Genomic DNA, 72,089 nt, shown 5'->3' with positions numbered 1-72,089 from the left:
GTACTCCCTATGTTTAGCACTTCTTGAACTAGTGTTAAATCTCAATTTTCATTGCAGAAACAACACCTTAGATAATCACAATTAATGGTACCAGATTAATCATGATTTAAAGAGCCAAAGTGCTAAATAACTTGCTCAAATCATAGCAGTCAAATAACCAAATAATAAACACTAAAAATTATAGAAAGTTCAACCAAACCCAAGGTATAAACTTTAGAAATACATATTAAACACAAAATCCAGAACTTGTATATTAACTAAACTTGGAATCAAATACAAAAGATAAAGAATTTGGAAGGAATACAACCCTTGTCACATGAGCTTTCTTCCTTGCCTTCTTCATCCTAATCTAGATAATAAACAAGAATGGAAAAGCTACACTACTCTATACTAAGCTAAACTAACACTAGGGAGATGAAAGAGCTACATTTCTGCAGTTTCAAGCTCTCCCGTAGCTCACTCTCTATTTTTCTGCTATGAACTCCCAATCTCCTTTTTGCAATGAATTTGGCTCTTTTATGATGAAAGGTGGTCAAAAAATGAGGATTACATCTCCCTTTTACAGCTGGGAATGTTTCTCACATGTCTAGCATCCAATGTGAGTTGGTGGAGGTGAAATTGAGTTTTACGCGTACAGAGCAGCCTTTTCTGACCACAATCCGGCCAGTGATCCGAGCTGCTACAGTACCTCGGATCCGTATGGATCCGAGCTCGGTTCCACTAACCCAGAAACAACCGAGGGTTCGGATGAATAGTGGATCCGAGTGTGGATCACTTGCTCTGTTTTTGGCCCAACTTCAACCAATCTTTTCTTGATGTTAGAGGCTGAACCAGCTCATGTCTAAAACACGAAAGTTGTAGACTTTTGAGTTATCTTTCTAATGCATCAAGAATCACCTCATTTGGATCTGTGTAGGCTGAGATATGACTGAAATACCCTTGCCTGCTCATTGCCCTGTTCCAGCTTCGACCAGTAGAAATTTGCTATTGTAATTCGGCATTTTGACCTGGAAAACCTTCAAACTGGATTTAGATGTCTTCACCAAAGTTGTAGATCTATCTCTTGTCTTCAAATGGGTTCAAGAATCATCCCAATCCGATCATTGTAACTCAAGTTATAGCCGAAATACGAAAATGTGTCAAAACTGTCAAAATACACAAAATCCAAGTAAAAAGTGATAAAAACCTCATTTAATCACTTAAAAACATTTATTCACCAATTATAGCCAAAATGATTCATATTCTTCCAATAATATAACCAAAGTGACTAAAAATAATATAAAATGTCATACAATTATTACGTAAATTAGTCACTTATCAAACTCCCCCACACTTAAATCATTGCTTGTCCTCAAGCAATTATAAATACAAACCAACAATGATCAAAATTTGAAAATAAACATATGTAGCATTTCAACTTCATTTCCTCAAAACAAAGTAAATAACCATTATGCAATTATTCAATTAAGTTCAAGTACTCATAATATCAAGTAAAGGAGAGCCAATTATACCGTTATTATAACAAATTCAAATCAATTTTTTCATCCTTACCCAATCTTACAAGTAAGTAACTCATATGGTCAATAAAATGCTTCTTAAACTCATGATCATCTTTTTATTCTATTTAAACAGATATTTATTCATATAACGTAGCTAAATATTACTTAAGTTGTGAAAGTGTCTTTTGACGCGAGAATCGACATTTTTAGATGAAGATCCCCGGTTACTCAACACTTCACTGACTCAAGTTGTTTTGCATACTCTTAATTCAAGTACCGTTTTACGCGAAAGTCGACATTTGTAGATGAAGGCTCCCGGTTACTAAGTACGAGAATTATTGGAGTAGAATAAATCTTCTTTTTTTTTTTTTTTCTTCTTTCCACTTTTTTTTCCCTTTTTTTTTTTTGTTTTTTACAGCAAAAATAATAATAAATTCCTCAAAAGAATAATCATGAGAAGAGTATTGCACTTATTGACCATATTTATCACTTAACTTATAAAATCAAATAAAGCGAAGAAATTTCATCAAATATGCAAAAAAAAAAATATAGGCATAATTTTCTCCACTTTAAAAGATATACTTTCCTACAAATGCAAAAATTATAATCACATAATAGTCATTTCCAAGTTAAATGAGAAAAGAAGTGCTTAAACCACATATATTTATCTCAAATGTAGAAGGACTTTGAACTACTAATGGTATGGAACTTGTTACCCCTTGGATAAAATCGAAAAAATTTAAAAATTGTTGAGGCAAGTTTGCAATTTTGGACAAGATTGTAGAAAAATTTTGAATTTTAACACAAGTCCAACATTTGCAACTAATAAGTCAATCACATACAATATATATAATCTCAATTCTCCCCCCACACTTAACACACACATTGTCCTCAATGTGTAAAAAGGAAAATCAAGATAAAGAAAGTAATACTCCCCTATGATGTGATTGAATATGAAGCTTCAAGGTACGTTGTTCGCCGGTCTTCATCACTTCATGAGTTCCATTGGATAACCATTAGTGATATAAACCTAAAAATGGAAAATGAGAAACCAAAGTGATAACAAAGGCTTAAGACATCAAAACGGCTATCCGTAACTTCAAGCCCTTGTTTTGGTGATGTACCTATAAAAAATACACAATAAGCAACTCAAGGTACAAGAAAATATATGAGGAAAAGAAGAAAAAGAGAACCAAGGAACCTGCATTTTTTTTCTTTAAAAAAAAAAAAAAATGCTCAGAAAACGTGAGTAGAAACGCGCCTTTAACTCGCGGTTTTGAAGGCGCGTTTCTTCCCAAAAGTTGCAGTACTGAAAACGCGGTTCTGTGAGAAAACGCGACTTCAAGTCGCGTTTTTAATGGCGCGTTTTCATATTTGATCCAGGCAACAAAACGCGACTTCCTTCAAAACGCGACTTAAAGTCGCGTTTTAATGGCGCGTTTTCTGTTCTGCAGGTGCAGAATTGAAAACGCGATTCTGTGAACACGCGACTCAGAGGCGCGTTTTCTTGAGAAACGCATTTTCTGCTGCGAATTTTAGCAGAAATTCAACTTTTGAATAATTACAAATGATACCCCAATTTCTCAAAATGCATCATAGATCATTTGTTTGCTAAAATACTCAATGCATGCACATATAAAATGATCAAAATATGCATTTTAACCCCTTCTAACAAATCAAAAACAACAATTACTCAAATCGAGGGGTTGAGTTCCTTGATCAAATTTCGCCTTTTTCACCTCATTTGGTCACTTTTGCTTTCATTTCCAATACCTACAAATGAAAAATAACGAAATAACTCAAACACATATTGTAAACATAAAATCACACCAAAATAATATAAATAGCCAAAACATTGGGTTGCCTCCCAATAAACGCTTTTATTTATAGTCGTTGGCTCGACTATATCACCTCCTTTTTCAAGGAGGCTTGGTTAAAGAATAATCCACCATTTTAGGTCGTGGTGAATCATTAAAAGGTGACTTTATAGCCAAAGCCACATGATCTAATGATGTGAGAAATGAAAGTGACTTACCTATCCCAAGTGTCCCATAGATATTACCTTGAATATGCACCACTTGAGAACTTACCAAAGGACATGTCATAAGAGTATCTTGGGCAGGAATACCTTTAGAACCTATACTTTCAATGCACTCCTCAAGAGGGGTAAAAAATGAGTCATTAAAACTCACCTTTTGAGGCTCAAAGTTAGTTCCAAAGATATTATCATGTGAAATGGATATTTGCTCATTAAAACACAATTGAAATTCATCATTTTCATCCAAATGCAATCCATTTTCACATACAACATTTCCACCATTCATGCTAGGATTATTTTGCAAATTATTAGAAGAAATAACTTCACACAATACATTCAATTGCTCATGTATATCACCAAAGTGAGAAGCTAATTCATCTAACCTTTCCTCAATCCTATCAAAACGGTCAGAGGTTGCATTTGCTAGCTTTTCTATGGCTAAATCAAATTGATTAGAAAAATTTTCTACAGCTAGCTCCCAAGATGCATTAGAATCATTAGCTAATGGTTCACTTTCTAACTCCCAAGGTAGAGGCCCATTAGCTAACTTCTCTATTGCCAACTCCCAAGATGGTTTTGATTCATATTGGACACTTTCAGGTTGGTAATCATAAAAATACGGATAATCACTATATGCACATTGATTTTGCCAACCATAAGCAGGAGACTTGCTCCAATTAGCACTATATTGATCAAAACAAGGATTGTAATGCTCTAATTCATCATAATAATCCACATTTTGTGCTTGCATACATGTATTAGTAGCATGATAACCTCCACACAAGTCACAGATCACATGATAAGAATTAAAAACATTAACATTCCTCCTCTGCTCAATTTCATGCGTCATGGTGTCCATTTGAACTTGTAACTTAATTACATCAAATTTTGCCTTTAAGCACCTTAAACCATCTTCAAAAGACATACATTCAGTAAATTCTTGGTTACCTCTATTAAAGGAGCTTTGCACTTGGTAACCATCCATTACCAATCTTCCATTTCTCAAGCATTGTCCTCCAAATTGTCCTACCCTTCTCATCACCTAAAATTGCTTTTAAACAACTTAAGAGCAAAATTAGTAAGAAGAATAGGTGATAAAACACATACACATATAAAACACAGAAAATAACATTCACAGTATAACTAATAATATGTCTAAACTAATAAAGTTGCTCTTCACACCGATATTGCCAAATCTGCCCCGGCAACGGCGCCAAAAACTTGACGGGTATTTTACATACGTGCAAGCTAAAAAATACCGAATTACACCCGTTCACTGCAAGTATACAGATCAACTAGTAGTTTAGGGTATATATCGGGTCGATCCCACAGGGAAGAGTGAACAATTACCGGTATTACTAAAGCTTCTCTATTATTTAGACTATCAATGAATTATAACAAATTAAAACCTACTGAAATTATGCAAGAAAATAGCAAATGAAAGCTCCTTAGGTTGTGGTATCCGTAACTACTCATGCAAGTGCTATATTTGGATCATTAATTACTACATCTAGGCTAGTTATGGTGTAATTTCCTTATGCATTTGAATCCTACTTTCGTAGTGAATCAATTATACTTATAACTAATCCATACCTATTCTCATGGTTATGAAATTAGCTACAAGTTCATTTCTTCAATGAAATTACATGAAATGAATCACTAAAAACCACATAGATGCACCTCTACTTTCGTAAGTGTACTCCCTATGTTTAGCACTTCTTGAACTAGTGTTAAATCTCAATTTTCATTGCAGAAACAACACCTTAGATAATCACAATTAATGGTACCAGATTAATCATGATTTAAAGAGCCAAAGTGCTAAATAACTTGCTCAAATCATAGCAGTCAAATAACCAAATAATAAACACTAACAATTATAGAAAGTTCAACCAAACCCAAGGTATAAACTTTAGAAATACATATTAAACACAAAATCCAGAACTTGTATATTAACTAAACTTGGAATCAAATACAAAAGATAAAGAATTTGGAAGGAATACAACCCTTGTCACATGAGCTTTCTTCCTTGCCTTCTTCATCCTAATCTAGATAATAAACAAGAATGGAAAAGCTACACTACTCTATACTAAGCTAAACTAACACTAGGGAGATGAAAGAGCTACATTTCTGCAGTTTCAAGCTCTCCCGTAGCTCACTCTCTATTTTTCTGCTATGAACTCCCAATCTCCTTTTTGCAATGAATTTGGCTCTTTTATGATGAAAGGTGGTCAAAAAATGAGGATTACATCTCCCTTTTACAGCTGGGAATGTTTCTCACATGTCTAGCATCCAATGTGAGTTGGTGGAGGTGAAATTGAGTTTTACGCGTACAGAGCAGCCTTTTCTGACCACAATCCGGCCAGTGATCCGAGCTGCTACAGTACCTCGGATCCGTATGGATCCGAGCTCGGTTCCACTAACCCAGAAACAACCGAGGGTTCGGATGAATAGTGGATCCGAGTGTGGATCACTTGCTCTGTTTTTGGCCCAACTTCAACCAATCTTTTCTTGATGTTAGAGGCTGAAACAGCTCATGTCTAAAACACGAAAGTTGTAGCCTTTTGAGTTATCTTTCTAATGCATCAAGAATCACCTCATTTGGATCTGTGTAGGCTGAGATATGACTGAAATACCCTTGCCTGCTCATTGCCCTGTTCCAGCTTCGACCAGTAGAAATTTGCTATTGTAATTCGGCATTTTGACCTGGAAAACCTTCAAACTGGATTTAGATGTCTTCACCAAAGTTGTAGATCTATCTCTTGTCTTCAAATGGGTTCAAGAATCATCCCAATCCGATCATTGTAACTCAAGTTATAGCCGAAATACGAAAATGTGTCAAAACTGTCAAAATACACAAAATCCAAGTAAAAAGTGATAAAAACCTCATTTAATCACTTAAAAACATTTATTCACCAATTATAGCCAAAATGATTCATATTCTTCCAATAATATAACCAAAGTGACTAAAAATAATATAAAATGTCATACAATTATTACGTAAATTAGTCACTTATCAAACTCCCCCACACTTAAATCATTGCTTGTCCTCAAGCAATTATAAATACAAACCAACAATGATCAAAATTTGAAAATAAACATATGTAGCATTTCAACTTCATTTCCTCAAAACAAAGTAAATAACCATTATGCAATTATTCAATTAAGTTCAAGTACTCATAATATCAAGTAAAGGAGAGCCAATTATACCGTTATTATAACAAATTCAAATCAATTTTTTCATCCTTACCCAATCTTACAAGTAAGTAACTCATATGGTCAATAAAATGCTTCTTAAACTCATGATCATCTTTTTATTCTATTTAAACAGATATTTATTCATATAACGTAGCTAAATATTACTTAAGTTGTGAAAGTGTCTTTTGACGCGAGAATCGACATTTTTAGATGAAGATCCCCGGTTACTCAACACTTCACAGACTCAAGTTGTTTTGCATACTCTTAATTCAAGTACCGTTTTACGCGAAAGTCGACATTTGTAGATGAAGGCTCCCGGTTACTAAGTACGAGAATTATTGGAGTAGAATAAATCTTCTTTTTTTTTTTTTTTCTTCTTTCCACTTTTTTTTCCCTTTTTTTTTTTTGTTTTTTACAGCAAAAATAATAATAAATTCCTCAAAAGAATAATCATGAGAAGAGTATTGCACTTATTGACCATATTTATCACTTAACTTATAAAATCAAATAAAGCGAAGAAATTTCATCAAATATGCAAAAAAAAAAATATAGGCATAATTTTCTCCACTTTAAAAGATATACTTTCCTACAAATGCAAAAATTATAATCACATAATAGTCATTTCCAAGTTAAATGAGAAAAGAAGTGCTTAAACCACATATATTTATCTCAAATGTAGAAGGACTTTGAACTACTAATGGTATGGAACTTGTTACCCCTTGGATAAAATCGAAAAAATTTAAAAATTGTTGAGGCAAGTTTGCAATTTTGGACAAGATTGTAGAAAAATTTTGAATTTTAACACAAGTCCAACATTTGCAACTAATAAGTCAATCACATACAATATATATAATCTCAATTCTCCCCCCACACTTAACACACACATTGTCCTCAATGTGTAAAAAGGAAAATCAAGATAAAGAAAGTAATACTCCCCTATGATGTGATTGAATATGAAGCTTCAAGGTACGTTGTTCGCCGGTCTTCATCACTTCATGAGTTCCATTGGATAACCATTAGTGATATAAACCTAAAAATGGAAAATGAGAAACCAAAGTGATAACAAAGGCTTAAGACATCAAAACGGCTATCCGTAACTTCAAGCCCTTGTTTTGGTGATGTACCTATAAAAAATACACAATAAGCAACTCAAGGTACAAGAAAATATATGAGGAAAAGAAGAAAAAGAGAACCAAGGAACCTGCATTTTTTTTCTTTAAAAAAAAAAAAAAATGCTCAGAAAACGTGAGTAGAAACGCGCCTTTAACTCGCGGTTTTGAAGGCGCGTTTCTTCCCAAAAGTTGCAGTACTGAAAACGCGGTTCTGTGAGAAAACGCGACTTCAAGTCGCGTTTTTAATGGCGCGTTTTCATATTTGATCCAGGCAACAAAACGCGACTTCCTTCAAAACGCGACTTAAAGTCGCGTTTTAATGGCGCGTTTTCTGTTCTGCAGGTGCAGAATTGAAAACGCGATTCTGTGAACACGCGACTCAGAGGCGCGTTTTCTTGAGAAACGCATTTTCTGCTGCGAATTTTAGCAGAAATTCAACTTTTGAATAATTACAAATGATACCCCAATTTCTCAAAATGCATCATAGATCATTTGTTTGCTAAAATACTCAATGCATGCACATATAAAATGATCAAAATATGCATTTTAACCCCTTCTAACAAATCAAAAACAACAATTACTCAAATCGAGGGGTTGAGTTCCTTGATCAAATTTCGCCTTTTTCACCTCATTTGGTCACTTTTGCTTTCATTTCCAATACCTACAAATGAAAAATAACGAAATAACTCAAACACATATTGTAAACATAAAATCACACCAAAATAATATAAATAGCCAAAACATTGGGTTGCCTCCCAATAAACGCTTTTATTTATAGTCGTTGGCTCGACTATATCACCTCCTTTTTCAAGGAGGCTTGGTTAAAGAATAATCCACCATTTTAGGTCGTGGTGAATCATTAAAAGGTGACTTTATAGCCAAAGCCACATGATCTAATGATGTGAGAAATGAAAGTGACTTACCTATCCCAAGTGTCCCATAGATATTACCTTGAATATGCACCACTTGAGAACTTACCAAAGGACATGTCATAAGAGTATCTTGGGCAGGAATACCTTTAGAACCTATACTTTCAATGCACTCCTCAAGAGGGGTAAAAAATGAGTCATTAAAACTCACCTTTTGAGGCTCAAAGTTAGTTCCAAAGATATTATCATGTGAAATGGATATTTGCTCATTAAAACACAATTGAAATTCATCATTTTCATCCAAATGCAATCCATTTTCACATACAACATTTCCACCATTCATGCTAGGATTATTTTGCAAATTATTAGAAGAAATAACTTCACACAATACATTCAATTGCTCATGTATATCACCAAAGTGAGAAGCTAATTCATCTAACCTTTCCTCAATCCTATCAAAACGGTCAGAGGTTGCATTTGCTAGCTTTTCTATGGCTAAATCAAATTGATTAGAAAAATTTTCTACAGCTAGCTCCCAAGATGCATTAGAATCATTAGCTAATGGTTCACTTTCTAACTCCCAAGGTAGAGGCCCATTAGCTAACTTCTCTATTGCCAACTCCCAAGATGGTTTTGATTCATATTGGACACTTTCAGGTTGGTAATCATAAAAATACGGATAATCACTATATGCACATTGATTTTGCCAACCATAAGCAGGAGACTTGCTCCAATTAGCACTATATTGATCAAAACAAGGATTGTAATGCTCTAATTCATCATAATAATCCACATTTTGTGCTTGCATACATGTATTAGTAGCATGATAACCTCCACACAAGTCACAGATCACATGATAAGAATTAAAAACATTAACATTCCTCCTCTGCTCAATTTCATGCGTCATGGTGTCCATTTGAACTTGTAACTTAATTACATCAAATTTTGCCTTTAAGCACCTTAAACCATCTTCAAAAGACATACATTCAGTAAATTCTTGGTTACCTCTATTAAAGGAGCTTTGCACTTGGTAACCATCCATTACCAATCTTCCATTTCTCAAGCATTGTCCTCCAAATTGTCCTACCCTTCTCATCACCTAAAATTGCTTTTAAACAACTTAAGAGCAAAATTAGTAAGAAGAATAGGTGATAAAACACATACACATATAAAACACAGAAAATAACATTCACAGTATAACTAATAATATGTCTAAACTAATAAAGTTGCTCTTCACACCGATATTGCCAAATCTGCCCCGGCAACGGCGCCAAAAACTTGACGGGTATTTTACATACGTGCAAGCTAAAAAATACCGAATTACACCCGTTCACTGCAAGTATACAGATCAACTAGTAGTTTAGGGTATATATCGGGTCGATCCCACAGGGAAGAGTGAACAATTACCGGTATTACTAAAGATTCTCTATTATTTAGACTATCAATGAATTGTAACAAATTAAAACCTACTGAAATTATGCAAGAAAATAGCAAATGAAAGCTCCTTAGGTTGTGGTATCCGTAACTACTCATGCAAGTGCTATATTTGGATCATTAATTACTACATCTAGGCTAGTTATGGTGTAATTTCCTTATGCATTTGAATCCTACTTTCGTAGTGAATCAATTATACTTATAACTAATCCATACCTATTCTCATGGTTATGAAATTAGCTACAAGTTCATTTCTTCAATGAAATTACATGAAATGAATCACTAAAAACCACATAGATGCACCTCTACTTTCGTAAGTGTACTCCCTATGTTTAGCACTTCTTGAACTAGTGTTAAATCTCAATTTTCATTGCAGAAACAACACCTTAGATAATCACAATTAATGGTACCAGATTAATCATGATTTAAAGAGCCAAAGTGCTAAATAACTTGCTCAAATCATAGCAGTCAAATAACCAAATAATAAACACTAACAATTATAGAAAGTTCAACCAAAGCCAAGGTATAAACTTTAGAAATACATATTAAACACAAAATCCAGAACTTGTATATTAACTAAACTTGGAATCAAATACAAAAGATAAAGAATTTGGAAGGAATACAACCCTTGTCACATGAGCTTTCTTCCTTGCCTTCTTCATCCTCCATCTTCATCCTAATCTAGATAATAAACAAGAATGGAAAAGCTACACTACTCTATACTAAGCTAAACTAACACTAGGGAGATGAAAGAGCTACATTTCTGCAGTTTCAAGCTCTCCCGTAGCTCACTCTCTATTTTTCTGCTATGAACTCCCAATCTCCTTTTTGCAATGAATTTGGCTCTTTTATGATGAAAGGTGGTCAAAAAATGAGGATTACATCTCCCTTTTACAGCTGGGAATGTTTCTCACATGTCTAGCATCCAATGTGAGTTGGTGGAGGTGAAATTGAGTTTTACGCGTACAGAGCAGCCTTTTCTGACCACAATCCGGCCAGTGATCCGAGCTGCTACAGTACCTCGGATCCGTATGGATCCGAGCTCGGTTCCACTAACCCAGAAACAACCGAGGGTTCGGATGAATAGTGGATCCGAGTGTGGATCACTTGCTCTGTTTTTGGCCCAACTTCAACCAATCTTTTCTTGATGTTAGAGGCTGAAACAGCTCATGTCTAAAACACGAAAGTTGTAGCCTTTTGAGTTATCTTTCTAATGCATCAAGAATCACCTCATTTGGATCTGTGTAGGCTGAGATATGACTGAAATACCCTTGCCTGCTCATTGCCCTGTTCCAGCTTCGACCAGTAGAAATTTGCTATTGTAATTCGGCATTTTGACCTGGAAAACCTTCAAACTGGATTTAGATGTCTTCACCAAAGTTGTAGATCTATCTCTTGTCTTCAAATGGGTTCAAGAATCATCCCAATCCGATCATTGTAACTCAAGTTATAGCCGAAATACGAAAATGTGTCAAAACTGTCAAAATACACAAAATCCAAGTAAAAAGTGATAAAAACCTCATTTAATCACTTAAAAACATTTATTCACCAATTATAGCCAAAATGATTCATATTCTTCCAATAATATAACCAAAGTGACTAAAAATAATATAAAATGTCATACAATTATTACGTAAATTAGTCACTTATCAAACTCCCCCACACTTAAATCATTGCTTGTCCTCAAGCAATTATAAATACAAACCAACAATGATCAAAATTTGAAAATAAACATATGTAGCATTTCAACTTCATTTCCTCAAAACAAAGTAAATAACCATTATGCAATTATTCAATTAAGTTCAAGTACTCATAATATCAAGTAAAGGAGAGCCAATTATACCGTTATTATAACAAATTCAAATCAATTTTTTCATCCTTACCCAATCTTACAAGTAAGTAACTCATATGGTCAATAAAATGCTTCTTAAACTCATGATCATCTTTTTATTCTATTTAAACAGATATTTATTCATATAACGTAGCTAAATATTACTTAAGTTGTGAAAGTGTCTTTTGACGCGAGAATCGACATTTTTAGATGAAGATCCCCGGTTACTCAACACTTCACAGACTCAAGTTGTTTTGCATACTCTTAATTCAAGTACCGTTTTACGCGAAAGTCGACATTTGTAGATGAAGGCTCCCGGTTACTAAGTACGAGAATTATTGGAGTAGAATAAATCTTCTTTTTTTTTTTTTTTCTTCTTTCCACTTTTTTTTCCCTTTTTTTTTTTTGTTTTTTACAGCAAAAATAATAATAAATTCCTCAAAAGAATAATCATGAGAAGAGTATTGCACTTATTGACCATATTTATCACTTAACTTATAAAATCAAATAAAGCGAAGAAATTTCATCAAATATGCAAAAAAAAAAATATAGGCATAATTTTCTCCACTTTAAAAGATATACTTTCCTACAAATGCAAAAATTATAATCACATAATAGTCATTTCCAAGTTAAATGAGAAAAGAAGTGCTTAAACCACATATATTTATCTCAAATGTAGAAGGACTTTGAACTACTAATGGTATGGAACTTGTTACCCCTTGGATAAAATCGAAAAAATTTAAAAATTGTTGAGGCAAGTTTGCAATTTTGGACAAGATTGTAGAAAAATTTTGAATTTTAACACAAGTCCAACATTTGCAACTAATAAGTCAATCACATACAATATATATAATCTCAATTCTCCCCCCACACTTAACACACACATTGTCCTCAATGTGTAAAAAGGAAAATCAAGATAAAGAAAGTAATACTCCCCTATGATGTGATTGAATATGAAGCTTCAAGGTACGTTGTTCGCCGGTCTTCATCACTTCATGAGTTCCATTGGATAACCATTAGTGATATAAACCTAAAAATGGAAAATGAGAAACCAAAGTGATAACAAAGGCTTAAGACATCAAAACGGCTATCCGTAACTTCAAGCCCTTGTTTTGGTGATGTACCTATAAAAAATACACAATAAGCAACTCAAGGTACAAGAAAATATATGAGGAAAAGAAGAAAAAGAGAACCAAGGAACCTGCATTTTTTTTCTTTAAAAAAAAAAAAAAATGCTCAGAAAACGTGAGTAGAAACGCGCCTTTAACTCGCGGTTTTGAAGGCGCGTTTCTTCCCAAAAGTTGCAGTACTGAAAACGCGGTTCTGTGAGAAAACGCGACTTCAAGTCGCGTTTTTAATGGCGCGTTTTCATATTTGATCCAGGCAACAAAACGCGACTTCCTTCAAAACGCGACTTAAAGTCGCGTTTTAATGGCGCGTTTTCTGTTCTGCAGGTGCAGAATTGAAAACGCGATTCTGTGAACACGCGACTCAGAGGCGCGTTTTCTTGAGAAACGCATTTTCTGCTGCGAATTTTAGCAGAAATTCAACTTTTGAATAATTACAAATGATACCCCAATTTCTCAAAATGCATCATAGATCATTTGTTTGCTAAAATACTCAATGCATGCACATATAAAATGATCAAAATATGCATTTTAACCCCTTCTAACAAATCAAAAACAACAATTACTCAAATCGAGGGGTTGAGTTCCTTGATCAAATTTCGCCTTTTTCACCTCATTTGGTCACTTTTGCTTTCATTTCCAATACCTACAAATGAAAAATAACGAAATAACTCAAACACATATTGTAAACATAAAATCACACCAAAATAATATAAATAGCCAAAACATTGGGTTGCCTCCCAATAAACGCTTTTATTTATAGTCGTTGGCTCGACTATATCACCTCCTTTTTCAAGGAGGCTTGGTTAAAGAATAATCCACCATTTTAGGTCGTGGTGAATCATTAAAAGGTGACTTTATAGCCAAAGCCACATGATCTAATGATGTGAGAAATGAAAGTGACTTACCTATCCCAAGTGTCCCATAGATATTACCTTGAATATGCACCACTTGAGAACTTACCAAAGGACATGTCATAAGAGTATCTTGGGCAGGAATACCTTTAGAACCTATACTTTCAATGCACTCCTCAAGAGGGGTAAAAAATGAGTCATTAAAACTCACCTTTTGAGGCTCAAAGTTAGTTCCAAAGATATTATCATGTGAAATGGATATTTGCTCATTAAAACACAATTGAAATTCATCATTTTCATCCAAATGCAATCCATTTTCACATACAACATTTCCACCATTCATGCTAGGATTATTTTGCAAATTATTAGAAGAAATAACTTCACACAATACATTCAATTGCTCATGTATATCACCAAAGTGAGAAGCTAATTCATCTAACCTTTCCTCAATCCTATCAAAACGGTCAGAGGTTGCATTTGCTAGCTTTTCTATGGCTAAATCAAATTGATTAGAAAAATTTTCTACAGCTAGCTCCCAAGATGCATTAGAATCATTAGCTAATGGTTCACTTTCTAACTCCCAAGGTAGAGGCCCATTAGCTAACTTCTCTATTGCCAACTCCCAAGATGGTTTTGATTCATATTGGACACTTTCAGGTTGGTAATCATAAAAATACGGATAATCACTATATGCACATTGATTTTGCCAACCATAAGCAGGAGACTTGCTCCAATTAGCACTATATTGATCAAAACAAGGATTGTAATGCTCTAATTCATCATAATAATCCACATTTTGTGCTTGCATACATGTATTAGTAGCATGATAACCTCCACACAAGTCACAGATCACATGATAAGAATTAAAAACATTAACATTCCTCCTCTGCTCAATTTCATGCGTCATGGTGTCCATTTGAACTTGTAACTTAATTACATCAAATTTTGCCTTTAAGCACCTTAAACCATCTTCAAAAGACATACATTCAGTAAATTCTTGGTTACCTCTATTAAAGGAGCTTTGCACTTGGTAACCATCCATTACCAATCTTCCATTTCTCAAGCATTGTCCTCCAAATTGTCCTACCCTTCTCATCACCTAAAATTGCTTTTAAACAACTTAAGAGCAAAATTAGTAAGAAGAATAGGTGATAAAACACATACACATATAAAACACAGAAAATAACATTCACAGTATAACTAATAATATGTCTAAACTAATAAAGTTGCTCTTCACACCGATATTGCCAAATCTGCCCCGGCAACGGCGCCAAAAACTTGACGGGTATTTTACATACGTGCAAGCTAAAAAATACCGAATTACACCCGTTCACTGCAAGTATACAGATCAACTAGTAGTTTAGGGTATATATCGGGTCGATCCCACAGGGAAGAGTGAACAATTACCGGTATTACTAAAGATTCTCTATTATTTAGACTATCAATGAATTGTAACAAATTAAAACCTACTGAAATTATGCAAGAAAATAGCAAATGAAAGCTCCTTAGGTTGTGGTATCCGTAACTACTCATGCAAGTGCTATATTTGGATCATTAATTACTACATCTAGGCTAGTTATGGTGTAATTTCCTTATGCATTTGAATCCTACTTTCGTAGTGAATCAATTATACTTATAACTAATCCATACCTATTCTCATGGTTATGAAATTAGCTACAAGTTCATTTCTTCAATGAAATTACATGAAATGAATCACTAAAAACCAAATAGATGCACCTCTACTTTCGTAAGTGTACTCCCTATGTTTAGCACTCCTTGAACTAGTGTTAAATCTCAATTTTCATTGCAGAAACAACACCTTAGATAATCACAATTAATGGTACCAGATTAATCATGATTTAAAGAGCCAAAGTGCTAAATAACTTGCTCAAATCATAGCAGTCAAATAACCAAATAATAAACACTAACAATTATAGAAAGTTCAACCAAAGCCAAGGTATAAACTTTAGAAATACATATTAAACACAAAATCCAGAACTTGTATATTAACTAAACTTGGAATCAAATACAAAAGATAAAGAATTTGGAAGGAATACAACCCTTGTCACATGAGCTTTCTTCCTTGCCTTCTTCATCCTCCATCTTCATCCTAATCTAGATAATAAACAAGAATGGAAAAGCTACACTACTCTATACTAAGCTAAACTAACACTAGGGAGATGAAAGAGCTACATTTCTGCAGTTTCAAGCTCTCCCGTAGCTCACTCTCTATTTTTCTGCTATGAACTCCCAATCTCCTTTTTGCAATGAATTTGGCTCTTTTATGATGAAAGGTGGTCAAAAAATGAGGATTACATCTCCCTTTTACAGCTGGGAATGTTTCTCACATGTCTAGCATCCAATGTGAGTTGGTGGAGGTGAAATTGAGTTTTACGCGTACAGAGCAGCCTTTTCTGACCACAATCCGGCCAGTGATCCGAGCTGCTACAGTACCTCGGATCCGTATGGATCCGAGCTCGGTTCCACTAACCCAGAAACAACCGAGGGTTCGGATGAATAGTGGATCCGAGTGTGGATCACTTGCTCTGTTTTTGGCCCAACTTCAACCAATCTTTTCTTGATGTTAGAGGCTGAAACAGCTCATGTCTAAAACACGAAAGTTGTAGCCTTTTGAGTTATCTTTCTAATGCATCAAGAATCACCTCATTTGGATCTGTGTAGGCTGAGATATGACTGAAATACCCTTGCCTGCTCATTGCCCTGTTCCAGCTTCGACCAGTAGAAATTTGCTATTGTAATTCGGCATTTTGACCTGGAAAACCTTCAAACTGGATTTAGATGTTTTCACCAAAGTTGTAGATCTATCTCTTGTCTTCAAATGGGTTCAAGAATCATCCCAATCCGATCATTGTAACTCAAGTTATAGCCGAAATACGAGAATGTGTCAAAACTGTCAAAATACACAAAATCCAAGTAAAAAGTGATAAAAACCTCATTTAATCACTTAAAAACATTTATTCACCAATTATAGCCAAAATGATTCATATTCTTCCAATAATATAACCAAAGTGACTAAAAATAATATAAAATGTCATACAATTATTACGTAAATTAGTCACTTATCAAACTCCCCCACACTTAAATCATTGCTTGTCCTCAAGCAATTATAAATACAAACCAACAATGATCAAAATTTGAAAATAAACATATGTAGCATTTCAACTTCATTTCCTCAAAACAAAGTAAATAACCATTATGCAATTATTCAATTAAGTTCAAGTACTCATAATATCAAGTAAAGGAGAGCCAATTATACCGTTATTATAACAAATTCAAATCAATTTTTTCATCCTTACCCAATCTTACAAGTAAGTAACTCATATGGTCAATAAAATGCTTCTTAAACTCATGATCATCTTTTTATTCTATTTAAACAGATATTTATTCATATAACGTAGCTAAATATTACTTAAGTTGTGAAAGTGTCTTTTGACGCGAGAATCGACATTTTTAGATGAAGATCCCCGGTTACTCAACACTTCACAGACTCAAGTTGTTTTGCATACTCTTAATTCAAGTACCGTTTTACGCGAAAGTCGACATTTGTAGATGAAGGCTCCCGGTTACTAAGTACGAGAATTATTGGAGTAGAATAAATCTTCTTTTTTTTTTTTTTTCTTCTTTCCACTTTTTTTTCCCTTTTTTTTTTTTGTTTTTTACAGCAAAAATAATAATAAATTCCTCAAAAGAATAATCATGAGAAGAGTATTGCACTTATTGACCATATTTATCACTTAACTTATAAAATCAAATAAAGCGAAGAAATTTCATCAAATATGCAAAAAAAAAAATATAGGCATAATTTTCTCCACTTTAAAAGATATACTTTCCTACAAATGCAAAAATTATAATCACATAATAGTCATTTCCAAGTTAAATGAGAAAAGAAGTGCTTAAACCACATATATTTATCTCAAATGTAGAAGGACTTTGAACTACTAATGGTATGGAACTTGTTACCCCTTGGATAAAATCGAAAAAATTTAAAAATTGTTGAGGCAAGTTTGCAATTTTGGACAAGATTGTAGAAAAATTTTGAATTTTAACACAAGTCCAACATTTGCAACTAATAAGTCAATCACATACAATATATATAATCTCAATTCTCCCCCCACACTTAACACACACATTGTCCTCAATGTGTAAAAAGGAAAATCAAGATAAAGAAAGTAATACTCCCCTATGATGTGATTGAATATGAAGCTTCAAGGTACGTTGTTCGCCGGTCTTCATCACTTCATGAGTTCCATTGGATAACCATTAGTGATATAAACCTAAAAATGGAAAATGAGAAACCAAAGTGATAACAAAGGCTTAAGACATCAAAACGGCTATCCGTAACTTCAAGCCCTTGTTTTGGTGATGTACCTATAAAAAATACACAATAAGCAACTCAAGGTACAAGAAAATATATGAGGAAAAGAAGAAAAAGAGAACCAAGGAACCTGCATTTTTTTTCTTTAAAAAAAAAAAAAAATGCTCAGAAAACGTGAGTAGAAACGCGCCTTTAACTCGCGGTTTTGAAGGCGCGTTTCTTCCCAAAAGTTGCAGTACTGAAAACGCGGTTCTGTGAGAAAACGCGACTTCAAGTCGCGTTTTTAATGGCGCGTTTTCATATTTGATCCAGGCAACAAAACGCGACTTCCTTCAAAACGCGACTTAAAGTCGCGTTTTAATGGCGCGTTTTCTGTTCTGCAGGTGCAGAATTGAAAACGCGATTCTGTGAACACGCGACTCAGAGGCGCGTTTTCTTGAGAAACGCATTTTCTGCTGCGAATTTTAGCAGAAATTCAACTTTTGAATAATTACAAATGATACCCCAATTTCTCAAAATGCATCATAGATCATTTGTTTGCTAAAATACTCAATGCATGCACATATAAAATGATCAAAATATGCATTTTAACCCCTTCTAACAAATCAAAAACAACAATTACTCAAATCGAGGGGTTGAGTTCCTTGATCAAATTTCGCCTTTTTCACCTCATTTGGTCACTTTTGCTTTCATTTCCAATACCTACAAATGAAAAATAACGAAATAACTCAAACACATATTGTAAACATAAAATCACACCAAAATAATATAAATAGCCAAAACATTGGGTTGCCTCCCAATAAACGCTTTTATTTATAGTCGTTGGCTCGACTATATCACCTCCTTTTTCAAGGAGGCTTGGTTAAAGAATAATCCACCATTTTAGGTCGTGGTGAATCATTAAAAGGTGACTTTATAGCCAAAGCCACATGATCTAATGATGTGAGAAATGAAAGTGACTTACCTATCCCAAGTGTCCCATAGATATTACCTTGAATATGCACCACTTGAGAACTTACCAAAGGACATGTCATAAGAGTATCTTGGGCAGGAATACCTTTAGAACCTATACTTTCAATGCACTCCTCAAGAGGGGTAAAAAATGAGTCATTAAAACTCACCTTTTGAGGCTCAAAGTTAGTTCCAAAGATATTATCATGTGAAATGGATATTTGCTCATTAAAACACAATTGAAATTCATCATTTTCATCCAAATGCAATCCATTTTCACATACAACATTTCCACCATTCATGCTAGGATTATTTTGCAAATTATTAGAAGAAATAACTTCACACAATACATTCAATTGCTCATGTATATCACCAAAGTGAGAAGCTAATTCATCTAACCTTTCCTCAATCCTATCAAAACGGTCAGAGGTTGCATTTGCTAGCTTTTCTATGGCTAAATCAAATTGATTAGAAAAATTTTCTACAGCTAGCTCCCAAGATGCATTAGAATCATTAGCTAATGGTTCACTTTCTAACTCCCAAGGTAGAGGCCCATTAGCTAACTTCTCTATTGCCAACTCCCAAGATGGTTTTGATTCATATTGGACACTTTCAGGTTGGTAATCATAAAAATACGGATAATCACTATATGCACATTGATTTTGCCAACCATAAGCAGGAGACTTGCTCCAATTAGCACTATATTGATCAAAACAAGGATTGTAATGCTCTAATTCATCATAATAATCCACATTTTGTGCTTGCATACATGTATTAGTAGCATGATAACCTCCACACAAGTCACAGATCACATGATAAGAATTAAAAACATTAACATTCCTCCTCTGCTCAATTTCATGCGTCATGGTGTCCATTTGAACTTGTAACTTAATTACATCAAATTTTGCCTTTAAGCACCTTAAACCATCTTCAAAAGACATACATTCAGTAAATTCTTGGTTACCTCTATTAAAGGAGCTTTGCACTTGGTAACCATCCATTACCAATCTTCCATTTCTCAAGCATTGTCCTCCAAATTGTCCTACCCTTCTCATCACCTAAAATTGCTTTTAAACAACTTAAGAGCAAAATTAGTAAGAAGAATAGGTGATAAAACACATACACATATAAAACACAGAAAATAACATTCACAGTATAACTAATAATATGTCTAAACTAATAAAGTTGCTCTTCACACCGATATTGCCAAATCTGCCCCGGCAACGGCGCCAAAAACTTGACGGGTATTTTACATACGTGCAAGCTAAAAAATACCGAATTACACCCGTTCACTGCAAGTATACAGATCAACTAGTAGTTTAGGGTATATATCGGGTCGATCCCACAGGGAAGAGTGAACAATTACCGGTATTACTAAAGATTCTCTATTATTTAGACTATCAATGAATTGTAACAAATTAAAACCTACTGAAATTATGCAAGAAAATAGCAAATGAAAGCTCCTTAGGTTGTGGTATCCGTAACTACTCATGCAAGTGCTATATTTGGATCATTAATTACTACATCTAGGCTAGTTATGGTGTAATTTCCTTATGCATTTGAATCCTACTTTCGTAGTGAATCAATTATACTTATAACTAATCCATACCTATTCTCATGGTTATGAAATTAGCTACAAGTTCATTTCTTCAATGAAATTACATGAAATGAATCACTAAAAACCAAATAGATGCACCTCTACTTTCGTAAGTGTACTCCCTATGTTTAGCACTCCTTGAACTAGTGTTAAATCTCAATTTTCATTGCAGAAACAACACCTTAGATAATCACAATTAATGGTACCAGATTAATCATGATTTAAAGAGCCAAAGTGCTAAATAACTTGCTCAAATCATAGCAGTCAAATAACCAAATAATAAACACTAACAATTATAGAAAGTTCAACCAAAGCCAAGGTATAAACTTTAGAAATACATATTAAACACAAAATCCAGAACTTGTATATTAACTAAACTTGGAATCAAATACAAAAGATAAAGAATTTGGAAGGAATACAACCCTTGTCACATGAGCTTTCTTCCTTGCCTTCTTCATCCTCCATCTTCATCCTAATCTAGATAATAAACAAGAATGGAAAAGCTACACTACTCTATACTAAGCTAAACTAACACTAGGGAGATGAAAGAGCTACATTTCTGCAGTTTCAAGCTCTCCCGTAGCTCACTCTCTATTTTTCTGCTATGAACTCCCAATCTCCTTTTTGCAATGAATTTGGCTCTTTTATGATGAAAGGTGGTCAAAAAATGAGGATTACATCTCCCTTTTACAGCTGGGAATGTTTCTCACATGTCTAGCATCCAATGTGAGTTGGTGGAGGTGAAATTGAGTTTTACGCGTACAGAGCAGCCTTTTCTGACCACAATCCGGCCAGTGATCCGAGCTGCTACAGTACCTCGGATCCGTATGGATCCGAGCTCGGTTCCACTAACCCAGAAACAACCGAGGGTTCGGATGAATAGTGGATCCGAGTGTGGATCACTTGCTCTGTTTTTGGCCCAACTTCAACCAATCTTTTCTTGATGTTAGAGGCTGAAACAGCTCATGTCTAAAACACGAAAGTTGTAGCCTTTTGAGTTATCTTTCTAATGCATCAAGAATCACCTCATTTGGATCTGTGTAGGCTGAGATATGACTGAAATACCCTTGCCTGCTCATTGCCCTGTTCCAGCTTCGACCAGTAGAAATTTGCTATTGTAATTCGGCATTTTGACCTGGAAAACCTTCAAACTGGATTTAGATGTTTTCACCAAAGTTGTAGATCTATCTCTTGTCTTCAAATGGGTTCAAGAATCATCCCAATCCGATCATTGTAACTCAAGTTATAGCCGAAATACGAGAATGTGTCAAAACTGTCAAAATACACAAAATCCAAGTAAAAAGTGATAAAAACCTCATTTAATCACTTAAAAACATTTATTCACCAATTATAGCCAAAATGATTCATATTCTTCCAATAATATAACCAAAGTGACTAAAAATAATATAAAATGTCATACAATTATTACGTAAATTAGTCACTTATCAAACTCCCCCACACTTAAATCATTGCTTGTCCTCAAGCAATTATAAATACAAACCAACAATGATCAAAATTTGAAAATAAACATATGTAGCATTTCAACTTCATTTCCTCAAAACAAAGTAAATAACCATTATGCAATTATTCAATTAAGTTCAAGTACTCATAATATCAAGTAAAGGAGAGCCAATTATACCGTTATTATAACAAATTCAAATCAATTTTTTCATCCTTACCCAATCTTACAAGTAAGTAACTCATATGGTCAATAAAATGCTTCTTAAACTCATGATCATCTTTTTATTCTATTTAAACAGATATTTATTCATATAACGTAGCTAAATATTACTTAAGTTGTGAAAGTGTCTTTTGACGCGAGAATCGACATTTTTAGATGAAGATCCCCGGTTACTCAACACTTCACAGACTCAAGTTGTTTTGCATACTCTTAATTCAAGTACCGTTTTACGCGAAAGTCGACATTTGTAGATGAAGGCTCCCGGTTACTAAGTACGAGAATTATTGGAGTAGAATAAATCTTCTTTTTTTTTTTTTTTCTTCTTTCCACTTTTTTTTCCCTTTTTTTTTTTTGTTTTTTACAGCAAAAATAATAATAAATTCCTCAAAAGAATAATCATGAGAAGAGTATTGCACTTATTGACCATATTTATCACTTAACTTATAAAATCAAATAAAGCGAAGAAATTTCATCAAATATGCAAAAAAAAAATATAGGCATAATTTTCTCCACTTTAAAAGATATACTTTCCTACAAATGCAAAAATTATAATCACATAATAGTCATTTCCAAGTTAAATGAGAAAAGAAGTGCTTAAACCACATATATTTATCTCAAATGTAGAAGGACTTTGAACTACTAATGGTATGGAACTTGTTACCCCTTGGATAAAATCGAAAAAATTTAAAAATTGTTGAGGCAAGTTTGCAATTTTGGACAAGATTGTAGAAAAATTTTGAATTTTAACACAAGTCCAACATTTGCAACTAATAAGTCAATCACATACAATATATATAATCTCAATTCTCCCCCCACACTTAACACACACATTGTCCTCAATGTGTAAAAAGGAAAATCAAGATAAAGAAAGTAATACTCCCCTATGATGTGATTGAATATGAAGCTTCAAGGTACGTTGTTCGCCGGTCTTCATCACTTCATGAGTTCCATTGGATAACCATTAGTGATATAAACCTAAAAATGGAAAATGAGAAACCAAAGTGATAACAAAGGCTTAAGACATCAAAACGGCTATCCGTAACTTCAAGCCCTTGTTTTGGTGATGTACCTATAAAAAATACACAATAAGCAACTCAAGGTACAAGAAAATATATGAGGAAAAGAAGAAAAAGAGAACCAAGGAACCTGCATTTTTTTTCTTTCAAAAAAAAAAAAAAAAAGCTCAGAAAACGTGAGTAGAAACGCGCCTTTAACTCGCGGTTTTGAAGGCGCGTTTCTTCCCAAAAGTTGCAGTACTGAAAACGCGGTTCTGTGAGAAAACGCGACTTCAAGTCGCGTTTTTAATGGCGCGTTTTCATATTTGATCCAGGCAACAAAACGCGACTTCCTTCAAAACGCGACTTAAAGTCGCGTTTTAATGGCGCGTTTTCTGTTCTGCAGGTGCAGAATTGAAAACGCGATTCTGTGAACACGCGACTCAGAGGCGCGTTTTCTTGAGAAACGCATTTTCTGCTGCGAATTTTAGCAGAAATTCAACTTTTGAATAATTACAAATGATACCCCAATTTCTCAAAATGCATCATAGATCATTTGTTTGCTAAAATACTCAATGCATGCACATATAAAATGATCAAAATATGCATTTTAACCCCTTCTAACAAATCAAAAACAACAATTACTCAAATCGAGGGGTTGAGTTCCTTGATCAAATTTCGCCTTTTTCACCTCATTTGGTCACTTTTGCTTTCATTTCCAATACCTACAAATGAAAAATAACGAAATAACTCAAACACATATTGTAAACATAAAATCACACCAAAATAATATAAATAGCCAAAACATTGGGTTGCCTCCCAATAAGCGCTTTTATTTATAGTCGTTGGCTCGACTATATCACCTCCTTTTTCAAGGAGGCTTGGTTAAAGAATAATCCACCATTTTAGGTCGTGGTGAATCATTAAAAGGTGACTTTATAGCCAAAGCCACATGATCTAATGATGTGAGAAATGAAAGTGACTTACCTATCCCAAGTGTCCCATAGATATTACCTTGAATATGCACCACTTGAGAACTTACCAAAGGACATGTCATAAGAGTATCTTGGGCAGGAATACCTTTAGAACCTATACTTTCAATGCACTCCTCAAGAGGGGTAAAAAATGAGTCATTAAAACTCACCTTTTGAGGCTCAAAGTTAGTTCCAAAGATATTATCATGTGAAATGGATATTTGCTCATTAAAACACAATTGAAATTCATCATTTTCATCCAAATGCAATCCATTTTCACATACAACATTTCCACCATTCATGCTAGGATTATTTTGCAAATTATTAGAAGAAATAACTTCACACAATACATTCAATTGCTCATGTATATCACCAAAGTGAGAAGCTAATTCATCTAACCTTTCCTCAATCCTATCAAAACGGTCAGAGGTTGCATTTGCTAGCTTTTCTATGGCTAAATCAAATTGATTAGAAAAATTTTCTACAGCTAGCTCCCAAGATGCATTAGAATCATTAGCTAATGGTTCACTTTCTAACTCCCAAGGTAGAGGTCCATTAGCTAACTTCTCTATTGCCAACTCCCAAGATGGTTTTGATTCATATTGGACACTTTCAGGTTGGTAATCATAAAAATACGGATAATCACTATATGCACATTGATTTTGCCAACCATAAGCAGGAGACTTGCTCCAATTAGCACTATATTGATCAAAGCAAGGATTGTAATGCTCTAATTCATCATAATAATCCACATTTTGTGCTTGCATACATGTATTAGTAGCATGATAACCTCCACACAAGTCACAGATCACATGATAAGAATTAAAAACATTAACATTCCTCCTCTGCTCAATTTCATGCATCATGGTGTCCATTTGAACTTGTAACTTAATTACATCAAATTTTGCCTTTAAGCACCTTAAACCATCTTCAAAAGACATACATTCAGTAAATTCTTGGTTACCTCTATTAAAGGAGCTTTGCACTTGGTAACCATCCATTACCAATCTTCCATTTCTCAAGCATTGTCCTCCAAATTGTCCTACCCTTCTCATCACCTAAAATAGCTTTTAAACAACTTAAGAGCAAAATTAGTAAGAAGAATAGGTGATAAAACACATACACATATAAAACACAGAAAATAACATTCACAGTATAACTAATAATATGTCTAAACTAATAAAGTTGCTTTTCACACCGATATTGCCAAATCTGCCCCGGCAACGGCGCCAAAAACTTGACGGGTATTTTACATACGTGCAAGCTAAAAAATACCGAATTACACCCGTTCACTGCAAGTATACAGATCAACTAGTAGTTTAGGGTATATATCGGGTCGATCCCACAGGGAAGAGTGAACAATTACCGGTATTACTAAAGCTTCTCTATTATTTAGACTATCAATGAATTATAACAAATTAAAACCTACTGAAATTATGCAAGAAAATAGCAAATGAAAGCTCCTTAGGTTGTGGTATCCGTAACTACTCATGCAAGTGCTATATTTGGATCATTAATTACTACATCTAGGCTAGTTATGGTGTAATTTCCTTATGCATTTGAATCCTACTTTCGTAGTGAATCAATTATACTTATAACTAATCCACACCTATTCTCATGGTTATGAAATTAGCTACAAGTTCATTTCTTCAATGAAATTACATGAAATGAATCACTAAAAACCACATAGATGCACCTCTACTTTCGTAAGTGTACTCCCTATGTTTAGCACTTCTTGAACTAGTGTTAAATCTCAATTTTCATTGCAGAAACAACACCTTAGATAATCACAATTAATGGTACCAGATTAATCATGATTTAAAGAGCCAAAGTGCTAAATAACTTGCTCAAATCATAGCAGTCAAATAACCAAATAATAAACACTAACAATTATAGAAAGTTCAACCAAAGCCAAGGTATAAACTTTAGAAATACATATTAAACACAAAATCCAGAACTTGTATATTAACTAAACTTGGAATCAAATACAAAAGATAAAGAATTTGGAAGGAATACAACCCTTGTCACATGAGCTTTCTTCCTTGCCTTCTTCATCCTCCATCTTCATCCTAATCTAGATAATAAACAAGAATGGAAAAGCTACACTACTCTATACTAAGCTAAACTAACACTAGGGAGATGAAAGAGCTACATTTCTGCAGTTTCAAGCTCTCCCGTAGCTCACTCTCTATTTTTCTGCTATGAACTCCCAATCTCCTTTTTGCAATGAATTTGGCTCTTTTATGATGAAAGGTGGTCAAAAAATGAGGATTACATCTCCCTTTTACAGCTGGGAATGTTTCTCACATGTCTAGCATCCAATGTGAGTTGGTGGAGGTGAAATTGAGTTTTACGCGTACAGAGCAGCCTTTTCTGACCACAATCCGGCCAGTGATCCGAGCTGCTACAGTACCTCGGATCCGTATGGATCCGAGCTCGGTTCCACTAACCCAGAAACAACCGAGGGTTCGGATGAATAGTGGATCCGAGTGTGGATCACTTGCTCTGTTTTTGGCCCAACTTCAACCAATCTTTTCTTGATGTTAGAGGCTGAACCAGCTCATGTCTAAAACACGAAAGTTGTATCCTTTTGAGTTATCTTTCTAATGCATCAAGAATCACCTCATTTGGATCTGTGTAGGCTGAGATATGACTGAAATACCCTTGCCTGCTCATTGCCCTGTTCCAGCTTCGACCAGTATAAATTTTCTATTGTAATTCGGCATTTTGACCTGGAAAACCTTCAAACTGGATTTAGATATCTTCACCAAAGTTGTAGATATATCTCTTATCTTCAAATGGGTTCAAGAATCATCCCAATCCGATCATTGTAACTCAAGTTATAGCCGAAATACGAAAATGTGTCAAAACTGTCAAAATACACAAAATCCAAGTAAAAAGTGATAAAAACCTCATTTAATCACTTAAAAACATTTATTCACCAATTATAGCCAAAATGATTCATATTCTTCCAATAATATAACCAAAGTGACTAAAAATAATATAAAATGTCATACAATTATTACGTAAATTAGTCACTTATCACTTATGCAAAATAACAAATGAAAACTCCTTAGGTTATGGTATTCTTAACTACTTATGCAAGTGCTATATTTGGATCATTGAATACTACTATTTAGGCTAGTTATGGTGTAATTTCCTTATGCATATGAATCATACTTTCGTAGTGAATCAATTATACTCATAACTAATTCATACCTATTCTCATGGTTATGAAATTAGCTACAAGTTCATTTCTTCAATGAAATTACATGAAATTAATCACGAAAATCACATAGGTGCACCTCTACTCTCGTGAGTGTACTCCCTATGTTTAGCACTTCTTAAACCAGTGTTAAATTTCGATTTTCATTGTAGAAACAACACCTTAGATAATCACAATCAATGGTACCAGATTAATCATGATTTAAAGAGGAAAAGTGCTAAATAACTTGCTCAAATAATAGCAATCAAATAGCCAAATAATAAACACTAACAATCATAGGAAGTTCAACCAAACCCAAGGCATAAACTTTAAATATACATAACAAACACAAAATCCATAACTTGCATATTAACTAAACTTGGAATCAAGTACAAAAAATAAAGAGTTGGAGGAGAGATAACCCATGTCACTTGAGCTACAACTCCTCCTTTTTCATCTCCATCTTCATCCTAATCTAGCTAATATACAAGAAGGATGAACTAACTAGTTAAACTATCCTACGCTAAGAAAATAGAAGAACTACATTTCTGCACTCTCCAAGCTTTCTCCCGTATCTCTCTCTTTAATCTTGCAAGTTTTTTTTGGCTATTTCAAGACAAAGGTGGTCAAGGAATGATGTTTACACCTCCCTTTTATAGTTGCAAAATGGTTCTCACATGTCTAGCATTAGTTGTGACTTTTTGGAGTTGAAAACAAGTTGTTCGCGTAGAGAGCAGCCTTTTCTGACCACAATCCAGCCGTAAATCCGGCCAAGTTATGACCGGATTGCTACAGTGACTTTTTGTGCAATTTCTATTCACTTTTCAGCTCTGCTCTGATTTTTTCTCAACTTCAACTGAACTTTTCTTGATGATAGAAGCTGATTTAACTCTTGATCAAAACATAAAACTTTTAACCCTTTGAGTTATCTTTCTAATGCATCAAGAATCACCTCATTTGGATTTGTGTAGGCTAATAAATGACTGAAATACCCTTGACTGCTCAATGCCCTATTTCAGCTTCGACCAATAGAAATTGGTTACTGTAATTCGGCTTTTTGACCTGTAAAACCTTCAAACTGGATTTCGATGTTTGTACAAAAGTTGTAGGTCTATCTCTTATCTTCAAATTGGTTCAAGAATTATCTGAATCCAATCACTGTACCTCAAGTTATAGCCGAAATATAAAAATATGTCAAAACTGTCAAAATGCACAAAATACAAGTAAAAAGTGATAAAAACCTCATTTAATCACTTAAGAATATTTTTCACCAATTATAGCCAAAATGATTCATTTTCTTCCAATAATATAACCAAAGTGACTAAAAATAACATAAAATGTCATTCAATTATTACGTAAATTAGTCACTTATCAAATTCCCCCACACTTGAACCATTGATTGTCCTCAAGCAATTCATACATAATCAATTACAATGATTCAAGAGGTGAAACAATATATGCATTTTTGTCAAATTTAATTCCTCATGACTTGGCAAACAATCATTATACAATTGTTCAAATTACACTAAATACTTATAATATCACGTAAAAGAAAGATAATTATACCCTAATTTTAACAAGTTAAACTTAATCTCTCACACCTAATCTAATTTCACAAATAAGCAAATCACATAGTCAATTTATAGTCTTCCTCCTCCTATAATCATTTTTTTTTCTCAAAATTTTACAACTAAGAAGGACTTATTCTTACTTGATTTTTACTTAAATAGTGAAAATGCCCTTTGACATGAAAATCGACACTTTTAGGTGAAGATCTCCGGTTACTCAACATTTCACTTATTCAAGTTACTATGCATACTCTTAACTCAAGTACCTTTTTATGCGAAGTCGACATTTGTAGATGCCAACCCCCGGTTACTTGGTATAAGAATCATTGGAGTAGAACAATTTTTATTTACTTTTTTTTCTTTTTATAAGAAAATAAATAGATTTTCCATCATAGAAAATTATATAAAAATAATCAAAGAAGGAGTATAACCTTTTATCAACTATATCAATCACTTATTTGAAAAATTAAGTAAAGAGGAGAAATCTCATTAAACATGCAAAATTATAGGCATAATTTTCCTTACTTTACCGGATATACTTTCTAAAATGCAAAAATTCTAATTGCATAATAATTATTTCCAAGTTAAATGAGGACTAAAGCTTCCAAAATACATATAAAATTTCAACAAGTGGAAGAATTAGAGCACTTAAAGTTGGAACAATTTGGTCCTTTTTAAATAAAAGTGCAAAAATTTGAAAAGTTTTTGGGCCATAGTGAAATATTGGAAAAAAATTAGAAAAATTTTGACAGAGTTTCCCCTTATAAATGGACGAAACTCCCTGCCAACAAACCCATATTCAAGCAATTTATCCACATGGTAAATAATTCAAACACAATTCCAACATTTCTAAACATTTAAATCCATAAAATATCATCACATAGCATTAACATGCAAGTTCAAATATTTCCCCCCCTACACTTAAATTTCACATTGTCCTTAATGTGAGAAAAAGAAAATAAATAAAGAGTAAAGAAAATACTAGTCATATGAACTTGCGCTATCCAAATCCATGGCCAAGTGATGAATTTTCAACCTTAAGAAATCTGAAATCATTAAGACCACAATAGAGATGAAGATCACTTGGATTAGTTCACACAAAAGAAATAAGGAAAACCACTAAAAAGTAAACATCACAAACACTACGAAAAATAAAAGAAAAGCTAGCGGCAATGTCAAGTGGTGACAAGCATTCTCTCAAGTAGTCTTTTGGTCAGGTGAAGAGGGTGGAGTCGGAGGATTTTCAATACTAAGCTTGGCCTCGATGCGACGAAGACGCTCGGAGTTCCGTTTGTTCTCTTGTCAACTTTTCTTCATCTCAATCTTGACGCAAAGCAGCTTATCCATTATCTTCTTGAGAAACGACCGAGTGTCTTGAGGTGAGATTGGACGACGTGAGGAAGACGGGGCATTTGAGACCGGTGGGGTAGTTGTCTCAACCCCTTGAGCTTCTTCAATTCGTTCAATTTCAGCTTCCTTCTCATGTTGAATGTCTCCTTAAGTACCTCCTTGATTCGAAGGACCACCTACGTCTTTACTTTTCAAAATAAACCTGCAAAAATCCAATGTAAAGACATCCTTCTTCTTGAGACAAATAGGGATAGCGTTAGAGAAATCCACTCCAGCCCTTTGAAACTCCAAGGTCAAGAAGCGAGCATATGGGAAAGCGTGTTTGACGTCGTTACTGCGAATCACAGTCCACATGTGGTTTACGATAATACTTCCCAATGGAATGCTTTGGATGTTGCCTAGACCATGCTCCATCTTATCCAAGAAATAGATATCACTTGTGCGCGCTTCATTGGTTCCACTTGCCCTTGGAATTATGTTGGAGACAAACAAGTAAATTAGAAAACATTACGATTCCGGAAATAATGAAGTCAATACGGAATATCGCCCAGTCTTCCGAGTAGCCTTGTACTCAACTCCCAGGCGTACAAGTGCCTCTAGCATGTTCCAAGAGTCCAAATCGCGGGGTTTGAAAGATTTCTTCAAATCAACCTTATATCCCACATCCGAAACTTGAAGATAGCTTTCCAAATCAGCTCTATGGACTTTAACTCTTTTTCCTCGCACTTTACTAGTAATCATTTCTGTATCAAAGTGAAAAACCTTCTTGCACTCCACATTCACGTAGAATTCTCAGACAAGCTCCTCATAATAGATGTTTGGGATATTAAAGAAGTTTTCCCATCCCAATTTGGCAAAGGAGGCCTTGAGATGGTAAACTTCCTCAACATCCGGAGTTGCATCTTTCTCAACCAACACTTTTGCTCCCCTTCTCGCATTGTACCATGCTTCATTTTCGGCGGAGGTAAAGCGCAACCTGTCAAAAGGGACTTGCTCCTCTTGTTCCTCTTGTTGAATCTCTTCTTCAGATGAGAGTTCGTCTTCAAGTACAAGACGTCTACTTTCTTTTCTTTTCATGTGCGGTGGTCTAGACGTCGAAGCTTCTCCTCTTCTATTGGGAGGGGGAGATTTTACCGCAGCTTTCTTAGTGCGAGCCATTGTACTTTTTGCTTCCTTCTAAACTATTTTGCCCTTGAAACAATTGCATATACCATTGCCATTGCCACCTATAAAATATACAAAAATACTAATTAAACAACTTAAACTTACTAAAAATAAGAAATCATTGGGTTGCCTTCCAACTAGCGCATCTTTATAGTCATTAGCTTGACTATTTCACCAAATTATCAAGGAGGTTTAGTTAACGAATAATCCACCATTTTAGGCCGTGGTGAATCATTAAAAGGTGACTTAATAGCAAAAGTCACGTGATCTAATGATATGAGAGATGGAAGTGACTTACCTATTCCAAATATTTCATAGATATTATCTTAAATATGCACTACTTGAGAACTCAACAAAGGAAATGCCATGAGAGTATCTTGGGCAGCAATACCCTTAGAACCTATACCTGCAATGCACTCCTCAAGAGGGGTAAAAAATAAGTCATTAAAACTCACCTCTTGAGGTTCGAAGTTAGTTCCAAAGATATTATCATGTGAAATGGATATTTGCTCATTGAAACACAATCGAGATTCATCATTTTCGTCAAAATGCAATCCACTTTCACATGTAACATTCCCATCATTCATGCTAGGGTCATTTTGCATATTATTAAAAGAAATAACTTCACACAATGCATGCAATTGCTCTTGTATTCTACCAAAGTGAGAAGTTAATTCATCTATTCTTTCCTCAACCCTATCAAAACTGTTGGAAATTGCATTAGCTAATTTTTCTAAAGCTACCTCCCAAGATGGCTTAGAATCATTAGCTACTCTTTCTATTGCCAACTCCTAAGATGGTTTTGATTCATATTGGATACATTCAAGTTGGTAATTATAAAAATATGAAGAATTGCTATAAGTACATTGATTATCCCAACCATAAGCATAAGAATTGCTCCAATTAGCACCATATTGATCAAAACAAGGAGTGTAATGTTCTAATTCATCATAGTAATTCACATTTTGTACTTGTCTACATATATTAGTAGCATGATAACCTCCACACAAGTCACAAATCATATGATAAGAGTTAAAAGCATTAGCATTCCTCCTTTGCTCAATTTCATGCATAATTGTGTCCATTTGAACTTGTAACATAATAACATCAAATTTTTCCTTTAAGCACTTCAAACCATCTTCAAAAGGCATATCTTCAGTAATTTCTTGGTTACCTCTATTGAAGGAGTTTTACACTTTGTAACCATCCATTACCAATCTTCCATTTCTCAAGCGTTGTCCTTTAAATTGACGTACCCTCCTCATTACCTAAAATTGCTTTTAAACAACTTAAGAGCAAAATTAGTAAGAAGAATAGGTAATAGAACCCATACACACAACAAACACTAAAATGATAGAAAATAACATTCAATACTATAACTAATAAAATGTCTAAACTAATAAAGTTGCTCTTCACACCGATATTGCCAAATCTTCCCCGGCAACGGCGCCAAAAACTTGACGGGCTTTTAATATACGTACAAGTTAAAAAATCCGATTTACACCCATTTCACTGCAAGTATACAGGTCAACTAGTAGTTTAGGGCATATATCGGGTCGATCCCACGAGAAAAATTGAATAATTACCAGTACTACTAAAGTTTCTCTATTATTTAGAATATTAATGAATTATAAGAAATGAAACCTACTGAACTTATACAAAGTAACAAATGAAAGCTCCTTAGGTTATGGTATCCCTAACTACTCATGCAAGTGCTATATTTGGATTATTGAATACCACTATCTAGGCTAGTTATGGTGTAATTTCCTTATGCATATGAATCCTACTTTCGTAGTGAATCAATTATACTCATAACTAATTCATACATATTCTCATGGTTATGAAATTAGCTACAAGTTCATTTCTTCAATGAAATTACATGAAATTAATCACCAAAATCACATAGGTGTAGCTCTACTCTCGTGAGTGTATTCCCTATGTTTAGCACTTTTTGAACCAGTGTTAAATCTCAATTTTCATTGCAGAAACAATACCTTAGATAATCACAATCAATGGTACCAAATTAATCATGATTTAAAGAGTTAAAGTGCTAAATAACTTGTTCAAATAATAGCAATCAAATAGCCAAATAATAAATACTAACAATCATAGGAAGTTCAACCAAACCTAAGGCATAAACTTTAAAGATACATAACAAACACAAAATTCATAACTTGCATATTAACTAAACTTGGAATCAAGTACAAAAGATAAAGAGTTGGAGAAAAGATAACCCATGTCACTTGATAGGTTGCAATTTTATCATTTATTTTATTATTAACTTCCCCTATTACCTGACCCGATGTGGATTAATTATTAGATTCTACTTACTTTTCATAATTTGCATTTATTTCAGGGACTAGATCGAAAATACCACAATCAATGCCAATTTGACAGTCATCGGGAAAGAATTCAAATAGAAGGCATGCAGGGGCATTTTTGGGAACAAAAGAGATGCAAGCCCTTTTTGGTCATTCGGCCGAAGTCTTCCTCTAAAAGAGATGGGAGCCGCCGCACATGGAGAGGCTTATTAGATAGAAATTAGAAATGGCAGGAGGGGAGCACTACTCTAGAGCTTTAGCTTTGACTTTTCCTTCCTTTGCTTCTTAGTAGTTTTTGTCTTCTCGGATGTCGGGAGCAATTGAAGCATTGAATCATTTCCCTGTAGTTTTTTCGTTTGATTTTTCCTTGTGATCTGTAGTGGATTCCTCCTGCCACATAATGGCTGCAGCTATCACTTCAGTTTTGTATAGGTTTTTCTCATCAACAATGAGCTAAACCCCTTTGTCTAGTCAAGGAACAACGGATGCTTTGGTTCGCCTAAAATTTGCGAGATCGATTTAATTTAATCTTTTTCTTTTATTTATTGGTATTCGCATGTTTCTTGATTGCTATGCTTATGGTTATTTAAATTAATTGATTGTCTTGGATCCGGATAATTAGTTAATTTGGTAATCTATTGTCAATTAGGGCTTTTAAATCCGTAATTATTTAATTGTTTTGAAATAGTGACAACTGACACGATTAGATTTGTGTCAGGGGGATACGCGGGCTAATCTGAAATAACCCTGGTAGTGCGTTATTTGGTTAGAATAGGGCTCCTCTAATACGTAAGGCAATTGAAAAATTAAATCTTACGGGCGTACCTAAGATTATTTCCTAATTAGAGTAGTGATTAACGGGCGTACCTTAGTCACCGATACAGTAAGGAGGGGTTGACTGTCATCGCTTGTTTCGCAGTTATAACCTATTTATTAATAAATAATTGAAATTGATTGTGCATCGATGATCAATTAGGTGAACCATTGTTGAAGTTATTTCTTGACTAGATCTTTAATTATTATTACCTTGATTTTAGCGAATTGCCATTTGATTTTTAGTTGCCTATTTTATTTTATTTTTAATTGTTTTCTTATTTTAATTGTTTTAGACCTTCAATTATTGTTACTCTAAGTTTAGTGAATTGTCATTTAATTTCTAGTTAGTTATTTATTTTCATATTTTTATTTGAATTTCTTTGATTGTCACCTTCTGCACAAAAACACCCCCTTTGCTACTGTGAATTTGAAAAGAAATAGTTACACCCAATCCCTGTGGATTCGACCCTGCTTGCCACTATTTACAAAAATTAACTTTAGTTGAGCAGGTTTTTATTATTGCACAGGCTGACAACCTGTCATCACTTGAGTTTCAACTCCTCCTTCTTCATCTCCATCTTCATCCTAATCTAGCTAATATACAAGAATGATGAACTAACTAGCTAAACTATCCTACACTAAGAAAATGGAAGAACTACATTTCTGCACTCTCCAAGCTTTCTCCCGTATCTCTCTCTTTAATCTTGCAAGTTTTTTTTGGCTATTTCAAGACAAAGGTGGTCAAGGAATGATGTTTACACCTCCCTTTTACAGCTGCAAAGTGGTTCTCACATGTCTAGTATTAGCTGTGACATTTTGGAGTTGAAAACAAGTTATCCACATAGAGAGCAGCCTTTTCTAACCACAATCCGGCCATAAATCCGGCCAAGTTACGGCTGGGTTGCTACAGTGACTTTTTGTGCAATTTCTATTCACTTTCCAGCTCTGCTCCAATTTTTTCTCAACTTCAACTGAACTTTTCTTGATGATAAAAGCTAATTTAACTCTTGACCAAAACATAAAACTTGTAGTCCTTTGAGTTAGCTTTCTAATGCATCAAGAATCACCTCATTTGGATTTGTGTAGGCTGATAAATGACTGAAATACCCTTGACTGCTCAATGCCCTGTTTCAGCTTCGATCAATAGAAATTGGCTACTGTAATTCGGCTTTTTGACCTGTAAAACCTTCAAACTGAATTTCGATGTCTTCACAAAGTTGTAGGTCTATCTCTTATCTTCAAATTGGTTCAAGAATCATCTCAATCCGATCATTGTATCTCAAGTTATAGCCGAAATACGAAAATGTGTCAAAACTGTCAAAATGCACAAAATAAAAGTATAAAGTGATAAAAACCTCATTTAATCACTTAAGAACATTTTTCACCAATTATAGCCACAATAATTCATTTTCTTCCAATAATATAATCAAAGTGACTAAAAATAACATAAAATGTCATTTAATTATTACGTAAATTAGTCACTTATCAGTTAGCCTACAAGTTCGGAGAAGTCGGAAATTACGCGCATGGTGATTTCCTAGTTTTAGTTGAAGACCTAAGAAGGGTGTTTCCAAGTTGTACTGTGAACCAACAATGAATTGCCTTACGTTAATTTAGGAAATATTTCTTTCATAGGAAATTAGAAGTATTATAGTAGTAATAGTTAGGAAAGTAACGTGAGGAGGAGGGACTTTGCTTTCGTGACTTTAAGAGTTCGTCTTGGTTCCCAGAGAGGGATACTACGAGTCTTGGCGTCAAGACCAAAAAGGGAGAGCTTTTCTCTCCGTCTTTTCATTTTTTAAGTTTTTCTCTTTTGTCAAACGCTTATGCAATTTCCTTCAACGAAATTGCTTGGTTTGTTCTAAATGAACAATTAATTTCTTTTCTAGTCTAGGGATAACGAAGGTTTTGGTTTATCTATAATTTTGAAATCTAACTGTTTTATTAGTTTTCTTTATTCGTTGGTATTCGCATGTTTTCTGATTTAATTTCTCATGATTGTTTTGTTGTTTGAGTATCAGGACGCAATATTTAATTTCACTTAATAAACTATTGTCAGTTGGGACAATTAAATCCGTAATTGTTTAGTTGTCTTGAATTTGTGACGAATAGTGTGATTGGTTTCATGTTAGAAAAACATATGATCTAATTTAAATAAACTCTGGTAGTGTATTTATTGATTAGAATAGGACTTTTGTTGTTTTTAATGCAGTCAAGAATTAAATTTTATGGACATATCTAGGGTTGTTTCTTGATTAGGGAAGTAGTTAATTGGCGTAACTTAACTATCAAGACGGATAAGAAAAAGATGATTGTTGTCGCATGTTTGGCAACTAAAACCTGTTCATTAATGAATAGTTGAAATAATTATTATATCGATAAATAGTTGTATGAACCACTTCCGAATTATTTCCTTGGCTAGATTTTGTTTATTCTTAATTTGAATTTAATTTGTCTTAGTTTAATTATTTTGATTTATGTTGATCATTTATTTTTATTTTAATTTCTCAAAACTCCCTTTTAGTTTTCACTTGGAAGGAAACAAATTTTCTCCTAATCCCTGTAGAGATAACCTTACTTGCCATTATACTTGTTTATATTCTTGTGAGTAGGAATTTAATATTGTATAGGCTCGACACCTGTTATTAGGTCCGATTACAAGAGCTAAAGAAAATGAAGGATGCACTACTAGCGTTTGTTCGCACGATACAAGATCAAGTTGGAGCATGTCGGGCAATCAAGAACTTGAAAATCAAGGTTCAAGTGTTAATTACAAATTTATTGCCACAACAAATTTCTATTTAAGTAAGAATTTCAACTTTTTCAAAATGAATCCAACCTTGGACTAGTGGAGGATGCAGATGCCATTCGAAAGCAATTTACTATGGGTAATATAAAAACATCACTTGCTATAAACATTTTATTGGATACAAGATTACAAGGACTACAAATCGGTAATATACAAATACAATTGGATGAACCGGAAAAATTGAGTATGGTAAAAGGTATCATATCCGCTCACTTATTCTATGGAAAAAAAAAAACCCTTAATCGACTTTGTCACTATGTTGTTGAAAGTCGTTTATTGCAATAAATATTGGGCAACCAAATGATTCACTTTCTCATATGACACTGAAAGCTTTGACCTCAATTCAGGATTGAAATCGCAAGCCGTTTGCTCTTTCCTACCGACGCTGAAAACTTTCACCACAGTTGTACCATTCTTTATACAACACGAGGCACGAAGACAATAAAATTCTGCATGCATGCTGTGCGGGCATAATGACTCAACGTGTCCTGAGGTATTAAATGGCGGAAATCCGTATCAGCATCTTGGAGAAAAAGTGCGAATGCATGCTTCTATTGGAAATTTGTTATGGGTTTACTCTTCTCCTCTTCTCATATATTTTTATATACATCAAAATTGCTTCCGCTGTGTGGGCAGGGATTTCTCATGCCAACAGCATAGCTTAGATTTAAATCATAACCAAACTAAAACCACACTAGCGGTTTGCTGAATTCAGAACTGGAATTGGACTTTTTATACCAGAACTGGAGCCAGAACCTTGACTAAATGTTCCCGTTCTGGACTTTTTATACCAGAACTGGGGCTAGAACCTTGCCTAAACGTTACTGGGGCCAGAACCTTGACTAAATGTTCCCGTTCGGGTTCATAAAAATATTAAAACCAGAGCCAAAACTGCAAGTTCATAGTCAGTTTGAACCAACCAAATTTATTTAAGAGAAAAACTCAACACTAGCCCCTAGGCTTATTTGGCGTATAATTTGTATGATTTTTAAGAGGTATTTTTGCGTATAATTTGTATGATTTTTTTTCAGCTAATAATATACTAAAAGTCTTATTTTTCTTCCAGATTCATTGCTATATTTTCCCAAATTCAATGGTGAAACAATAAGTATATAAGTGCAATTAGAAGATCCGGAATGATAACTACAAGAAACTAGAACCATATCTAGAAAAGAATCGAAACTAAAATTGAACAAAAACTAGAGGTTCCAAAGCAGTAATCATAACTATCCTTATGAGGCGAGGTTGAGATTCCACTTTTAGTGTGTTTATATTATCCTTCATTTATTTGGAGGCAGAATTTTACTAATGTTGTGTATCCTTATTTGGAAAACATAGGCATATATATATACGTTCATAAAACTACTTCTGCTCTTCTTCAAAAGATTCTTCTTCGCAAATCGGCTTTAGATGTATGCATACAAGTAACTTTCGTTTATGCTTCAAATTCAGTCAATAGAATTAGATTTAAGGGCATAACAAGACCCTATCTTATATTTACAACTTGTAGGTTTTTAACATACATAATAAAAGATATTATTGTATCTTCTGATGTAAATAAAAAGTTACATAATTCTAATCATGCTTCTCTTGGAACTATTGCAAATTTGACGTGTTCTTCCTTGTTTCTTTTCTTCTTTTAAAATAATTGATACGTCAATCAAATTGGAAAGCATATAATCCATCGAAGTCGGTGCAGAGTCCAAATTATCAACAATGCTGGGACATACTGTTGAATATGGGGGACATGAACCTTATCTTCTCCATGGTGCTCGAAGTCTATATGCCTCAAAGACCTTTGTAGAAATTAGAACAAATGCTTCTCCGTACATCTTTCTATTTGTTTACGCTTATATAGACTTTCGACCTAGCACGACAACCGCCTCTTCAACACCTGCTACATCGGTGGGCCGACTCCGGGACCCTTTCGATGGGAATGTGGCACAGGTTTTCCTATAAATAGAGATCAATCTGCACCACCTTCCTCATCCTTCTCAGAATCAGTCTTCAATACATAAATTTCCCTTCAGCAACAATGGGTTCCAAGACACTTCTTTTCTTTTTCATTTCCATGGCTGTAGTTCTAATGATTACCTCAGAGGTGGCTGCCAAGCCAGTTGACAATTGTAAGACATTTATTCTTCAATTCACATTTCATCATTTTTTCTCTTTCTAATTTATATGCGCCATATAAATTTTTGTTGTCCTTCAAAAAAAAAAAAAAGATTTTTGTTGTCCTTCAAAAAACAAAAATAGATTTTTGTTGTACATGTGAAGTGTCGGAGTGCTAAGAAACATGGCTGTGCTGTGGTTAAAAAGATTGAATACTCTACTTTCAGTAAATACGGATTCTAAGTGTCAAGCCTTTCCTGTACTTTTCCTGGTACGTGTCGGTGCATAAAATACGGATTTAAGATTCTCATTTTGAACATACTGTTAACAAATCTTTATATTTATTAACTTTCAGAAACTATGATAAAATAGCTATTAGTTGGTAGTAATTAGCCATTTTAAAGATATCTGTAAAATAATAATTTGACACATACTTTAAAAGGCAAATTTTCAAAAGGATTACGATGTGTTTTGCTAAAATAATTGGTAACCTAAAAGCATGTACACAACTTGGTCCAAACTTTACATTTTCAAAATTGCCATTAACTAACGCCCATACCCTATTTATCTTTATTGCAGCCAAGACAGTTGAGACAAATGAGGAAGGAGAAGCCAAGTACCATGGAGGTGGCTACGGAGGAGGCCACGGAGGAGGCTACGGAGGAGGTCATGGAGGAGGTTACGGAGGACACCATGGAGGTGGCTACGGAGGAGGACATGGAGGGTACGGGGGTGGCGGCCATGGTGGTTATGGACACGGCGGACATGGCGGTGGCGGCCACGGTGGACATCCTGGTGAGGCTGCAGATGCTGAGCCCCAGAACTAATAAAGCCAGCTTCTAGCTAGGTCATGATTAATCATGAACGCTTAAACAGGCTTACTATAATAGTATGTACTTTGTAATGTGAAATTCAAATAAGTGCTGGATCAGTGATCCTGTAATATGTACTCCATGTAATATGAGTTTGTGATTTTGTGTATCTTTTTTGAGCACTTTTGAGGTGATGGCAAAATCTTTTCATGCAATACGGAGTCAATTTTGCAAGTTTCCACCAAAAAATGAGTAATTTTAGTATTTCAAATTCACAATAAAGCCAACACTAGTTTTTGGTTGGTTTTATCTGTCAATCAATAAACCATTATCAAATTGCTCCTTTTTTTCTTTTTCTTTTTTTTTCTTTTGGGTATACTTAAATTAACCAATGCATATATTTTCAAAAAACCCTCACTTAGGTATGTATCCGTCTAATATTTAGTCTAGCCATACATAAAGTGATGTCAAAAGCATACAGAAGATCATAGCACAAATGCCTGAAGTCTAATTGACTAGTTGATAATGAGTGTGACAGATTGAGCATATTCTCAAGTATAAAAGAAAGGTAGATTACAATGAATTTCAGCCTCGGATTAACACTTGTCCATGACGATTTTGGAGGGCAAATTAATGGTTCGGGTAAATGACTCCAATAGTCCGTCAACTTTAATCAGTGATCCTATTTTGATCCAATAAAACATTAATCCAATAAAACTAAGGAGATTTAAGAAAAGTGAGTTCTTTTCCTTTTATCAATTTAATTTCATTTGTATATTTAATATTGTAGAGTATATGATAATTTTGACTATACAAAGAAAGATAAAAGTAAATAATAATTCCTGTATTTTTTACCTAAAAAAAGCAAACAAAGAAATAAAAGTAAAAAATGTAAGGTTAAACTTTTATTTCAATTTTTTGGCATCCTTTTAATGTAAAAATTTGTCGTCTTCTCCAAAGTATAGACTACCCAAAAATATTGTCTTATTTTCCCTAAAGTCTTTTATTATTCATTTTTTTTAACCAAAAAGCTTGGATTTTATTGCCTCAGAACAGTTCTTGAGAGGGACAAAAGCCTGACCTCAACGATACAAGACAGCTACAAGACACCTACTTACTTAACTCAACGTCGCCGAATAGACGGGTGGGATAGTTTATTCAACCGATATTCACCCCTAACTACACCTGGTAAGTCCATGAAATGTTCATAAATACATACTGACTCAACCAAGGCACACCCCACATTAACTAGAACATCCGCAACCTTATTGGCCTCACGATAGCAATGCTTGAACTGTACAATCCCCTGAGAGAACTCGCAACACTGCTCGATCTCATAACTAATCGTCCACGGGCATTGGTAATCGTTCCTCAAAATCTTTATTAGCACTAGCAAATCCGACTCAACCACCAACTGCTGTAAAAAATTCCTCTGGGCACATAGACTCAGCCCAAGCACTAACGCTTTGGCCTCGGCCTGCAAGTTAGTAGCAACATCAAAGCAACCAGCGAAAGCGAAGATAAACTTCCCTGAGCCATCCCTAAGAATCCCCCCACCACCACTCAACCCTGGGTTTCATTTGGAGCACCTATCTATGTTAAGTTTAAACATTGCCAGCCTTGGAGCCTGCCAATGAACCAGATGAAACTTAACCACATTAGGGCGCTGCTCCACCAATCCCAAGAATTGGGGCCAAGATGCGACCTGTTATAATTCCCCAAATTTCATCCAGTATGCGTCTTTCAAGTTTTGAAAAATAGCTCGACAAACAGATCGGACATCCTTAATAACCCCTTCAAATACTGCTGAATCCCTCGTCTTCCATAAATTCCAACACACAAAGTTAATCTTTGTCTTCAAATTCCTCGTCTTCAAATACTGCTTAATCTTTGTCTTCGTATATATCACTTTCAGTCATGACTTCAGGCTGAATAATAATGATAACAATATATTAAAGTTAGCAAAATTCTATAAGGCAATATTAGGTTTGTTATATTTTCTTAAAGTGAAAATTTTCATTTCTTTTAGTTTGCATAATTTATTGGAAGGATAATACTGTTGTTTTTGGTTAGTTGACAGGCGTCAAACCTGTGCAATAATAAATACCTGCTTAAATAAAATACAAATTCTGTATATAGCGGTAAGCAGGGTCGAATCCACAGGGACTGGGGATAATTTAATTTCTTCTCAAGTTCCAGATATGGGGGGTTTTGAAAATGATAGTAACTAAATTACTTGGAATAAATTAATTAAAATAAAATAACTACAACTCAAATAACTAATTATCACAATAAAAATAATAATGGACGAACTCTAACCAAGAGACAACTTCGGAGATGGTTCACTTAATTCGATCACAGATGCAAGGATTATTCCAGTTACTATCTGATAAATTAGTTATAGTTGTCATACACGCGATAAACAACCAACTCTTCCTCAATTTGTCGATAGCCAAGGTACGACCGTTGACTATTTCTCTAATCAGGAAATAACCCTAGGTACGACCATAGAAGTTCAATTCCCTAATTGCATGAATAATTAGAAGAGCCTAATTCTAACCAATCAACACGCTACGAGGGTCTCTTTAAGTTAGCCTGCCTATCTCCCTGACACAAACCCAATCATGCCAGTTGCCACCAGTTTAGAATAATTAAACAATTACGGATTTAACTACCCTAATTGGCTTCAAGTTATTGAATTAATCTAGAATCCGGGCCCTGGATAATCGAATAATAAAACAACCATATGAACATAAAGCAGGAGATAGACAAATACCAGTGAATAATGGGAATAAATAAAAACTAATTCGATCTCACAAATTTAGTAGAACCAAATCCTCCGTTGTTCTTGACTAGACAAACTTAGCCACGGCTCATGAGAAAATCTTCAAGTAATTTCACTGAGGTCCAGGCCATCAAAAGAGCCAAGAAAGAAACGAAAAAACTAAAACTATCCTAAAGCTTCGATAAGAACTAAAGATAAAAAGTATTCATCCCAAAACCTTCTCTACGTTTTACTTTTTAAAGCCAAAGGGAACAATGACATAATGCTTCCTACTCCGTGGTCCCCACCAAAATTGAAAGCCTTGTACGTTTCTTTTCCTAGAGTCCAAATGACTCATGCTTCTTATCCGTGGTCCCCGCACATGTGGACAAAGCCTCCAAAGTACTTGTTGTTCCAAGTCTCTCTACGTTGCTTTCTTTGAAAAGCCCAAATAACTAAATGCCTTGCACTAGCTTGTGGTCCCCACCAATTCAAGGACCTAAAGGTTGAAGCCCTTAGAAGTCTGCATTTTTCCATACAAGTCCCTCCTTTTTGGTAATTTTCTGCTTCACTCCTGAAATTGATTCCAAATACCAAATATGAGTAAATATCAGCAATTAACACAATATTTGTCAGGGATAGAATGGGAAATCAATAATAAATTTACTAACAAATTATACCCTATCATTAGTCGACTCAGTCAATCATTAAATACTTAATCATTAGAATGTTTGTGCTAAGGAGGACACTCTGTGGGCAAGACGAGTGCACAGTGCTTTCATTGTCCTCAAACTAATTCATTTTAAAAAATAATAATTCATTTTAACCAATTTAATCCTCAAATTAATTTTTCACTTTCAATCATAGGTAAGAACTCCACATCCCTTGGAAATGTGATATTTTTATAAATTTAGTCCTGTATGAAAATTATGCTCAACCTCATGAAATGTGTAAAATGTAGTGTAATATTTCCCCCAATAAATGATTCCTTGAACTTGATCAATTATCCAAGTGTCCTTGGAATTCAGCCATTGAATTGATTGTAGGACACTGACACTTGCCCAAGTTTAGTATTCCGACTAAAAAACGCACAACAAGTTTTACACGTTATAGAAAACAGAAGAGAAGGTCCCCGTCAAAATGTGAAAAAAAAAATTAAACTTTGAAACTTTATTCTAATGGCTACCATTGTTTCTTGTTTAGACTTAAAACTGAAACTTTTCATGTTTTTAGGTTATTGAACGTTTGATTTTCAAATCCTTCTTTGATATTTCTTATGTTCACAAGTAGCCCTTAACAAGAAACTTCAACATATTTCGTTAATGATTTTCTAAGAAATGAAAATAAAAGGAAAAAAGATAGAGAGAGAGCTAAACAAAAGACAAAAAAAAAAGAAAATGGTATAGAGAGCAAATAAGTTGGGTCCTAGGATTCCCGATCAATACCCAGCCATTCTCATATTTAACTGGGCATCATTGATCTTAAATCCCATAATTTTTAAATCCATTCCGATCCTCCCAAATTTCCTTTGGCTTTGGGCATAGATATCCTATTGAGACTTGGAATTATTTTCCGCGGGTAATTTGATTGGAAAAGAGTAAAAATAGCAGTATTCGACAAATACGGATTAAGCCCTCAATGCACTAAAGTCACTATGCCGTTGAGAGGTCATTTTCTGCAATTTATGAGAATGGTTTGACACCCAAAACTTTGACTTGCAGCTAGGCTCGAAACCGCAATCTCATTCCTAACGATACTGACAGCTTTGACCACTGATTTGAATAGTTTATGCCGACGCGAGGCACGGAGACAAAATAAGTAGTTCCGAGTAGGCCAAGCAGGTCTATCATTAAGTTCTGCTGGCATGCTAGCTGTGTGGGTAAAATGACTAAATCGTGTCCTGAGGTATTGTATGGCGGAAAGCCCATCTTAGCGTTATGGCAGTGCATCGAAGAGCGAGTAGTACATGCTTCAAGGGTCTGTTTGTTTGGAAGGAAAAGGTTTTCCGGAAAACATTTTCCATATTTTCTTTTGTTTGGTTGTCAATTATTTTGGGAAAATAATTTCCGATAGAAAATCAATTACACCCAGCGGATGAAAACAACTTCCTCATCTGTCTTTGTGAAGTTATTTTCCTTCCTGAAAAGCAGTCTTCTTTTTCGCAGCGACATCTGCTTTCCAAGATATATCCTTCGTAGGTAAAACAATACAAATAATAGAACTGGACTTTGGCATAAAGCATACTTAGCATGAATGCATTCTTCAGGAATAAAGTACCGTATTTTGGATGAAAATGACAGGCACGCACACACATGTATGCACACTGCATATAGATATTACTTATAATGAAGAGTAGCATTTTTTTGTTTGTTGAGAGGACTACCGGAACAAAAAAGAATGCAGGTTATGGGAGGATTGCCATTTACCAGTGCTGAGTTTCAGATAGCTCATAACCATTCCTCGACCTTCAGGAGTGTAACCTACCAATCTCTAGGATAATTGCAGAATATAGCTTAAGTTCTATTGGGCTATAGAAAGTGGACCGCATCTCAATATTGCTGAACAGGTAAGACAGGGACATTTTTATCTGAAACTTCTTTAAACACCTGCAGGGCACTTCTGTTTATGTGCTACTTTTTTTTCATGTATATCGGAAAGATATAATAACGTCGTTGATATAGCAAGGAATGAGCCCAGGAAGATGGTTGCTAATTGCCATGCACCTCTGAAGTTTCGTTGCATTATCTTTCTCTGCATTTTACTGTCTGTTAGTGATAGCACTAGTACCTCACTTGGCATTTCAGTGTTTAGTAATTAAGACTGGATTGTCTCTGCATTTGATGGATGCCCAAAATGTTCTAGGATATAATATGTTTCTAAATTAAAAGGTCAATCCCAAGATATCCCATGAACGATCAATCAGTTTCTTTTGAGGAGCATTTGAGACCCCTGCATCACTCTGCAATTGAGACCCCTGCATTACTCTAGCTTTTTCTGGTACACTACTAATAGTCTACTGCTACGTGAATTTTCATAGATGGATCCCTGTAGTGATGATGATGAGGATGCTATTGTAATTGGTGCTGCCACTTCAGTCCTAGCAGCAGGATATGCAGCTCTTGAAGTCTATAAAACTCCAGTTGTTATACCTAAACCACCTCATGTTAATAGGGAGCGAGCTAGAGAGGATTACATGGATAGCATATTATATGGAAGTAGTTCGTATTGTATAGACCAAATTAGAATGGACCAAACTACATTTTTCCAATTACTAAATACTCTCACCATTAGAGGATTATTACAACCTACCATTCATATGTCAGTAAGAGAGCAATTGTTAATGTTTCTGCAAATAGTTGGCTATAATTTGAGGTTTCGAGTGGTTGGGGGGTACTTGTATAGGTCAACTGAAACCATACACCGCTATTTTTCCATTGTACTTGATGCCATATTGAAACTATATCCAGATTTAATACAATTGCCAAATGGTGCGACTCCACGAGAGATCCGTAATAGTCGAAGATACTACCCCTGGTTTGCTGTAAGTCTAGTTCTTTGTATAAAAATTAATTAACTCAAATAGTAGAAATTATTTTATATCTAATTGATATCACAAAATAGGATTGTGTAGGGGCTATAGATGGGACACATGTTGTTGCAAGTGTACCCCTTGAAATTCAAGGAAAATTTCGAGGTCGAAAGGGTTACCCAACTCAAAATGTGTTAGCTGCTATTTCTTTCGACCTCAAGTTTTCATACGTGCTTGCTGGTTGGGAAGGATCGGCACACGATTCTCGTGTTCTTGAAGATGCTCTTACAAGACCAAGGGGTCTACAAGTACTGCAAGGTACTTGTCTTAATTTATGTGAGTCGTATAATTATGCAAAACATTGTTAGATTAGGCAAAAGTAACTTTTTTTTTTCAATTTTAGACAAGTACTATCTTGTAGATGCTGGATATGGCATTCGCAACGGTTTCATTCCTCCTTATTCTGGAGTTCGATATCACCTAAAGGAGTATGATGACAATCCCCCTCAAAATGAAAAAGAGCTTTTCAATCTTCGTCACTCCTCATTGCGAACAACCATCGAACGAGGCTTTGGTGTTTTAAAGAAACGATTTAAGGTGGTGGATAATGATCCTTTTTGGGATTTTAAAACCCAAGTAGATGTGATTCTGGCATGTTGTATCATACATAATCACATTATGGGTATAGCTCCAAATGACATGTTCATGGAAGAGGTCATTCAAGAGGAACAATCTGAAACTCCAAATGTTCTGACTGAACAAGCATCTTACACACAGCCTTATCAAACACAAAGTGAGAGACGAGCAGAAAATAGAGAATGGGCAAGGAAAAGAGACGCAATTGCACATGCTATGTATGTAGATTACATGCAAAGAAGACAAAGTAGATAATCTAGATGGTGGTTGTAGTTTCTTTTTTAGTTTAGTTTTGTTTTATGATAATGCTGGTTCGTTGGATGCCATGTAAGGTTGTCTTTGGCTCTATATGAGTGATTTATCTATTAAGAAGTGTCGGCGTTCTGCCTGCATATATATGAATAAATCTGCCTGATCATTGAAAGATTGCAGAATTTTTACAAAACTTCTGCCTATATGATTAACCTTGCATCTCTTGATTGTCCATTGAGAATTAACTTATGCTCTCCAGGGTCATGATTTTCATTCTTGTTGCAATTGTTAATGTTTCTGCAAATAGTTGGCTATAATTGTTATAAGTTTGTTTTATTGGCGATGACTATTGAAATTGATTAATTTTTTGAAGATGGGCAAGAAGGGAGAGAAACAGTTTAGGTGGTCAAGACCTATGGAGCGTTTGATGCTTGAGATTCTTGCCGATGAGGTGAAACTTGGGAATAGGCCTAACAATAGCTTTAAATCAAGTTCATTTACACGTGTGGTAGATGCCATGAAAGATAAGTTTGGGGTTACGTGCTCGGTAGACCATGTGGAAAATCATCTAAGAACAGTGCGATCATCTTGGTCCACCATAGTAAAAATTCGTGAAAAAAGTGGATTTGGCTGGGATGATACTTTGAAGATGATAACGGCCAGTCCTAGTGTGTATCATGCCTATATCCAGGTAATTTAATGGAGTTAGGAATGTCAAATGAGGACTTCTTGTTCTTTTGAATTTTTGCACTAAACCTGGATTTGTTATATTGTTGATTGAAATTTCTGGTTTATGATTACGCAGAAAAATCCAGGTCATGACAAGTATATCCAGAATAAAATCGAGTTGTATGATGAAATGGCTGTTGTGGTTGGGAAAGATCTGGCCACCGGGTCTTTTGCAAAATCATTTGTCGATGTGAATTTGGAAACTCCATTTGTTCCTAAGACAAGTGTGGAGACAAGTGAAGAGACAAGTGTAGAACAAAAGGATGTGACTAGTGCAAGATCCTCAGAAGTGAGAGCAACATCATCGGGAACCAAACAACATCGTAAAAGAAATCGCAGCAATGAAGACATTGAAAAGATGTCTCAACAACTTGGAGAAGTGGCAGCTGCTTTGAACAAAATTAGTGCAAACAAGCTTGATGTCAACCAACTACATGAAGAGATTATGAATATAGAAGGCTATAGCGAAGAATTTCTGGACTTGGTATTCGAGCATTTGGTGCAAAATGAGAAGCTAGGAAAAGCATTCATGGCGAAGAGTCAAAGACTTCGTTTGATTTCTCTCGAGAGGTTCAAGAAAGATTGGGGCGTCGAATAAAGTACGTGAACTGAATTATGCAATTGCCTTGTCAGAATAATTGTTTCTTCTTCGCTGGAATTGACAAAGTCAGGTTTAGGAAGCCAGTAATTGCAGGAGACACTTTGGTCATGAGAATGACACTCATCAAGCTGCAGAAACGCTTTGGAATAGCAAAGATGGAAGGAAAAGCCTATGTTGGATGTGACTTGGTCTGTGAGGGTGAATTTTTTATGACCACAAGCAGCAAATGAGTATCTGTAGCCTAGTTGGTTGCAAACGTTAGGAAACTTGTATTTTCTCCTTGCTTCCTGCTTTCCGCAATTTTATGTTTTCCAAGAGTCTGGTAGGTAGCTGCTTCTTGACAATTACAGCGACTCATTTGTATCGCATTTTAGATGGTATCTGCAGCATCTAGTAGAAGAACTCCGCTAAAATCTGTTGAGTATATTGAAGACAAATCCAACAGTTTTCTACATTAGGTAGATGTAGTTGTGACTGCCTGTATAACATAAGAATTCAAATGTTTTTGAGATTCAAAAAGCAGAGTTGGAATCTTCTTTGTTCGGCAGCTCTCATTTGTATGTTAGCCCAATCTCTAGATATTTACGCCAATGCTAAATATGACTTGGTAGGCGGCATATCTTTTACATCTATAGTTGGTTAACTAACACAGGCAATTTTTAACTCTTCTTTCCCAGCCAATTCATTAGTATCATTAATAATTTCATTTAAGAATTCATGGTGTAATATGAATAACTATTTTATAGAAATGATAATTTGATTATAATGGATAGAAACTAAAATTAACTTGTAATGAAATAAATGTTTTGAGAGTAAAAAAATATTTGCAACTTATCAACAAATATATCAGAAAATATTTTCAGTGATAAACCAAACACCGGAAAATTATGAAAAAAGGAATTTGGAAAATATTTTCACTTAATAACCAAACACTGGAAAATTATGGGAAAGGAAGTGATTTTCCAGGAAAATGACTTCGATGGAAAAGGTTTTCCCAAGGAAAATATTTTCAGTCCTACCAAACGGACCCCAAAAGATGCTCATTTTCTGGAAAACGTCTCTTTGACGAAAACATAGTTCACTCATTGTTGTTGAGCCAAGTGACAATGAACTCGATACCTATTAAGGTCTTGCTTTTTCGATTGCTTTAGATTTTATAAAATTTGATTATAGAAATTGATTATAAAAAATAATTAGTATCAGTAAAAACTACTATTTGGGTATTATAGATTTTAGCTACCAAATCTATAATCAGGATATAAAAGTAATAAAAAAAACGTCACAAAAACTAGTTTTTCAACATCATAGTCTATAATCGATTGCAATAATGAATCAAGAACAACCCCAACACTTTTATGAATGGAGAAAATAACGTTAGAAGAATCACTTTCAAAAGGGATCCGATTGTTTGACTTTAGATTAGTTAGGATCCGACGCAATTATCAGATTATGGGGGTATTATGCACAAAAAAAAAAGGCATAATGGATTGAGAATGTGGTAAATCATTACAAATTGATGCTCATTCTTTTTTTTTTTTTTTTAAACTAGAGGTGTGAAATTTAAGAAACAAAAAGAAAAAATGGTAAATTATATACACTGATATTATATACACAATCACTGTTAAATTTATGATACATGTGCAAAAATTGAATTTTAAAGATAAATTTTGCATAGTTATCAGTCATCCAAAACTGATAATATGTACACTATTAGTGTACGAAAAATTCATCCAAAGAAAAAATTTAGGATATCTAGTTCTTGAATTCGCAATCTTAGTTAATGGATCATGACCCTCTCGACAAATGAATGTTTGTTAGAGCATTCATCACGTTGAAGTCTTCGTGAATGCATTAATGAATGATAGCTAATAAGACAAGCAGCGGTTTAAGCAGTGAAGCAGCAAGTTTTGACTTCTTGCAATGCCAAGATAGGACAGCAATATAAATGAAATTAGAAGGTCGCAATCGCATTTGAGACAACAAAAGGCTTCATATGCTGTTTGTCAAGAAAATTGGCTTAGGATGTTCACATTGTAAGTTTTCAATTTATATTTCTTTTTATTCTATTTTATCAAAAAAAAAAATCAATGAAATAGAACGTACATATGTTTCCCGGCAAAAGCTCTGTCAAATTCGACATTTACCAAAAGAACTTGAGGAGTACTTTTATTAAGTGTGTGTGTTTCTGATGCGCACTGGTTATGTGGCACTGTATATAACTAGTTTATCCCAAATGCCAAATTTGATAATTTTGACACCAAATAATGACTTGAGTTCCTACACCTTCTTCCTGAAAAATATTGCTTCATTTTACTCCATATTTGAGTACACCGTATTTGACGGTTACGTATGACCAGTTTGCCTTGCAATTGAACCATATATGTTGAACTAGGAAAAAGTGTTAATGCGAGATAAGGGAAAGAACCATTGTTTCGAAAATCGGACCGGACTGGCTAGTTCGACCGATTGGCCGTGAACTGGTCATAGTTTCTGTCCGGTTCATACCTTGGGTTAATTGAAGTTAAAAACTGGTAAGAACCGTTTGAACTGGATTGAACCATTGAACCGGTGGTTTTTTGTTTTTGTTTATTCAATTGAAATATATATATATCTATAAGAATAGGTTTTCCTTAACCCTAAAAACTAATTATTAAATGCCACATCCACTCGCTTTCTTCTCATTTTTTTGCCTTTTATCAAGTTTGCATCTCTGTTTTCTATTTTCCTGACTTTCTTCAAATTCCAAACTTCTTTTTTTTTAAAGTTATAATCTCTAAATCCCAAAAACGTAAATTAAAAATTTAAACTCATAATGTCTAATTCCAATGGACGTGAATTTTGTATAATTTTAGAATATTGTGGTATTTTTGGGTTGGATTTAAGATTAGTTTTTGGTAGATACAATTGAATTGAGATGAAATTCATTTGTTGCAACTTATAATTTAACATTTTTGTTTCTGAAAATCCAAATTCTTTGAAAACATTAAAATTTTCATCATATAAAATCTTAAATTAGTCCATTGTATGTCTTATTTTGTACATATATATTCATATAAATTATGTTTTTAAAAAATTCATTAAACCAAGATTGAATCAGTCTAACCGGTTGAACCTCTATCCGAAAACCTCATCGGTTCAATTAAGGTTCCAAGTTTTAAAACATTGGAAAGAGCTTAGACTACAAATGATGCAATAGAACCAAACTTGGAACTCATATTTAGGGAAAATTCTATGATTCCTTTAGGGAATTATTCCTTCAATTTGAATATCTCAAGAATGAAAATTAGCTATATTTTGAATTATTTAAATTGTTGCAATCTAAATGTCAAAATTACTTATTTCATTATCCAATGATATATTTAACTTGGGGTCAGTATGAAATCTAAATGGAACGCTAAAATCTGCCCTATTTAGTAGTATTTAATGTATGGGCAAAACTTAAAGAATAAAAAGAATACACAATTAGTTTTTTTTTTTTTTAAACAAAAGATTATCTTATTAAACGGAAAAGGCCAAAGTTACAAGCGCCCATGCTTAAAAACTAGCCCTCCCTCACAACAACCTAGCGGAGGGATGGCACTCCTAGCCTATCTAGAAATAAAGCTCCTCACGCTAAACGGGGCAAATCCGAAGCTGCCAAATATATATCGTCACGGGCCTGCTGACAACCAGAATTTGCCAATATATCCGCGACCTAGTTCGCCTGACAGTAACAGTGAAGAATCCGAGGAAAATGATGCGCCACCCCCATCAATTGCTGCACCTCCGTGTGAATGCCCCATGGGCAATGTACTAAGCGATTCAAGATACGAACTAAAACCAACGAGTCCAGTTCAACGTCCAAGGTATCAATGCCCCTCTAGAGACACAACTTGACCCCAAACAACAGGGTGTGGGCCTCAGCCTGCATGCTCGAAGCCAAACCGAAACTACAGGAAAATGCCAGCACCATCCTCCCCCCCCATCACGCAGCACCTGCCCTCCTCCACTCAAGCCAGGGTTACCCTTCGAACAACCGTCCGTGTTAAGCTTTAGACTTCCATGGAAAGGTCGCACCCATTTCACCAACCTATGTGAAACCGCCGGTTTCCATGTTGATATGGCCAAATGGAACTGGATCCACGACCACGACGGAACCCGGCAGTCCGGAAACTGGATCCTGAACAACTGTAGCATCTCTGAGAAGATCAGTTGACATACCTGTGCCCCTACAATCCTCTTGACCTCGTACTTCATACCATTGCGAGCCTTCCAGAGATGCCAGCAGATCATCAAAGGGACAACCTGATGGACAAACCACAAAAGTTTATTCCGTTGCCATCCCTCCCACCAGGCTGCCATACATACGCGAAACGAAGACCCTGACCAACCTACTCCAACCAGAGCCCCAAAGAACCTCCACACATACTGTGCCAACACCCTATCACCAAACAAACGCTCCGTCGTCTCAATCTCAAGAGATAGGCAGCACGAACATCGTGAAGGTCCCTGAATCCCCAACTTCCATACGGAACAATCCAAGGGGAGGCGATCCCACAGCAGGTGCAAGAGGAAAAACGAAACCCTCAGCGACATCCCTGGATGCTAAATGCGATTGAATAGCGGCGAAGGCGTAGAATGATGCTGGACCAAGGAGAAAGCCGTCTTGAGCATAAAATGACCCGATGGCTCCGGTTGCCAAACCATTAGATCAGGAAGCGACCCAACAGGTGGGTGCATTCGGCCAATCTCCTCAACTATATCCAGAGGTACCCATTGTGAAATCCTGCGGACGTCCCAAGAACCGCCTTGCACAAATTCCGCCACCTTGTGGTCCGACACGCTATCCAACTGATCCGCCAACCCCTCAATACCTAGCCAATTGTCAAACCAAAAATTAGAACTCCCGGACCAGATGATCCATCCAATGTGCCTCTCTGCCAAGGCTCGGACTTTCACCATCCTTCTCCACCCCTCTGAGCCCTTCTCAGAAAATACCAAGTTGGGGTGCGCTACCCGGCAAAACTTTGCATGCATAAATGAGGCCCACAAGGACGACTTGGAACGAAAATTCCACCATAATTTGATGGAGAAGGCCCTATGAATATCCTCTAGTAGACGGAAGCCAACCCTCTTTTCTTCGCGTGAAACACACAAATCTTTCCACCGAATCCAATGGTGTTTGGGACCTTCGTCAGTCGACCCCCACAGGAAATTAGAAAAAATACCTTCCAGCTGCTTGAAAATAGCTTTGGGGGGCGAAGCCGTCATCAACAGGTACATCGGCATAGCAGAAAGGACATGTTTCAACAACACAATCCTCTCACCCTGCAACAACAACCTATTCTGCCAGGATAACACCCGTAGAATGACGGCATGACACAACCCCCCAAAAAAATCCTTCTTTCGCCGCCCATAATAAAGAGGAAAACCAAGGTACTTAATCGGGAACGACTTATACGAGAACCCCGTTACCCTCTGAATTCCCAATCTCTTGGACGGAGAAACCGTCGGGTGCACCAAGAAACAGCTCTTCCTTGCATTGATTCTTTGCCCGGAAACCGCCTCATAATCAGTTAATACCTGCTTCACTAGCTTCAAGGATTTCATCGAGGCACTGGAGAAGATCAACACATCATCGGCGCACCCCAAGTGAGACACTTGAGGACATCCCCTGGGGACACGAAACCCCTGAAACCCCCGATGACTCTGCAAATTATTTAGCGACCTCAATAACACCTCAGTCCCAATGATAAATAGCGCAGGAGAAAGGGGGTCCCCTTGACGAAACCCCCAGGTTGATTTAAAAAACCGTACGACGACCCATTTACCACCACTGAAAACCAGACATTTGATATTAACCTCCAAACCATATCTATCCACCGCTCTCCGAATCCAAACGCTCTGAGCACATTGATCAAAAAAGGCCACACAACCCGATCATAAGCTTTCATCATATCTAGCTTCAAAGCAACGTTACCTCCCCTTGCAGCCCGGCCAATCGAAGAGACCAATTCCTGAGCTAACAAATAATTGTCAGATATCAACCATCCCCGGACGAATCCACTTTGGTTCTCCAAAATTATCTTGGGGAGGACAGAAGCAAGACGATTGGCCAGAAGTTTAGAGATAATCTTGTTGACAAAATTACACAAGCTGATCGGATGGAATTCAGAAAAATCCTTAGGACGTGCAACCTTGGCCAGTAAAACTAGAGAAGTAGCAGTCACTCGCCTGGGCAATTCCTCCCCACAGAAAAAACTTTGTACAACGCGATATACATCCTCCCCAATTATGTCCCAAGAGGAGGTGAAAAATTTTCCAGTAAAACCATCAGGCCCAGCAGCACTATCCCCGTCCATCTCAAAAATCACCTGGCGAACTTCTTCTATGGATGGAACTTCTTGTAAGACCGCATTGTTTGCCTCCGAGAGTAAGCGTGGGATGACCCCAAGAGTCGCAGATGAGAAGGAATCCTCCTCCTTTGAGAAGAGTACGGAGAAATACCTGACAACTTCCGCTCCTACAAGCTCATCCTCAGTCACCCACTCCTGATTACAGTCTTGTATCCCATGAATTACTGCCTGCATACGGCGTTGTTTCACCACCGAGTGGAAAAACTTTGTGTTCCTGTCACCTAATTGCAACCATTTGACCTTAGACCGCTGCTTCCACAAGGATTCCTCCATACTTAGAGCTCGACTGAGATGAGCCTGGGCCTGTTGTAGACACACCTGAGCTTCATCCGTGCCCCCGTCCTCCATAGCTTGCTCCAGTCGTGCCACCTCAGCCTCAGCCTCCCGAACATTGGCAGTGAAATTACCTACTCTTTCCCTATTTCAGGGTTGAATACACTTCCTTAACCATTGTAGCTTCGAGCATAAGACGTGCAATGGCGGCCTCGTGCACTCTTGCTCCCAGGATTTCCTCACCACCCCCAAGAATTCCTCATGTTCAGCCCAAGCATTTATGAATCGGAAGGGCCGGGGTTTACCACAAAACATGTTTTTGTAATGCAAAACGTAACATAATTAAGTAGCCTTCCAATCATACCTCTCTTGGAACTATTGCAAAGTTTGGCATGTTCTTCCTTGTTTCTTTTCTTCTTCTTCCAAAAAAAAAGTTTGACAATTTAATCAATTTGTAATAATCATAATCAATCGAAGTAATCAGCAGAGTCCAAATTGTCAACAATACTTGGACATATTGTTGAATATTGGACATGATCATTATCCTCTCCATAGTTCTCGAAGTCTATGTGTCTTTAAAACATGTAGAAATTGGAATAAACGCTTTTAGGTACATCTTTCTATTTCATAACTTTCACTAAAGGGACTGTAATTTATGATAATATGGACTTTCTACCAAGTGCAAACAATCATCTCTTCATCGCCCAACTACCTGGTGGGCCGACTCCCCGACCCTTTTGACAGAAATGTGGCAAAGATTTTCCTATAAATAGAGACCACTCTATACCAGCTTTCTCATCCTTCCAAAAACCAGTTTTTCAATACATAAGTTTTCCCTGAGCAAAAAATGGGTTCAAAGACACTTCTTTTCCTTTTCATTTCCTTGGCTATAGCTTTAATGATTACCTCAGAGGTTGCTGCTAGAGAATTGGCTGAGACTTCCACGTCTGTTGACAATTGTAAGAATTTATTCTCTAGTTCAAATTTTATCATTTATTCTCTTTCCAAATTTATATGGATCATAAAATTTTGGACTACACAGTTTAACATTTCAGATAGATTTTGGTCGTGCATGTGAAGCGTCGGAGTAGAAAAGCTACATAGCTGAGGTGTACATACACCTTAGCATGGTGTACATGCAATTGTTAAGCCTTTCCCAACGTGGGGCTTGGAGTATAGTGCAACTGGATCATTTTCCTGTACTTGTTGTGTCAAAATAAATTTTACACTAGTACTTCTCTATGCATAAAACATACTTTTTATTGAAATTTTGAAACTGTGATTGACTATGGTAAAACTAGCCATTTGTTAGTAGTAATAATCCATTTTAAGGATATTTGTACGATACTAACTTGACACAGATAAATGTTCAAATGATTACGATGTTTCTTGATATGCTGCCTAAAAAAGTGTGGACAATTCGGTCCAAACCTTACATTTCAGAATTGCGATTACGGTAACTAACGCCTACGCCGTATTTTTCTTCTTTGCAGCTAATGCAGTTGAGACTGATGGCTACGGAGGGTACCGTGGAGGAGGATATGGAGGGTACCGCGGTGGTGGATATGGGGGCTATCCAGGAGGAGGTCATGGAGGATATCATGGGGGCGGATATGGAGGGTACCCGGGTGGTGGCTATGGCGGACGTGGCGGTGGCGGCCGTGGTGGTTATGGAGGATATCACGGGGGTGGATATGGAGGGTATCCTGGTGGTGGCTATGGAGGACGTGGTGGTGGTGGCTATGGAGGACGCGGTGGCGGCTATGGAGGACGTGGTGGTGGCGGCCATGGTGGACATCCTGATGAAGCTGTTGATGCAGAGACTGCGAACTAATAAAGCTAGGTCGTGATTACCCATCAATGCTTAAACAGCCTCAGTAGTTTGTAGTGTGAAATAGAAATAACAGCTTGATGAGTGATCATGTAATATGCACCTATGTAATATGCACCTATGTAATTGTGTCTCTTGCATGAGCACTTCTGATGTGATGGCAAAATATTCTCATGCATTATGAAGCAGGTTTACTTATTTTTCACTAAAAAGTTGAGTAATGTTAACATTGAGATTATTTTGAAAACCTTTTTAGAATGATACTATACCAGGTTTTGTAATGTAATTTACATTGAATAAGCTGATAACAAATCACTAGAAATGTAAATAATTGAAAACATGTTCATGAAGCGATAAAGAAAAGAATTTTTTTTTACCAAAAAAAGGCTATCCAAATTAGCAAGTATTTCAAACTAACAACGAAATCATGGATACTTTTTGTTGGATTATTTGTACATCAATTAAACATTAGATTGCTGCTTTTTGGGGTTATACTTGATTAACCAATATAATACAAAAAATTTTCAATAACGCATATGACGAATTCAATCTTCTATCCAAACCAAATATTTGATCGGATCTAACTATACAGAAAATGATGTGAATAGTATGCAGCGGATTTTGTTTACTTAATTAGTTTCACGACCAGGGTCATCTCTAATCCAAAGATTTTTTGGCTAATTGATGTGGGATTGTTTTTGCACAATTGTATGACCAAAAATTTGAGAAAATCTTCGTACTATGGTCTTGGAAGTGATGTTTTTAAATAGACATTCAATCGTAAAAAATTGCATCTCAAAAATTCGGTCAAATCCTATCAAAATCAGATTTGAGCGGAAACAGGTGAAAATGGACAAAACCTGATTTTTTCCATTCTCATATTGTGATGACTTTTTTACCCCTTATCTTCCTTTGATATTTGGCTAGCAGCAAAGAACTAATCTAAAATCAAATTATAAACCAAATTGCAAGAAAAATTCCATTATCTAAATTCTTTAAACCCATTTCTCATGCAACTAATTTGTTGAACATTTGCAATCAAATAAGAGAAAGAAGGGGAAAAATAAAAGAAAAGAGCAAAAAAGGGAAGAGAAAAGAGAGTTTTCATGTGTGTTTATTGTGTGATAAAAGAAAAGAAAGAGCTATGGTGTAATCTAGAGAAAGAAGAAGAAAAAAGACAAAAAAGAAAAAAAAAGCAAAGCAAGTGATGGCCTCTTTCTTCGGCAACTTCTTTTTCCCCTTCTCCACCATTCTTCACAGCAGTATCTGGACCACACTCCTCCTTATTTCCCGGCTGATTCTCGTCGTGGTTTCTTTCTCAAAAGCCATGAATCAAAATTACTAATAAAAACCAAAAGGCTTTGGTCAGAGAACAAGAAATTGACGTATAGATTATACTATAGTAAATGACGGCCGCAACAAAGAAAACAGCAAGGAGTTAGGTTTGAAATTCATTTGCTTTGGATACCCTAAAACTTTTTTATAGTTGTGTTTTGACCCTTGTAGTTTTAGCAATGTGTAAAACTAACCCCTCGCATTTTCTAAATTACATTTCTACTTATAGCTTTTAAAATTATTTAACAAGAAATTGACGTATAGATTATACTATAGTAAATGACGGCCGCAACACAGAAAACAGCAAGGAGTTAGTTTGAAATTCATTTGCTTTGGATACCCTAAAACTTTTTTATAGTTGTGTTTTGACCCTTGTAGTTTTAGCAAAGTGTAAAACTAACCCCTCACATTTTCTAAATTACATTTCTACTTATAGCTTTTAAAATTATTTAACTAGAGTCCCTTTGGACTAAATCTAAACTCATCAAATAACTCTGTAAAGTTGTAAACCACTAAGTTAAAGGGAACTTTTATATATTATTTTCATTATATATCATTAATATATATTTATGACGTATTTATGATATCATCCGATTTGACTCTTGAATTAACTGATCGAACTTATTGACTCCTAATCTCCGATTTCAATCGAGTCGCTTCTTGGTTTGAGTTTCAAAACATAGAATGGAAGTTTTAGCCAAAACCTAGAATGATCCTAATCTTATCCTTTCGAAGTGATTTTTTATGTGTTACTCCATCCATTGCACAGCGGTCACTATCACTAAAAATCGTAGATGCCGAGTCCACTTGAGTATAAAGTTTTCAAGGAAATCAAAGTAATAGTGGATGGTATCCAGGAGATAATATACTTCAAATCTGGAATAAGAATCGACTGTACTAGTCTTAGGTTCCGTTTGATAAAACTGAATCTGAATTCTGAAGTCTGAATTCTGAATTCTGAAATCTGAATACTGAAACAATTAATTCGCTGAATTTTAAGCACTGAAAAGAAATATATAAATGTTTGAATTTTAATGTTAAACTTATTTATGCTGTTTGATAAATATTTATAACTGAATGCTTAATAAGTTTAATTTGACAATTTTGCCCTTATATCTTTTCATTCAAAAAAATAGAACCTACAATTTAATTAGCTTAAAATTGTTAGGTATGAAAATGATAATATTTATTTTTAAATCAAATTAATATAAAAGATGAAATATATTATATAAGGAGTATGGAGAAAAAATGAAAGTCATTAAAAAGAGAGAAAAGAGAAACAAAAAACCGTTATATAGAAAATATCAGGTTGTTTAATTAGATAAGAATTTTGAATATAATTAACAAACAAGGATAGATTTGGTAGATAAGATAAGATAGTTGAAATAATTCTATTGATTCTTATCAGAATTAAACATTTAGTTAGAATTCTTGTGCTGAAAAAAATACACACAAGTTCATCACTGCTTAACAAATTCAGCAGATGGATTTTCATTTATCAAACATTCAAAACATCTGAATGTCTGAAAAGGTTCAGTTTTAGCACTATTTTATGTTATCAAACAGACCCTTAGACAAACAAAACAGTGTAAACTTGACTTAACTGACCAAAAGTTCAATACTCGATAGTATACTTGGCAATTGATCGGGTTGGAAGGGTTGATATTAGGTTTTCACTTAAATGGGATTTATCTAACCCGCTTAACTTTAGATTGGATTGATTTTGGGTTGGATCATATTGGGTCATTTCAAACCCATGACCCAAATATGACTCAATATATTAATTAATACATTGTGATATATAAATTCTCTCTTATACATTTACACATACAAAAAGATTTTTTTTACATACATAAATACATTTTCAAATGCATAAATATATTTTCGCACGCTAACACACTTTCACACACACAAACCCACACTCACTTCTAAAACTCCTTGAAAATACGTCATAAATACAATAATATTTTATGTTGTTTGTATTGCGAATTTTAGATAATAAATTGTACATTTAAATAGATTAGCTAAAAAAATTTGTTTGCTTTATACTTTTTAACACCATTAATTGATTGAAACTTATTTTTGTCACAACTTATTTAACACTTTTACTATTTGTATTTGCTCTATTGTAAGTTGTAATATTCTGTATATTTAAATTATTGAATGCTAGATTATATTATGCTAAAAAATGTAATTAAGAGACATATAATTTGTTGTATTATAATATTGGTGAGGAATTAAGAAATGTAAAAGAATGCAATTAGAACAAATTTAAAATTCTATTCTGGGTACACGAACTATTAACAAATAGAAATAAGTAGCAATCAGAGAACAACAATAAAAAAAAGGGAGGAAAGCAACATACTTTTAAAAGACATAATAAATTATTATAGATGTTGAGCAAGTTTAAGTATTGTTATAAAAGTAAAATAAGCATGACTTTTTATTTCAATTTTTTTTCTTTTAAATAAAAATTTTAAAAATTGATTGAAAACATATATATGAGAATTTTAAATACAAATTGGTCAATGAATTATTAACACATATCTAAATACAGGTGATTAGACAGATGCGTATTGAATTATTTTTAAACAAGTTGAATATTAGGTATTCAAATAAAAAAAATAACCTGCCCAATAAATAAATTGAGTTGTACTTACCCAACCCAACAAAACCCATAATCCAACTGACCCAATCCATCCTTTCAAATTACTGAACGGATTGGACAGGTTGTTGAATTTTGAGGTTTCCTGCCCGTTCTACTCGATGGCAACCATTGTAGTCCAAGGCGATATCCCAAAATTGGGATACGTTACGGTTGTTGTAAGAATGCTTCTACTAAACCTTGCAATCAGATTTTACGTGTAGGTTGGTACTTGGGCTTAATACCTGGACCTTCCTTCCTCACAACAGGACTTGCCAAGCCTATGTCTCTTGGTTTTCTCAAAAATTTGAAATCATTTAGAAAATGTTTCTTTTTCCTATTGTTTTTCCAATTAAAATATTATTTTGCAAATTTTTTTGGGTAACTTGATGAATCATATAATACAATACCGGGTGGCAATTTATAACTTTTACTAAACACTCTTTCTTCTAGCCTATTTTTTGTCTTTCCAAATCGTTGCATTTTTAGAACCCCATAGTTGGCCTTTTGTTTTTCAAACCATAAACCATTTCCAAAGCCATTCTTTTATTTTTTTTTTCCAGAAACGATACTTTATTATTATTTTTTCCATCAGAAAAGGGCCACAACAGTGCGCTTTGAGACTATCTTGATACCAAAGAGAGTTTTGCTCATTAAGTACATACTTGCATAGAAGCCTAAGCTGAATTGACACAATTTATTTGGTTCTTATTCTGCCCTGATTTAGAGCTTTAGCTTAATTGGGCATTTCTATATTCAGAAACAGTATAAAATGAAGTAAATTATATTATATAAGAGACATGAACAATTCACCTTCTTTTACTGTGAAACTAAAATAGGTACTATGGAAGTATCAAATGCCGGGGAAAAATTGACAGAATGCAAAAGTAAAAAGATTAAAAATGAGCGTACGCGATTCGATTGACACGAATTCAACTCTAAATGGATTTAGTACCTGTTTGATAACATAAAAAAGTGCTGAAACTGAATTCATTCAGACATTCAGAGGTCAGAATGCAAAAGTAAAAAGATTAAAAATGAGCGTACGCGATTCGATTGACACGAATTCAACTCTAAATGGACTTAGTGCCTGTTTGATAACATAAAAAAGTGCTGAAACTGAATTCATTCAGACATTCAGAGGTTTTGGGTGTTTGATAAATAAAAAGTCACCTGCTGAACCTATTAAGTGGTGCTGAATTTGTATGTATTTTTTTCAGCACAAGAATCGTAACTGAATGCTTAATTTGATAAGAATCAAGAGATTTACTTCAACTACTTTATCTTATCTACCAAATCTATCCCTGTTTGTTAATTACATTAAAAATCCTTATCTAATTAAACAACCTAATATTCTCTATTCAAAATTCTTATCTAATTAAACAAAACAACCTGATATTCTCTATTCAAAATCCTTATCTAATTAAATAACCTGATATTCTCTGTCTAATGGCTTTCTACTTCTATTTTCTCCCTATTTAATGACTTTTACAATTTCTCCATGCTCCTCACATCTGTCTACTCTTTATCTTTTTCCATCTTTCTACTCTTTCATAATTTTGTCATTTTTTCCTCCCAAATTTTTTTTATTGCTACCGTACTCAGCGATCTCAAATTCATTTTTTCCAAGGTAAGTGACATTGATTATTTGTTGTTTTACTTCAACATTTTTCTATTGAAATAATTAAATTTCGATATAATTTGGTGTGAATTTAAATCTTGTTTATTGCAGCTTCCTTTTGCTTATATTTGGACTTTTCTTATCAAACTGTGAAGGGAGGCCATCACGAATTCCTAAGCTTAAACAGGTACCATCACTAGTTATATTATTATTATTTTATTTTGGGAGTGGGAGTTGTATTGCAACTATAGTATAGCCTTGGATTACCAATGCTTTGGTGTCACTTAACAGGCTAAATGTCAAAAACATTAGCTCTATAAGTCTTTGCACACATTTATATGGCTTAAATATTTATGCTAACACCAAAAAATAGTTCCTTAGAGCCGAATCGTTAACATGCCTATGAGTTAATAAGAGTACAACTAGGAAAATATTAGTGGGTGCCTGACACACTGTTTGACTTCATATAAAATCATATTGCCTTGCCATCAATTTGCTCTTTTGAATAGGCAAATAGATTCCCAGAATTTTTAGTTTGTCGTCCCAATTTAGTACTAGAATAGATAATAGCATAATGGAGATATATATATATATATATATATATATATATGTATCCGAAGACTTAACTGATGATGATGCATTTCAAAATTTCTCAAGGCATGACTATTTAATGCAAACTAACTTGTTTATTACAATTTATTTTATAATTTAATTTAAGATTCTTGATTCTTTAATTTAACTTTCATTAGTGGTATGATCATTTGATCAAACTGTAATATGCCTTATCCTTAATATGGGTGTCTCTACATATTCAACAAAAATTCCTTTTATGTTGTTTTTTCAGTTCCATTTATTTTTATTTTTTACTTTTCTATATGTTATGATATATAGGTTTACCTATGTGCAATGTAGGTATGAAACGAGAGAATTCTGTCAGGGCTAATTGGAAAGACTCGGAAGTATTCCGGCGATTTATAGAATTATGTTTGATTGAAGCACGCCCTAATAATTACAGTGGAAGCAGTTTAAAAAAAGAATGTTGGGAACGAATTAGATCAACTTTGAAAGCTGAAAATAAGGGCGATTTTACGCAAAGAAAATTGAAGAATGAATGGGATTATTTGAAACAAAAATATATAATTTGGGCAAGACTCATTGGTAACACAGGGAATACTCATTATGACCCTGTTACCACTACCATCAATTGGACTTCAAAGCAATGGGAAGAGTACTTAAAGGTACCTAAGTTTATATATCAAATTTATTATTTAAATAATCGGCATACTTTTGAAAATAATTTTTTTGTACATATTGTTACAGGATAATCCCAAAGCAAGCAAATTTTGTTTTAATCCACTGGAATATCCAAATGAAATGAGGGCATTATTTGATGGTATTGTGGCTAGCGGAAAAAATGTGTGGGGTCCATCTAAAGAGGGATTACCACAGGATGGTCTTGAATCTTGTTCACAGACATGTATCAATTTGGAAACGGAAGAAATTGATATGGCCTCTTCTTCAACTAAGAAATCAAAACAGGAAATCAAGAGTGAAGGCAAACATCCAAAAAAAACCAATGTTGAAAAACTACATGATGTTGATAGTCAGTTGATGAATGTTATTGAGATCTTGGAAAAGTCAGATGGACCAAGTATTAAAGATTGTAACGAGATTTTAGACAAAATGCAGGGTTTAACAGAAATGGATCCACTGTACCTTGCAGCTTCTAGTATTTTTTGTGAAAGTAAAGCTTACAGAGAGCAATGGATCCAGATAGCAGAAAAACATGAAGACTTTAGATTGAATTGGATTGCAATGAATGCAAGAAAGCTAGGTTTATTTTGATTTTTTTGCAATCTTGTGGCTTCTAAATTTATTTCATTTGTAGACAACTTCATTGGCAAACAGTTTTATTTTTCTTGGGATGATGAATAAATTATTTCATTGTCAAATAGTTTTATTTTTCTTGAGATAATGAATAAATTATTTTCTTTTATGTGATTACTTTTATTTAACTTTTCTTATAAATGGATTACATTATAATATATATGTTAGCTAACTATTCTTACTTTCTTTTTTGTTTTGTCAAATAATAATTGGAAGAAGTGTATTGTGCACTCTTTTTTAATGATATACTCAATTTGAAATTTGCAGATGTTGACGGATGAGAAAATACAACTTTTAAAAGTTGTATTAATATTACTAATCCTAAAAAGAAAACAATTGAGGCGTCTTGGAAGAAGACTTGATACAAATTCTATGTTGAGAGGATATGAATACGTAAATGAAATTCTTGATGGAAATCCTGCACATTCTATAGAAATACTACGAATGAGAAAAGAAGTATTTATGAATTTGTGCACTCATTTGCGAAATAAAGGTTGGCTACAAAATAGTCGTTATATTTCAGTTGAAGAAAAAGTAGCAATGTTTCTCACAACTATGGGTCATCATCATACAAATCGCGTGGTTAAAAGGAGATATTGCCATTCGACCCATACCATTCATACATATTTTTATGAAGTGCTACAAGCTATGCTACATTTTTCGAAAGAGATGATTGTCCCAAATTTTAATGGAAACCAGCATGCAAGTCAACAGCAACATCGACTTCTCCAAATATTTCAGGTATTTTCAAATGTAAGTGATCTTTTTTCAAGCTAAATATGTATCTAATTATTGATTTTTTTTGTCCTATTCAAAAGGGTGCTATAGGTGCATTAGATGGAACACTTATACCTGCAATTATACCCGTAGATGAACAAATTCCGTATCGAGGGAGAGGAAAAGGCAAGTGCATGCAAAATGTACTAGCTATTTGTGATTTCAATATGATTTTCACATTCGTTTTGGCTGGTTGGGAAGGTGTAGCACATGACTCTAGAGTTTTGTCAGAAGCCTTAGCAGACCCAACGTGCAACTTTCCTATTCCTCCAGCAGGTTAAATTTTTTTTAACAATAGTATTTTTTTTTTTGCAGTAGTTTTCATCCACAAATATTTATATTTTGATATTTTTTTTTGTGCAGATAAATATTATTTATGTGATGCAGCTTATCCACACACACGTGGCTTTATGGCACCATATCGAAATATTAGATATTGGTTATCTGATTTTCGAAATACTTCTCGTCCAAGATCAAAAGAAGAACGCTTTAACCAAGCACATGCAAGATTGAGAAATGTAATTGAACGTGCTTTTGGAGTATTAAAAGCTCGTTTTCCCATTCTCAAAACGATGAAACCATACCCTTTTCCCACACAAAAAAACATTGTCATTGTATGCATTGCTCTTCACAATTATTTGCGAAGAATTTCTGCAAATGATTATTGGTTTCAACAATATGATGATGATGATGCTATTATACAAAATGGAGAAGAGGTCGAAGATGACGAGACAAACGAAGAAGTAGGAGAAGGATCCAGACAAGCTGATCAATTATTCATGCATAACCTACGTGAAGAAATTACAAACAATCATTTCTAAATTTTTTAGGTCGAATTTATATGTTATATGAATTATTGGATTGTAATGTTTCTTTTAATGTTTTCCATAATATATTTCTTCTTTTATATTAATTTGATTTAAAAATAAATATTGTCTTTTTCATACCTAACAATTTTAAGTTAATTAAATCATAGGTTCTATTTTCTTTTTGGATTAAAAGATAGAAGGGCAAAATTGTACAATTTAGCTTATTAAGCATTAAGTTATGAATATTTATCAAACAGTATAAATAGGTTCAGCATTAAGATTCAGACATTCATATATCTCTTTTCAGTACCTAGAATTCAGCAAATTAATTATTTCAGTATTCAGAATTCAGAATTCAGAATTCAGATTCAGTTTTATCAAACGGACCTTAGTCTGTATTGTTGAAAGTCATTCTCTGGGGCTGGGTATGGAGGTTACCCTAGTGGTGGTTATGGAGAACATGGCTGTGGCAGCCGTTGTGATTATGGTGGATATATATTGTTTCTACCGTAACGGTGATATTTTTATAATTTAATTTATTATATTATTCAAGGATATTACCGCTTTGGTTGTTGTGTGGCCGCAGTTATTAAGGTAGAGGTTGCAGGTGTTGCTCAACATTGACTGTCAATCCTAGATAGGCAGTCAATGTTGAGCCTCTGAATTTAAAAACCAGCTCAATCAATACTTTACGTGGCTCAACGTAATACTTCCTCCGTCCCACTTTAATAGTCATATTTCTTTTTTCACACAGTTTAAGAAAAAGTAATTAACTTTGTTGGAAAAGTAAATTTAGATTGCTATTTTCCTAAAATACCCTCACATTAAATATGGTACAATTTTATGGGAACTTGAATTGATGGTAAAAAAAGAATTAACTCTCATTAAATAGGATAGATTTATAGTAATAACTACTTACATTGAATAAGGCACATTAAATATGGTACAATTTTATGGGAACTTGAATTGATGGTAAAAAAAGAATCAACTCTCATTAAATAGGATAGATTTATAGTAATAACTACTTACATTGAATAAGGGTATTTTAGGAAAATTAAAATACAACTATATTCTTTAATTGGAAAGTGGATTACAATATGGGACAGAAGAAAAAGGAATACAGGATTATCAAAGTGGAATGGAGGGAGTAATTGTTTTGTCTAGAGTGAAACATGAATAAGAGCTTGATCAATGGTATCATTCATCCATCAACATGTAAGTTGGCTCAATGCAATAGTTGTTTACCAACTTTGTGTAATGAAATGTTCTGGCCAGCTCACGGAGTAAACAACTCCTTACACCTTCCTTTCTTTTCCGAAGTATAAAGGCCAAAGAGGATACAAAATAAGAAATATGAAAAGGATAGAATAACACTTGGCATTAGAAAGTCATTTCATGTCTGTCCAGTCGAAACTTACTCTCTTTAGCCTTGACTAGTAGAATTATAGGAAATCACGAGTGCTTAAATTGATGTTTACAATTGAAACTCCTATATATAAAATGAAAATTATGGGAATTTGAGAGAAGACTATCTTAAATTTAAAAACATTCAAGAATTGGCCTGCATTAGTTGTTTTTTTTTTTTTGTGTCCATATTTTGGGACATATTTCATACTTTAGAAACTAAAGTATCTCATTGCGAAGTTCAGGGATCAAAATAAAATTATAAGTATGGTTGAAGGGTAAAAAGTAGAATTAATCTTTTTATTTGGTTCTGAATTCTGCCCTGGTTCAAACTTTAAACTGAATGGCTCTACGAATATGAAGAAACAATACAGATTAAAGTAAAATTTTGGTTACACACACGTAAGCTTATTCCATTGTTTCTAACATTTTCATCCGTTGCACGATGAAAAACAAAAACAAGTTCCAGAAGCATGGGCAAAATGGATGGACTGAACTTTGCAAGCAGTACACTCTTTGGCCATTGACAATTAAGGCTTGAAATTTTTCGAGACCATTAGTCCAAAATCTGTGATGGGGTTCTTTTTTTTTTTTTTGTTTTTTTTTTCAGTTAGCGGTAGTAAGTGCAATTGTCTGATACCACTTGTTAGAATTCAAGCGCGGAACAAACAAGTATTGAAATATCAAGTATACAATAATTTAATGATAAACAAGTTACAAGTATGAAAGATAAATGACACATAATATTTAATGTGGTTCTGCTCCACTATTGAGTCTATGTCCACAAAGAAAAATTTGTTCATTATTATGAGAGGAAAATCCTATACAAGAATACAACTTGAATCAAATCCCAACTTGTATACCATCTCTCACCCCATGTATAAGATTATATAACGCCTCTTGTGTGTCCTTGTCTGTCCCCTTGTGTAGTATGTCGATCAATTTACCTATTTATAGGGAACATTATTTCGTCAAAAACTCAAATAACAATATGAAATCAATTCTAATTCCTAAACTTATACATAATAGGAAATAACTTTTAATTCTAAATAAAATATGAAATTTCGTGACAACTACTTCAAGTAACTAAAATCAATTAAAAAACTAATAACTTTTACATAAAATAAGAAATCTATCTAAAAGAAATTAAGTCAATTTCCTAATATTGTTCATTACACGCGCCACACAAATCAAAGAACATCAACTGTCATTTTAAAAGGAAAGAAAACATTTGCTGTAAAGCTACAATAGATGCTCTGGATATATCATTTGCGAGGAAAAGATTGATTAGACACTGTAAAAGTAAAAATAAGCATTATTGGACACATGCTAATTAAACCCTTAATGGACTAGGTCACTATATATGCTGTTGAAGGTCATTTTCTACAATTAATATTGTCGACCATTGACCTGCAATGTCGGTCGAAACCTCCCGCGTTTCTTCCTAGTCGATATACCCCACGAGGCTGGCGGACAATGTATAATCGAAGTAGATAACTCGTTGAATTTTCCACGCATGCATGCAGAATTTAATGATTTATCCACTTGGCTGCTGGGCATAATTAACGTGTCCGGAGGCATTAAATGGAAGAAAAATAATATTATCACAATATCAAATTATGGAAGCGCAACAAAAGGTGCAGATACATACATTTAAAGGGCATTTAAAGGTGCATAGGTCCTGGTAAATGTTTCTATTTTGAAAAAACCATAATACATTCATAATTTCTCTTACATCTACCTTGTATATAAAAAAAAGGAGAAATTACTGTAACAACTTCTTTTTTTATCAAGTGTAGAGTCTCTTATTTTAACGAGTGTCAGTTTCTATTTGTAATTGAATTTTTGCTCCACAATTTTTTTTGGTTAGTCAAAAGTCATAAATATCTCTCCTCCTAATTCTTCTTTTCCACAATTTTTTTTGGCTAGTCAAAAGTCATAAATACCTCTCCTCCTAATTCTTCTTTTCTTTCTCTTTCTGCTTCTACTTTTAACCTTCATCTCCCTCTTTTTTTCTTCATTTTTCTTTTTTCCTTCAAAATTTTTCTTTATAATTAATAATAAAAAAAAGAGAGGTTACTGTAGCAATTTTTGTTTTCCCAAGTGTATAGTTTCTTATTTTGTATAGCTGAATTATTTTTTTGCCAAGGTTACTATATAGTTTCTATTTGTAGTTAAATTTTTGCTCCATAATTTTTTTTGGTTAGTCAAAAGTCATAAATATCTCTCCTCCCAATTTTTCTTTTCTTCCTCTTTCTGCCTCTACTTTTAATGTTCATCTCCCTCTTTTTTCTTTATTTTTCTATTTTCCCTTCAAATTTTTTCTTTATAATTAATTATAAAAAGAAAGAGAGGTTATTGTAGCAACTTCTTTTTTTGCCAAGTGTATAGTATCTTATTTTGACAAGCGTAAGTTTCTATTTGTAGTTGAAGTTTTGCTCCACAATTTTTTTTGGTTAGTCAAAAGTCATAAATATCTCTCCTCCCAATTCTTCTTTTTTTACTCTTTCTGCCTCTACTTTTATCCTTCATCTCCCTTTTTTTTCTTCATCTTTCTTTTTTTCCCTTCAAATTTTTTCTTTATAATTAATTATACTAAAATTATTTTCTTACTATTGTTTTAGATGATTATTGTTGACCATGGAGAGGTGTCATAAAATCAACTAATTTATTCTGTCACTTTCTATTCCATCAATTTTAACTCTTTAATCTAGTATTTTGTTTTTTCTTTTCTTTTTTTCCTTCATCCTAATTTTTCTCTACCTTTCTCGTTCCGCTCAATTAATGTATTTTTTCCTTTTCCCTCTATAATTAATTGAATGTATGTTTTTCTTGCACAGGAATGGATATTTCTTTTATTCCATTGTTCAAAAATCATGATTATGTTTCATTATCATGATCATCTTTTTTTTAGGAGAAACATAGATAATAAACCTTTTAACTCCACTGCTCCAACTGTTTGGTATATTCCATTTTCCTTTTATTTCTATTCTTCCCTTGTTTCAAGCTGCCGAATTCGGATTTAACTTTTTTTATTAACTGTATTTTATTTAGCCTTTATCATTTTTCTTTTTTTACCTCTTTATTCTGTTACCTTGGTGTATTTATTTATTTTGTCTTGATCTCCTTGATATTCATTATGCCTTCTATTATTTTGTTTTTGCAAATCAATTTTCCTTTTGTGCGGTTTGTCTTAAATCTAAATGCAAAATTTATTTTTTGCAATTCTGATGTTTTAGTTCCTTTTTAATGCATAATTGAATCTTGCACTTCCTTTACTAATTCTTTGGTACTGAATTTTTGTACCCTTTTTATGAATTAAAAAGCCTTCCATTCAATTTTCTTGCAAGTTCTATTGTGAATTTGTAGGATAGAAGTTTTTACATGATGATATCTTGTTTGAAAAAGAAATAGTGGTGAAATTTTATGCATTTGTAATTATAATAGCATGATACTTGAGTTTTATGAAGCATATATCATTTATGTTAATATTGAATCGGTTTTGCATTTCTCATGTGATTGGTTTTTGAATTCTTTGCTGTTGTTTGTCCATATAATATAGTAAATATCTCATTGCATCACAATAAGTAAGTTGGAGCAAACTTTTGAAACATTCTACTAAAGATAAATTTTTTTAGGCTCATTTTTTTGACAATTATAATTTCTTTTTATTTGAAAGCAAATTATGGTGTAATGAATTTAAGCCATAATTTTATAGATGGGTCTAGACTGTGCTTGCACATTCTGGTTTCTTCTAGTTTCTTGAATAAAATGTTTGTTTCCTGCAACATTCAACCCCGTGAAGTCTCTGTCAACGCTATAATAAATATGATGGGAGCAAGACATGCAGCGTCTTACGTGCTGTAGCAGGAAGTTTGACATCTAGCAGAATTGCAACTTGGAACTATTAATGGAATTTGTTTGTCCGAATCGCATTGGACGCGTCAAACTA

General features: G+C 34.4%; 4 protein-coding genes across 5 annotated transcripts; all 4 read left to right on the top strand.

Annotated features, from left to right (window-relative positions):
• Positions 1–39,691: 39,691 nt before the first annotated feature.
• Positions 39,692–40,819, top strand: LOC113736437 (uncharacterized). Its single transcript, XM_027263394.2, has 2 exons — positions 39,692–39,852; positions 40,418–40,819. The coding sequence occupies exons 1-2, from the start codon at positions 39,762–39,764 to the stop codon at positions 40,663–40,665; spliced, it is 339 nt and encodes a 112-aa protein (XP_027119195.2). The 5' UTR covers positions 39,692–39,761; the 3' UTR covers positions 40,666–40,819.
• Positions 40,820–45,592: 4,773 nt separating this feature from the next.
• On the top strand, positions 45,593–49,328 carry LOC113736436 (uncharacterized). 2 transcript variants are annotated; one of them, XM_027263392.2, is made up of 6 exons: positions 45,593–45,980; positions 46,452–46,955; positions 47,036–47,261; positions 47,365–47,540; positions 48,205–48,522; positions 48,637–49,328. In XM_027263392.2, exons 2-6 carry the CDS (start codon positions 46,452–46,454, stop codon positions 49,156–49,158), a joined length of 1,746 nt encoding a protein of 581 aa, XP_027119193.2. In that variant the 5' UTR covers positions 45,593–45,980; the 3' UTR covers positions 49,159–49,328. The 2 variants fall into 2 exon arrangements, with proteins under 2 accessions (XP_027119193.2, XP_027119192.2); XM_027263391.2 differs by having other exon boundaries at positions 47,347–47,540.
• Positions 49,329–56,631: 7,303 nt separating this feature from the next.
• Positions 56,632–57,872, top strand: LOC113736435 (uncharacterized). The gene is made up of 2 exons (XM_027263389.2): positions 56,632–56,788; positions 57,323–57,872. The coding sequence occupies exons 1-2, from the start codon at positions 56,677–56,679 to the stop codon at positions 57,661–57,663; spliced, it is 453 nt and encodes a 150-aa protein (XP_027119190.1). The 5' UTR covers positions 56,632–56,676; the 3' UTR covers positions 57,664–57,872.
• Positions 57,873–64,174: 6,302 nt separating this feature from the next.
• Positions 64,175–65,105, top strand: LOC113737335 (L10-interacting MYB domain-containing protein-like). The gene is made up of 2 exons (XM_027264581.1): positions 64,175–64,498; positions 64,581–65,105. Exons 1-2 carry the CDS (start codon positions 64,175–64,177, stop codon positions 65,103–65,105), a joined length of 849 nt encoding a protein of 282 aa, XP_027120382.1.
• The last annotated feature ends 6,984 nt before the right edge of the window (positions 65,106–72,089 follow it).

The sequence above is a fragment of the Coffea arabica genome, chromosome 3e (genome assembly GCF_036785885.1).
Source record: "Coffea arabica cultivar ET-39 chromosome 3e, Coffea Arabica ET-39 HiFi, whole genome shotgun sequence".
NCBI classification, from domain to species: Eukaryota; Viridiplantae; Streptophyta; class Magnoliopsida; order Gentianales; family Rubiaceae; genus Coffea; species Coffea arabica.
This window is presented reverse-complemented; position numbering and strand designations above follow the sequence as displayed.

Bases quoted from the DNA above. Each gene is read 5' to 3' on its own strand.
- LOC113736436 (XM_027263391.2), top strand. From the start codon at position 46,452: ATGGATCCCTGTAGTGATGATGATGAGGATGCTATTGTAATTGGTGCT. The intron at 46,956-47,035 runs GTAAGTCTAGTT...ATCACAAAATAG, and splicing joins GATACTACCCCTGGTTTGCT to GATTGTGTAGGGGCTATAGA. The intron at 47,541-48,204 runs GTGGTGGATAAT...AATTTTTTGAAG, and splicing joins TTTTAAAGAAACGATTTAAG to ATGGGCAAGAAGGGAGAGAA.
- LOC113736437 (XM_027263394.2), top strand. From the start codon at position 39,762: ATGGGTTCCAAGACACTTCTTTTCTTTTTCATTTCCATGGCTGTAGTT. The intron at 39,853-40,417 runs GTAAGACATTTA...TCTTTATTGCAG, and splicing joins TGCCAAGCCAGTTGACAATT to CCAAGACAGTTGAGACAAAT.
- LOC113737335 (XM_027264581.1), top strand. From the start codon at position 64,175: ATGAAACGAGAGAATTCTGTCAGGGCTAATTGGAAAGACTCGGAAGTA. The intron at 64,499-64,580 runs GTACCTAAGTTT...ATATTGTTACAG, and splicing joins AATGGGAAGAGTACTTAAAG to GATAATCCCAAAGCAAGCAA.
- LOC113736435 (XM_027263389.2), top strand. From the start codon at position 56,677: ATGGGTTCAAAGACACTTCTTTTCCTTTTCATTTCCTTGGCTATAGCT. The intron at 56,789-57,322 runs GTAAGAATTTAT...TCTTCTTTGCAG, and splicing joins TTCCACGTCTGTTGACAATT to CTAATGCAGTTGAGACTGAT.